The sequence below is a fragment of the Benincasa hispida genome, chromosome 1 (genome assembly GCF_009727055.1).
Source record: "Benincasa hispida cultivar B227 chromosome 1, ASM972705v1, whole genome shotgun sequence".
NCBI classification, from domain to species: domain Eukaryota; kingdom Viridiplantae; phylum Streptophyta; class Magnoliopsida; order Cucurbitales; family Cucurbitaceae; genus Benincasa; species Benincasa hispida.
This window is the reverse complement of record NC_052349.1, coordinates 31,923,380-31,989,914: the sequence shown is the minus strand read 5'-3', so window position 1 is coordinate 31,989,914 and position 66,535 is coordinate 31,923,380. Positions and strand designations below refer to the sequence as shown.

The window sequence follows — 66,535 nt, the reverse complement described above, 5'->3', positions numbered from 1 at the left end:
TTAAATTAATATTAATTAATTAAATAATTAACTATGTTTAAAATGAAATTATATATAGAATGAAAAAAGGTGGAGAAGGGAAAAGAGAAAATCCACAGTTTTGAAAGAAAATAGAAAACCCTTGTTGTGGGAAGTGATGATGTCTAAGAATAGATTATTCCCAGGCAAAATGTTGAAAACTATAAAACAAACATGAATTTTATATATTTAGGTCAATTCCTACGCAGAAAACTCTTCAACCAAATGACCCATGAGAGATGATGACAAATCTTCAATAGAGTGGAAAGCTTTATTCTTCTCTCTAGGAAATAAATAAAAGCACCAGCATTTGCAGAGGATGCAACAAAAAGAATTTCACTCACAAAAACACTCAACTCAGTAAGACCAGACTCCTTAGAATTAAGCAAATTGATAAGGTCCAGAGTGTCAGACTCCATAATAAGCAGAAAACTTCGACCATCCAAGGCATGGCAAATTTCACTTAAACCTTCTAAGAAAGTTTCAGTTTCATGAGAGGGAATGTGCCTTTTTTTTTTCTGTAAAACTATAACAATTAGAGATCGGGTTACCTAAGGAGTCTTAGATAAGCCAACCCAACCCTTTTCACGTTGTTCAGCATACCACTAAGCATCAATATTCAACTTTCACTATCTACTTCCCGATGGAGACCCCGATCTAAGGGAGACTTCCAAGGGTGTGCAAGTCCTCAATAAAGAAAGAGAGATAAGATTACATCTATTGAAATTACTTAGTTGTTTATCGATTAAGATTCCGATAGAAGTAAAATTGGACAACCTTTATTAAATTGAATATCATTTTAAAAATTTAAGATAAACCACATAATGATAACAATTTTTTAGCTCCCATCTAGAACAATTTGATCTCATATAATTTCAATAGTCGTTAGAAGACCATATTTTTCTGCCCAATATAGATGATGAAAGATTTGGAAGAGTTATTATTAGATGATAGAACATTAAATTTACCTTTAAACATGAGTTTAAGCTTTTGGGTCAACCGACGATATGAATCTTAGTTTGATGCTTAGTGGTATGTTGAATGATGTGAAAGGGTTGGGTTGGCTTATTTGAGACTCCTTAGATAACCCAATCTCTAATTGTTACAGTTTTACAAAAAAGAAAAGGCACATTCCCTCTTTTGAAACTGAAACTTTCTTAGAATGTTTAAGTGAAATTTTCCATGCCTCGGATGGTCGAAGTTTTCTACTTATTATGGAGTCTAACACTCTGAACCTTATCAATTTGCTTAATTCTAAGGAGTTTGGTTCCCGAGTTGAGTATTTTTGTTACATCATCTGCAAATGTTGGTGCTTTTATTTATTTCCTCGAGAGAAGAATGAAGCTTCCCACTCTATTGAAGCTTTGTCATCATCTTTTCAGGATATTTTGGTTGAAGAGTTTTCTGCGTGAGAATTGACCTAAACATATAAAACACATGTTTGCTTCATAGTTTGGTTTTCTATTTCCTTCTATTACGAAATCGAAAATTAAAGAATATAAAAAGGAACGTAGAGATAGAGAAGATCGACACACAGATATACGTGGTTCACTAACAGCTGTCTCTTATACACATCTAGATGTGTATAAGAGACAGCATCCATACAAATCAAATGACTGCTTTCATAGGCAAGAGTTCACAACTCACTCAGGATTCAGCTCATGTTACCTATTGTCATCCTGGTGAAATATAAGTCTCTATTATGAACGACGTTATATAATGACACTAAATATTTCGTGGTCCGATTTAATACAAACTTCTTTGTATAGAATATCCTCGCTCACATGTCTCTACATGAATGATTAGGATCAGATTATTTGTAGCACTTTACAACAATTGTATCACCTACAAGGCGGGTCATCCTCGTAGTGTCACCAGGATAAGGTATCCAACCTTATCCATCTACTACAGACCATTTAGGTTATCACTTAAACATGATCTACCCGTATGTCTCTACATACATGTTTAAGCTACAAGATAACCCTAGATGTTAGTTTATTGGTTTTTGGTTAATGCAACTAATTTTGAAATAAAACATCACATATTTTATTACATAAATAAAATGTTTCTTTTGCTTATATGTAGTAAGCTTATCATATCTTCGAGCTCCTAAGAACCAAAAGGCAATCCAAGAACTAATGGTCACTAGGCAATCATTCTTAGAAGGTGTTGTATGATTCTCTCTACAAGCACACTATTGAATAATACGCCCGAAAAATATGTTCACATGTCTTCGAAAAATATCTCTCATTGTTTCGAAAGCTAGTTAACTCTTTAAAGGAAGGAATCGCCTCCTCATAAAAACTCCCCTTTATTGGAAGGTCCGAAATGACCATAGATTCCACTAGGCGTGCCAAAAACAAAAACAAAAAAAAAAAAAAAAAAAAAAGGGAAAATAAAGGTGAGATGGAACCATGGATTTTAGAGGCACGAGTAAATTGAAATTTAGCCATCCACATACCATTAAATAGAAACTCAACTTCAATGAATCAAGTATAAAGAGTTAAAATGTTGTTTGCCGTATTTATAGATTTGGATTTAATTCTTAATTCGCGTGAAGTCTTTTCAGTTTAGAAATTCTAATCAAATTTAAATCCAGATTTCTTACTATCTTCAGTTTAAATTTAGATTTGTGATAATATCAAATCGGTTTAGAATGAAATTAAAAGCTAGAGTGGCCCATTTTTTCTCCAATTAAACTATTTTTATCTTCAAGTTAAATTAAACGGTAAAATCTCAAACTTATCTCAAATTAAAATTTCAAATTCAAATAATCCAAACTTTGACTTTTATACTCAAAACAATTAAATTGTGATAAAATTTTAAATTAGAATTTGACCATATTCCAAAATTTATCCCAAATTTCTCAAAATAAATTGGGGTAAAAATTTCAAGTTATCTCACATTAAAATTTGGACACAATCAAATTCTATCCCAAATTCAAATTGCTTTTAGTTTGGGATAAGACTCGAAATCTATCTCGAATTAGAAAATTTGGCAATATCTCAAAATTTATCTCAAACTCAAATAATCAAAGTTTAACTTTTGTCCTCGAATCAAATTAATTTGTGGAAAAAACCTCAAATTTAAGATTTGATCACATTCCAAAATTTATCTCAAATTTAAATCATCAAGGGTAGATTTTTATCCTCAAATCAAATTAAAATGTGGATAATACCTCTTTTATCTCTAATTTAAATAGAGGACATAATTCATAATTTTATCCCAAAGTAAAATTGAGTAAACTTTAAATCTCATTTTTACATTCTATTCCAAAAATCAAGCCAAGATCTTGGGTAGAAATTGAATTTTTGCTCTAAATGCAAATTATGAGTTATGTAAGGCATACTCTCCTTAAAGTCAAACGATAATTTATGTTAAGAAAGAAAGTCAAAACTTTGACCTAAATTCACGTTTTGATAAGTCGGCATAAAAAATGTGTGTCAAACATACACAAAATTCATATCAAGCCTATTTATAGTTTGATTAATTTAACATATCAAATGGAATAAAAATCAAGAGCTAATTATTTGTATTTTGATTTCAACTTATTTTTTTCGAGATTCATCCCTCCATAAAATGTGCATAAATCTCGAAAAGAGACATTTGCCGAATGAGAAATTTTGGACCAATCACAAATTGTCACGTCATTTACTAAATTAATGATGAAATTACAAGTAATTGAATTTGGGACTAATTAAAAGTTGACATGTGTCCCAGATTGAAATTGAAGTCATAAATTGATGAATCCTGATGATGTCATATGTTTTCATCTTGACCGTTGAATCAAATTAATCATTGTGGCCTAATTAAATATTAAAGATTGGGCTAAAGTTAAAATTGGACCCAAGAATATGCTTAATTTCACCCAAATGTCAAAGAATGCTCAAACCTAATTAATTGAACCAAGGGGCCAGATCTATGGACCAACCAAGCTCAAGCCCACAAAGCCCACTTGAGAACTCTTCATTTGTGGGGGTCAGAAATTTACAATAAGAAAACTCTCTAACTCCTAAAGTTGACCACACTTGAATACTGAAGTCCTTTGGAGCAAGTATTCTTCCAAGATTTTAACTCCAATGATATTACACACTCTGCTCCCTCAAATCAAGCGTATACATTCAACTGAGAAAGAATCAAAAGGATAAAGTACTAGAGGTAGAACCGCATCCATATCAAATCTGCATTAACACAAGTTCAACTCTGCGAAATACGTTTCTCTCGAAAACTCATGTGAACACTATTATTGAAAATAAATTTTTGCACGAACTAAATCTAACTAATCTTAGTTTACTAGTTAAATATATTTAAGATGTTGTTAGCTAATTAATTAATTGTTTATATAAAAAAGTAATTACATTTATTTAATAAATTTTTATTGTAAAAATAAGTTAAATAAATATTTTAATAGATTATTATTGATTTATTAAAATAAATATTTATATTAATTTTNTATTTAATTAATTAATATTAATTTAACAAAATTAATATAAATATTTATTTTAATAAATCAATAATAATCTATTAAAATATTTACTTAATATTTTAAACATAGTACGTATGTATGTATATTATTTTATAATTTTTTTTAAAAAAAATAAAAGTATAAAAGAAGTTCATTACCATCAACCCAAACCCAAGGCTACTGCCTTGGTATTAATTTATTAATTTCATTTTTATTTTGCCTAATTTTCGAACCTACTACATGATTGATTTAATTTTTTTTTATAAAAAATGATTGATTTAAATTTAAAAAAGTTGCATATTGTATTAATCTAACAATAACATTTCATCAATTCATTTTTCCTTTTCATTTGACTTTGGTTTTGCTTGTAAAAAATTTCATAAAACCAACAAAACCGACCGACCATTGGTCGAATTTCACACACTTTTTTGTCAGTTTTCGGTGCCCAATTTCTCCCAAATCGAACACAGACCAATCGATGCACACCTCTATTCAATCTAATATTCATATCCCCGTAAAGGAAGTGTTAGATGAAATAACATATAATACTTCAGCTAGTAATTTTGATGTTGAATCTAATATTCAAACCCCATAGATCATTCCAAAAATTCTCATTAGCTTTTGAGTTAGAGGGAAGGTTCATTCGATAAAAGGGATCTCATGCCTGAATGATAGGTGTTTTTTTTTTTTACCGAGAAAGTTCCCCTCTTCCTATAAGTGCAAATAACTTCATCTTTAGGTCTAAACCGATTAAAATTTCATTTGCCTCACAAGGGATGAAAAAATATTTTACAAGAGACACATTCCTTGACTCATCCCAACCCCCTTTTAGAATTTTAGCAAGGAGAGTATATATGTTTGTCAAAATGTGGCAACTATATATTTGACTAGCATGGTTTGATTAAAGAACTTTTAACACTTTGAACCCTATGCCCTTATTCCAACTTCTATGGTGGAGCTTTCCTTTGTTCTCTAAAGAGCCCCATCAGTATTGACCACACCTCGAGTCAATTTCCTTAAAAAGATTATCTAGCAATTTAAAACTACTCATTATGTAGTTTGGAATGGCCTAGTGATCAATCAAAATTTATTGTCAATTCTAGATCAAATAATGTTGTAGTAGTAGCGGGTCTAAAATGTCTACAGCCCGAGGTAATGGAGGGGGTTTGAAATTTAGTTTTTTTGGTTGCAAGAAAATAAATTACATAAAAAGTAAAGAGAGCAAGTTATGATAACAATGAGAAAAATGCTTAGCTTGGATTTCCCCAATTTAGTTTACTTGATCATAAAATTCTCCTTATTTGGTTTCAATTATTTGTTTGCACTTAATCTAATTAATTAGAAGAGCTAATTACCCAATCTAATTATCTAATTAGCCCAAGTTGAATAGATAAAAAGTATTTATACGATTTCTTCCTAGGTTGATTAGAACAATATTCACCGTCATAGACAACAGTTCACAAACTAACCTAACATTTTGCTACTATTGAATTAAAGTACAATATTGTAAATCAATCCATATCTAACAATTTAATATCCACAATACGTTTGTTTGAAAAATTGCAAGATAATAAATCATAATCTATAAAATTTAGAATAGAAATCAACAAACATATAGAAACCAAATTAAAATCCTCACAAGTTTACATAAAAAAAGGAAAAAAAATCCTAAGAACCCAAGCTAGAACAAGTATCTTAGCCCATAATTGAGATGATGATTAAGGAGGAGTCATTTTGATACATTCAGAATCCAAAAAAGCAGAGAAAAATAGAAAGAAAGCAGTAGAAAATTGGCTAAGATCGGATCTAAAAACCCTAAATCGACATAAACATATTTATAAAATTCATCATAGCATTGCGGCGCTCTCTTGTATAATGAGGCCTTGGGTGGGTAGCACAGTGCCATCATACTTCGTAGCATCGTGGTTCTATAAAACAACGTTGTGGCACTTGCTTGATTTTTTAAATCTTCATGTTCTATCCTCGACATTTTGAGGGCTTCTTTGTCCGATTGTGTCCTGGTTGATGCGTTTTACTTTCACATTGGTCCATTTAAGCTTCATTTTGTCATTAATGTCTGAATCTACCTCTCAAATGTTTGATACCTACAAAATCATGAAATAGACACATAAAACTTAAGAACAACCTCGAATTAAGCAGAGCAAGATAACACATTTTTTGTGCTATCATCTGGATAACCACCATAATGAGGACATTTTTCCAGCCTCCAAACAAGAACTTACCCTTCCAACTTTGAAAATCCTCCATACTCACAACTTTACCTCCTTAAAAGCTCGGTTCTTATCACAATTATTTTGGGAAGGGATGCCAAGGTACATGCTGAACAAATTCACATGGTCCAGGCCCAACCACTCTTCAATAAAAGCCAGTTTGTCATGCTTGAGATTCTTACTTGCAATAAACATTAGATTTTCCTTTATTGATAGTTCGTTTTGACGCCTTTTCATAGTCTGAGAGAATCCTCTTTAACGTTCGACACTTTCCATAAAAGTCTTTTAGAAAGAAAATGTTGTTTTCTAAAAAAAAACAAAGAAAAGAAAAAAGTTACGTTATGGCCGAACAAGCACGATTGAATTTAATGTTAAATTTTATAGTTACTTGATTTCACATTTATAAAGTTCAAATAATTGGATGTTAGATTTATTGTAAAATTGTGTGTGTGTGTGTGTTTTTACAATAGTAAAATTTTAAAACAAAGAATCTATAATTTTAAAACAAAGAATCTATCTTGCTAGATCTTTGTGTTCTCGAGTAGGATATCCTTCAACCAAAACTTCATAATGTTCATGTCACTTTGTATGGCAAAGTAAGTTTGTAACGACACGATCTCCTAAGACTTAAGTTAGGCCGTTGCTAAATATATGCATCCATGGAACTCAAAACGACACTCGGTTATGGCGAAATAAATGCTAATTAAATAAGGTAAGTTCAAAAGACTTTCATTAAATTCAAATACTAAATCAATAGTAGGGTACCCATAAATCATAAAGGATAATAAATAAATCGAAAAAAAATTCTTAAAAGTAAGTTTTAAACATCAAAACTAAAAATAAAGAGAAACATGAAAAGAACTCTAAATCTCATGATGCAGAAGGGTAAAAACTAGTCCTAGTGGCTCGATCATGAATTCCGCTTGTCCATCGCTAGTGCATTTCTACCCTTACCTGAAACAACAACATGAGAAATAATGAGTATAAAATACTCAGTAAGTAACCCCACTACTGGGTCAGGCTGGGCATTTATGTCCTCTAGATACCCACCTTTGGTGAAACATATAAACTGCTCTAGTCCTCATAGGACACATATGCACATGAAACAAGAAGGAGACTAAGTCCTATCCTACTATAGTTAAGTATGCTCACTACCTATGGTGAATCTCGAAGGAGACACAAACTAGTGAATCCCGAAAGAGACACAAACTGGTGAATCCCAAAAGAGACACAAACTGGTGAATCCCGAAGGAAACACAAAATCTAATGGGTATCTAACTAATCAGTAAGGACATTTGCACAGTCTCAACATCATAATCATCACTGTACGAATCTATGACATACATATAAACCTCAACATCATGGCTCTACAACATACACATATACCTCAACATCATGTTCTACAACATACATGTATACCTCAACATCATCAGATCAAATACAACCATGGAAGCACATATCATCTCATACTAGCATTCAAGTGTCTATGTGCATAAATAAATAATTCGATCTCGTAACAGAACAAACTTTAATCATGTTATACTATCAATTGTTCATGCTGTCATTCTGCCATAACCTTCATTTAACATGCTAGCATACATCTAATATCTGGCCGTGTGCAGTTCCAGTAATAAGATTACTTACTTTGATATTAGGTCGAACCAAAAAGCAATTGAATCTTTGTGAAATTCTGGAATCCTTAATCAAGCCTAAGCATAAACCAAGCTTTAAAATTAATAGTTAAGGCCAAATTCCAAACACCCAAATATTATAAAATATTTCTAGATAACCTTACCTAAGGTGTGGTCCAATTCGAATTCACCTTCCAAACCTCCAATTTTAAATCCAAATAATTAGCAAACCAAACTCTTCTTCATCTTGAATGAAATTCTTGAATCAACCCCCTAATCATAATTTGAAATTAGGCTTACATGATTAAAGCTTGAATCAAATACATACTTCACAACCAACGTCTAAGTAAATTATCCATATGTAGCTTCGTAAAAAAAAATCACTTCCAAATGACTTTACTAAAATTTCTCAACAGCCAAAATTAATTCACAAGAGGGTAATCAAAGCATAAAACTTACCAAAACTCGCTAAAAATAAACTCCAACTTCACTGAAACACACATCAATACACTTCACAAACTTGAAGTCAAAGTTTGCAACCAATGGGGTTATCAACCAAATTGATGCCAAACGTAACATGAGTTAATTCAAGCAATCAACCGAAAACCAAACACCCCAACGGAAAGAAATCTTAGCCCAAATCGAATTAGATGCAGTGACGGCAAAAGCAAACGATGCTTGGAGCAGTGGTGGACGGGAGGTCATTGAAGACAGGAAACTGACGCGGCGGCGTCGAATGGGCTCACGAAGTGAAGAAAAAAAGGAGGGGGATGCGAGTTTTGCACTTTTTACTTAAAAAAAACAATAATAAATAATAATAATTAATAAAACAAAAAGAAATAAATTAATTACATTAAATCTTTTTGTTTAACTATTAAATTTCTTTCTGTTTCAAAAGAAATTAATTCTGCATTAATTTCCAATTTGCAATAATTTCACGCACAATTAAATTCCCGCACTTACACTTGAAGTCCAAAATTCCAAAAATGCCCTCCAACTAATAACAATTACTGAAATTCCAAATAATAAAGTTACTGAAATTACATTATTACTAAAAAATGTGCGGGGTGTTACATTCTTCCCTCCTTAAAGAACTTTCGTCCTTGAAAGTTCATTCTTGAAAAAAACAAAACTCCGGGGGTGTTACATTCTTCCCTCCTCAAAGAACTTTCGTCCTCGAAAGTTCATTTTTGAAAAAGCTTCGGGTATTGAGCCTTCATCTCATCCTCTCGCTCTTAGGTAGCCTCCTTGAATTGGTGATTCTGCCACAGGACTTTCACAAAAGCAATTTCCCTGCGGCGCAACGTCTTTACCTCTCTGGCAAGAAATTCTACAGGCTTCTCCTCATAGCTCAAGTTGTCATTCAACTGCAATGGCTCAAAGTCAACTACGTGGGAGGGGTCTGTCATATACTTCCTTAGCATTGAAACTGGAAGACATTATGAACTAAAGACAGTGCTGGGGACAATGCCAAACAGTAAACTACCGGGCCAACTCGATCCAGGACCTCGAAAGGTCCAATAAATTTTAGACTCAACTTTCCCTTTCTGCCAAACCTCAGAATACTTTTCATGGGTGCCACCTTTAAGAACACTTTCACACCAGTCTCAAATTTTAGGTCCTTACGTCTTACATCGGCGTAACTCTTCTGTCTACTCTGAGCTGGTTGCATACGAGCTCTGATCTTCTGTATTTCCTCATTCGTGGTCTGCATTAGCTCAGGACCTAGCAATTTCCTCACATCAACCTCACCCCGGCATACTGGAGACTTGCAACTCTTTTCATATAGGGTCTCAAATAGCAATGTGCCAGTGGCGGTCTGATAGCTATTATTATATTTGAATTCCATTAAATATAGGTGAGAGTCCCAACTCCCTGAAAACTCTAGTGCACAAGCGCATAACATATATTCCAATATATAGTTCAGACGTTCTATTTGACCATCAGTCTATGGGTGAAAAGTTGTATCAAAATCAAATCGAGTACCCAAGGCTAACTGGAGACTCTTAAAAAAAAACTAGATGCAAAACGAGGGTCATCGTTTGACATAGCTAAAACTAGTTCCAAAAGAGGTGTAACAACCCCTTCCATAAATAACTATGAAACTTAAGATGTTGAAAATCAGCAACACTTCTACACGTCCGAGCTGAGAACTGTGAAAACGGTCATGAAGTTAAGAAAGTCTTATATACTAAAAACACATATCTGAGCCTACCATGTCACAGGGAAAACTTCATATGTGCAGTGAAGAAACTGGTCATACTATATAATGCGTCATCTGAAGATACGTACCAGAACAAATCTAGTTAACTGAAAACTGTTTCTACTATAGAAGCGCCAACTGTGATGTCTTTCTTAGGGTTTACATGTCTGAGAATAACTCTATCTAATTAAGTCTCACATTCATGAGAAACTCATCATGAGGCTCTATGCTGTTATGAGCTATAAAACTTGCTTGAGCCATCCTCATATTATTCTTTAGGCTTGAAACAATCATATATCATTACTTAGACCCCGCTGCGAATGAGTCTAGAATTCCCCCCAAAAATGAGGATTTGAAGTCCCTGGATGCTCAAGCATAAGTCAATTGATAACATTTTCGTAACCTCGTAATAACCGTAATTGATCCTTGAAGTAATTTTTTTTAACGATAAAACCTTCTTGATTCATAAGTCCTAGCTTGGATTACTCGTACTCCCTAAAGCTAGTTAACTCATTGCCCATGCAAGAGAATACATACTATCTTGTAATGCTCCAAACCCACTTTTAGTAACTTCTTAATATCAACTCAACTTTATTGCCAAGTCTATTCCTTACACCAATGGTTATATTGGAAGATCCAACTTACTTACTTTTGTGCATATACCATTATTGTCTACCTCGAGTTGGATTATTTTCTTTTCTCAATCAAATTGATGGTCTTGCTAGTTCATGTTTCCAACACTTGCATACAAAGTCAAATTCCTTAAATCTTACTAATGCCCTCAATGTTTTACGTCTTAACTAATGAAGCCTCAACATACCATATCAATAGTTCTCGAACATCTACTGTTACTAGTAACTCCATTTTAACTTATCCCTTCTCAACCTTCTATTTCGATAACACATTCTTGTGTTAAAACAAAGTTTCGTACCAATCACCTACATAAGCTATCTTTCCATCTAACACATATTGTCCTAAAGTTCCACATGATAGGTATTCTTCTTTTACACCAAAACAAATACCTTGTAATCCCTCTTATCAAGCCTTCAAACCATACTTAACTAGGAGTTTTGAACACATTAAATTGTTTCGAGCACATTAAATTTATTTCTCTTTCCAAAAGAGTAAACTTTCTTGGATACTTTTCTCTCATTCACACTTATCTTTGATAAAACCACTAAATTCAAGACACCTTTTTTTTTTTTTCCACTTTCCATGTAGAAGATAATATCTTTACTAAATTATATTTTGCTTAACTCCTCCATAAATCTTGTCTCTCTCACTAAGAATTTCCTTATGATAGCTCTCTAAAATAGCTATTTTTTCCAGCTTAATCTATGCTCTATCCATTCTCTTTCCTTGGTTTTATCGTTTAAATTGTTGTTTTTGTAGATTTTGAGTAGTTAGAAGATAGATCGGGATATCAAAGTCGAAAAGAGACTTAAATGCATCCCAATTAAGCTCCGAAAGCATTGAACAAACAAAAAGACAAAGGACGAAATTTGGTGCCATCAGCTCTCTAAGATAGAATAGACCATGAGGCGAATGTTGTTGCACCCCTAGCACTCTTGCGTTGCGCTCAAAGGCAGTAACATGTTTTAGGGTCAGTGTCATTGCGTTATCCTGTCGCGACGCTCCGAACTTTGACGGAAAATCAGGCCTTGCACAAGTCACTGCACCCTTGCCCTGCACTCTAATAGTGTGCCATGCTCTCGCTAGAGTGTCGCTGCACTCCCACAAAGTTTATATAAATATGGCTAGATTTCTAGGTTTTCAAGCACTTCGAGTTTCATCAAATTTAGCAACCGTTTTGAGTTCTTTGTTGTAACTTTGCAAGTTCTTTACCTTGATCTTAGTTTTCTTTTTTCTCATTGATTCTTTTCTTTGTAATCGGGATTTTCGCATGCCGATGAGAGGCTAAGGTATCCTTTTAACTTGGGGGTAGGATTCGTTTAACATATTTGTGGTCTTGTTATAACGATAAACAATTTATTTGTGAATTCCTTTAAGTTTTGCATACAAATAGAGGTTCAAATTTTTAGTGCCAATGATTTCAAGTAACTAATCCCTACCTATCCCCAATTAGAGGTTTTTTTAAAAAAAAAAAAAAAATTATTTTCACAATGCAACTTGTTCTCATTTAAATTTCCTTGCATCTTTACATTTCCTGCCAATTGATTTCTCACAAAGAAACCCTCACTCTCCCCTCATCCTCTTCCCCCCTTCTATATCAAAATTCATTAATCGACTAAGTTTATCTTTGATTCCTTTTGGATTCGACCCACTTTCACTAGCTGCAAGCTCGTAAGAGTGGATAATTTTATTTTTTTTTTGGGTCTCGATAGCCTATGAAACAAATTGGCGTCGTTGTCGGGGAATCTTGTAACTAGCCTTAGTAAATTTTTAAATTCAATTAGTGTGTGTGAGTTTGTGTTAGTGTATGACCCGCTCCTCTGGTGGCCTTGTGCTTGATCTAAGTGTAGATATTGAATAAGAAGAGTGCCTTCGAAAAGGGAAAAGGATAGAGGCCATGATCGTTGAAGAAGAGGATTTATAAGCCAACATGGGTGAAGCACGAGAGAGAACTTTGAGAGAATTGGCAAAACCGGATCTGGCACAACAATAATTTTGTATCATCATTCCTAAGACGACTGTTCCATTTGAGTTGAAGCCAAGATTGGTTCATCTATTACCATAGTTCAGGGGCACTCCTAGAGAAGACCTCTATAAGCACATAAAAGACTTCCAACTAGTGTGTGATAGTATGAGACCACAGGGAGTGACTGAAGAGCAATTAAATCTTAGAGCATTCCCATTTTTGCTTCAATAAGATGCTAAGGATTGGCTTTATTACTTGCCATTTGGCTCAATTATCACTTGGAATGGACTAAAGAAAAGGTTTCTAGGCAAGTTTTTCCCATCTTCTCAAGCGCACAATATATAAGGAAGAACATCTATGGGATTAAGCAAGCGATTGGGAAGTCATTGTTCGAATACTGGGAAGGATACAAGAGGCTTTGTGGAAGCTTCCCCCAACATCAAATTTTCGATCAATTGCTTATTCAATACTTTTATCTTAGGTTGTCTGCAGATGACAGGAGCACAGTATATACTGCTGCAGGTGGAGCCTTAGCTGACAAAACTCCTACGGAGGCCCGTGAGCTGATCTCCACCATGGCAGAAAATTCTCAAAATTTTAGCCCCAGAGCAACCGATGTGGAATCCTCTAGCTCTAGGGAAATTATTGATTTAAAACCTCAAATTTCTGATTTAATTTTTCTTCTGAAACATGTGACAAGAGGCACTCAGCAAGTAAAGCTTGTGGTGTATCAGGGAATTCATCTGAAGTATGCCCAGAGGCTCGTCAGAAGGTTAATGCCATGGGTGGATACCAAAAGAAATATGACCCTAATAGTAATACATACAATCCAGGGTGGAAAGATCACCCACATTTCAAATGAGGCGGCCATGGAGGAAATCAACAACCGTCTTCATCTTCAGGTGTAACTTGAAGGTATGGTTAAATCCCTTGTTGACAATTCTCTTAAATTCCAATAGGAAATCCATCAGTTGCAGAAGGATTCCATCAAGTTTCAACAGGAAAAAAGAAGGGAGTGAGCAACCTTGGCACTCAGATCATCCAATTGGCAACTGTTGGATTGTATGTCCTAAAACTTGCAGTTTGTAAAGTTGTATGTCCTAAAATTTGCAATTTGTAAAGTTAAATATTTTTCTATTATCAATAAATTGCACTTGCAAAGACTAAATCCAATAAACTAAGATCCATGGCTATTATATGAATACTTGAACTTTATGTGGAGACATAAAGAAGGATCAAATTCGAGTAAATAGCCAAAATGATCTATAGTATATGAATAAGGTTGGGTACCTTATTCTGGTAACACTATCGGATGCGACCTACTTTGTAGTTATTATAATCTGTTGTAAGGTGCTACAAATGAAGTGATCCTGATTCGTTCATATATTGACATGAGGAGTGGGGGCGTCATATGCATGAGTTTGAATCAGATCAAACCAAGAAATAAGTCACTCTTATTTATATCGTTATTTACTGTTTAAGACTGACTATTTCACTTAGATGACTTAGGTAACTTGACCTTAATCCTGAGCTAACTATGAAATCCTGTTTATTCGGGATTGTCCTTAGATTTTCATGGATGAGGGTTGACTCAACAGCGTCGGCTCAATAAGCCTCTTATTTCAGGGGTAGAACCGGGTAGATAGCTGGGGACATAGGGTGCAAGATGGAATTCACGCTTACCCGATTTAGGGATAGGAGGGAGGTTGTTCTCTTAAGTGTTGAATCTAGGTCTTGAACAAGGGGCCCCACCCTCTCATTGTCCCGAGAGACATCTGGTTTAGTGATTGGATCACAAACTAATTATTCCTTAAAGGATCAGTAGAACTTAAGGATGAATATGTAATTTCGGGGGTAAAACAGTATTTGACCCAGCTGTTATTACGAACAACCTGTTAAGAGTTGACTTACTAATTATGGTTAAACCAAGTGGGAAAAAATATATCTACAGTAAGGATAGTGCAACTATCGAACGATAGTGGTGTGACTCGATAGTTAACGAATATTGATTAATTCGGTCTAAAGAATTTTAGCTAATTAATCTGAAATCATTGAAGCTTATGATCTAGTACTGATTTCTAGTCTTGAACAAAGGAGCCCCACTCTCTCATGGTAGAGCGGGATTTGGTTTATTGATTGGACTATAAACCAATTGTTCAATAAAAGAACAATGGAGACTTAAAAAGCAAGATGTATTACAAGGGTAAAACGATAATTTTGACCTAGCTATAAATATGAACGATCTTTGAAGGATCAACTTACTGATTATGGTTAAATCAAGTGGAGAGAAATATAATTACAGTGAGGAGAGTGCAACTACTGAGCTATAGTGGTATGTCTAGGTAGTTAACGAATAGTGATTAACTCGGTTTAAAGAGTTTAACCAATTAACCACTTCATTCTAAGGCCTAAAGTTAATAAAGAAGGCTTGGGTGTTGGTCTGCTATAGAAAAGGAAGAAGATTCACGTGGATCTAGTCAAGAAATTTGGTGGTTTCGTCAAAGGTATAATACAAAAATTCTAATAGTTTGAAAACCATGAGCATGCATGTTTTTCCTTTAAAATTGATGTAGTTGGAGTGTTTAGATCCTTTAATTACTTCCATATGTTGAATGTCAACTCCATTATTAGGCCATTTTGTATGTTTATCCTTTGAATAGTTCTATGAGTTCACTCATTTTAGTTCCACAATTTTTTTTTTCAAAATTGTAAGGCGATCACACGCTTATGCGGGAATTGGATTTCCTTCATGTTTGATCTTTAAGGTAGCGATTTCATGGTCTCGTGCCTTAACAACTTTCATCAAGAGACTTATCTTCTTCTCCATCTTGTCATGGCTGACTTAGTCTTTATGTCAACCATCATGATAGACACTACATCAAAGTTTGATTCTTTCTTTGATCGATTAGAAGCATGAGAAGAGTTGTCGAACAAAGGATTTTCTTAGATGATGATCCCACCTTTAGGAAATTCTATCAGTTGTTCCCATATTTTCTCTACGATGACATAGCCTTGTTCTTGCTCATGCAGGATCCCTTTTGTGTGACTCCAAGTGACAGGTTTTGTATAGGACCCGCTTGTAGCAGTTACTTTGGATGCAGCTTTCTTTGTGTTATTTGTCGATTTGTTGATTTGGATGATGAGAGAGATGAGAGGTAGAGAGGTCCCACTAAGCGTGCCAATTTGTTCACGCAAGGTTTCCAAATAAACATATTTCATGGAGTTGAACTTGTGTTGATGCAGATTTAATATCGATGTGGTTCAATCTCTAGTACTGATCCTCTGATTCTCTCTCAGTTGAATGCATACGCTTGATTTGAGGAAGCAGAGTGCACGATATTCTAGTCTTGGAAGAATGCTTGTATCTCCAAAAGACTTTAGTTTTAAGTGTGGTCAACTTCTGATTGTTAGGAGAAGTCTCTCTATGCCCTCTAGAGTGTAAAATTTCTTACCCTCATAAACGAAGAGAACTTCTTTATTTATATAGCTCTTAGGTAAGCTTCATGAGCTTGGGCTTGGTTGGTTCATGGACCTAGCCCTACCCCAATTAATTAGATTTTGGCATTTAACATTTTTGGTGAAATTAGGCATTTTTTTTTTTGTTCAATTTAACTTTAGCCCGAACTTTAATATTTAATTAGACCAAAATAATTAGTTTGATCCAACGGTCAAGACGAAAACATATGGCATCTTTAGAATTCACCAATTTATGACTTCAATTTTAACTTGGGACACATGTAACTTTTAATTAATCCCAAATTCAATTACTTGTGATTTCGTCATTAATTTGGTAAATGACGTGGCAATTTATAATTTGTCCAAAATATCTCATTCAACATATAGGTAATTGATTACTTATTATGTTTTTTATAATTAAGCAATTATTTATTGAGATTAATTTTCATTTGATCTTTAGTTATAAATATATAAAACTTTTTTAGTATTCTTTATTAATATTCTTTATTAACATGTCATATTTTTATCTCATTTTCACTTTTTATATAATAAATATTATTTATTCAAATCTATTTTCTTAGATTATATAATTAAAACTAAAATTACTAATGTTGAACTTAATTAATTATAAAAATGATTAAGAATTAGATTGTAATTAATATAACGTTCATTTATTGATTAATTTTAATTATAAATTACTCTATTTTCAAATATTTATAATTTAAATTATTATTGATTCTTAATTAACTAACTTTTATCAACATATTAAATTATATTTATTTTTTAATTAATTAATCTATCATAAGTCATGCTTAATTTCATAAATTAAATACAAACATAATTTTTGTCCATAAAATACTAATAATATTTCCCATGCACATCCAAACGCAACCATCTTTGATTCTTAGACATCTTATCCTCGGGTATCATTTATTCTCAGACATCTATAAGACGTTAAACCAAACAATCCATTAGGGACTCTTTTATGTGTAAGGATCATTTTTTTTATTGTATCATCTCCATCATTAACGAAGAGTTAGCGTTGTAATTGGGGTGGATGCCCTGTTTGTCTAAAAATAAATAAATAAATACAATTTTAACTAAAATGTTAGTTATAATGAAAAGGTATTTATTTTGAAACATTCTAGTGTTGTAGAATGCTTCAAGATGGTCCATAATTCACAAACATTCTACAAGTGATATATTTTTAATTTCTATATTTTAAGACTTTTTTTTTCATATGATTTTAAGCTCTCGCCTTTTATTATAAACTATTTTTGTACTCTAACATTTTTATATATTATAATATATAAGATGGAGGATCGAAACTTTAACTTCGAAGTTATCTTACCTACTTAATATCAATCGACTTATATTCATTTTAGCTAATATAAAACATATAATTTAATATAATAATAAATACCATATATGCATAAGAAAACTAAAAGAAGGAGAAGAATAAGACATATAGATGATCCCAATCCAAGCTCATCAAGAATTATGGTGAAATGCCACTTTCATTATTTTCTCTCCATTTTTCTCTTTCTTGTTTTTTTCATAAGACATCCCAAATGAAAATATGACAACTTTAAATTTCATAAAAAAAAAAAAATGGTTTTATCCTTTATTTTTATTTTTTTTTATGCAATGATAGAGAGATAGAGATTACTCCAATTGAATTAAGCTTACTTTTAACTTCATTTTAATTTATTTTATAAAAATAAATTTAAAACACTTATGCTTTTATTTACTTTATCCAATCATATCTATATCTATAAGTGATATGTCTTATCAAATCAACTAGTATACTTTGTAGATTACGCATCTTATCTCTACTCAGTTAGGAATATTAATAGTATAGGGTTGGATAGAATTAGTTCAAAAAAATTTAACTCAGCGTTCATGAGCTTTTATTTTAATCATGATATAGCTAACACTCAAGTCAACAAAACTTTCTTGATATGACGTGCTTGTTAGTCAAATTGTTTGAAAAAAAATCAACTTGTGAGAGTAGAAGTTTAAATTTCTAAGAGCTCGTTTGATAATCATTTTATTTTTTAAAATTAAACTTATATCATCCACATTTTCTTACCATGATTTGCATATTTCTTAAATACAATAGTTGAATTCTTAGCCAAATTCCAAAAAACAAAAAAAAAATTTAGCTACTTTTTTTAATTCTCAAATTTTGGCTTAGTTTTTTAAATCATTGGTGAAAAGTAACTAACAAAGGGAGAATTTGGAAGTGAAAATAGCAACCATATGTTTAATTTTCAAAAACAAAAATAAAAAATAAAATGATTACCAAATGAAGTCTAATATTTTAATTGATGGTATGTTGTTTTAATCATCTGAACTATATAAATATTGACATTTGTCACATTACATCAACTCAACTTAAATGGTTAAAAACAACTTATACACGTCAGCATATTATTAGTGATATTATTAATAACACTTTAAAAAAAAAAGCATGATACACAAAACATAATTTCTTCTGAAAATTCTTAATTTTATAAATTAAAGTGAAATGATCACACTTATATTTTTTTTCTTTTTTCTTTTTTTAAAAAACAGTGTTCTAAGTAAAGTCATCAAGATTACATTCATGAAGAGATAAATTTTTAGGTAATTGTTTTAAATGATAAAACTGTTAAAAATATTTTTAAGTATAGTAAAATATCACTATCTATCAGTAATAGACCACGATAGACCGCAATAGACTTCTAGCACTGAGCAATAGACTGTGATAGACTTCTATGATTTGGTGTATTTAACCTTTAGTCTATCGTCGTTAGATAGCGATTTTTTACTATATCTATAAATAAGTGGACTTTTTTTCCTTTATTTGAAAACATTGATGAATTTTTGGCGTATTTAACCTTTTTTTTCCTTTTCTAGTAATAATTATAATAATTATTGAATAATTATTATAATCACTTATAAATTTCTATTACTTTATATTGGCACAATTGATGAATGATGATTTCAAAGCAAATCAACACAATAATTATTTATGCCCTAGACCAGCTGTTTTGTTGTGTCTACATCTACTCAAATACAACTTTATGATTATACAATACAAGTTGCCCTTGACAGACAGGGCATCATCACTTTTTAAACTATTATGTTAATTAATTTTCAAATTTGATTAGATGCTATAAATATTATTTACCAAATAAATCATTTGCATGAATTAGGGTGTTTTTTTTAGCTTACTAAAAATAAGAAATCATTATCAAACAATCTTTATCCTTTTTTTTATTATTATTTTGGTAGTTGGTAATTTAGTAAATTAAACTAAACTTTGAACCATAATAGAGTAAACTAATATATAGAGAGAGTATTAAATCTAACATTTATCTGAATTTTCAATTCAACATGATAAAAAAAAAAACTTATATGTTTATTGTGACAGATTTTGTTGATGCCAAAATCCAAATAGTGAAATAGCACTTGATCTTCACATGACACTGATCACAAATTTGTTTGAAAGGGAAAAGAATATGGTCTGCAAAGAGAAAATCTACATACTTGTAGATTCTTACCACATGCATTTCGATACTTAAATTAAAGTGAATGAATGTGAAAGTTAAAAAGTTTGAGCGTAGAATTCAAGTTACTTCATGTGAAGTTACATAAGTCTGAAGCTTTTGAAAAGTTCAAAGAGTATAAGGTTGAAGTTGAAAACCTATTAGGTAAAGCAATTAAAACACCTAGATCTGATCGGGGTGAAGAGTACATGGATTTAGAATTCCATGACTATTTGATAGAACATGGATTCAATCTCAACTCTCAACATCTGGTATACCTCAACAAAACGGTGTATCAGAAAGGAGAAATTGAACCTTATTAAATATGGTTCGTTCTATGATGAGTTATGCTCAATTACCTTACTTGTTTTGGGGGCATGCAGTAGAGACTGCAATTCACATCTTAAACAATGTTCTCTCGAAAAGTGTTTCTGAAACACTTTTCGAGTTATGGAGGGGGCGTAAACCGAGTTTACGTTACTTTAGAATATAGGGTTGTCCTGCACATGTGTTAATGACAAATCCTAAGAAGTTGGAACCCCGTTTAAGATTGTGCCAATTTTTTTGTTACCCTAAGGAAACGAGAGGTGGTTTGTTTCATAACCCTCAAGAAAATAAAGTATTTGTATCGACGAACACTACATTTTTAGAGGAAGACCACATGAGAGATCATAAACCACGTAGTAAAGTAGTATTAAATGAAGCTACTAAAGAATCAACAATGTTTGTTGATGAAGTTGGTCCATCTGTTGGGGTTGATGCCCTAAATCTCGTAGGGTTCTATAGTTTGTATTTATAATGTACAAGCATCTTATTTATTTAATAAAATATGTGATGTTTTATTTCAATTTTTAGTTGCATTAACTACAAACCAATAAACTAATATCCAAGGTTATCTTGTAGCTTAAACATGTATGTAGAGACATACAAGTGGATCATGTTTAAGCGATAATTTAAATGGTCTATAGTAGAAAAATAAGGTTGGATACCTTATCCTGGTGATACTACGAGTATACCCCGCTTTGTAGATGTTACAATTGTTGTAAAGTGCTACAAATGATCTGACCCTTGATGGAATGAACACATGTGCAGCGAAAGTAATAAAGGATCTAAAGTACTCTAATTAAGTTAATTTGTAAAGAATAAGCATGCAATAGAAAATAGAGCAAAAAGATAGAAGAAATACAACCTTTGTAGCTTTAAGTTTCTCTAAATCCACTCCAACCTCTTCACAAACGGTTCGTAGACCACCACAAGAGCCTTCCCGACTATACTCCGATCATAGAATAGGATGGTGGGATCTAGTGAGTGACTAATTTGGAGAGGAATAAGTTAAGGTTTGAGAGATAATTAGGCTCAAGATTTTTTCACCAAAAATCTCATAAATGTCCACTTTGCCAAGAAGAAAAATATATAACTCTTCTATTTATAGGCCTTCATGCATGACATGCAATTTTGAGTTTGATGAGAATTTGACCCTCAATAAACCACTAATTCAAAGTGGGATTAAGTGGGGCAAGTGTCTTCAAATTGAAGATAACATTTAATATAATAGTTGGAATATCAACTCAAAATTGTTGAAACTTCCCACTCACTTGGTCAAAGGTCAAAATTTTGACTTAAAAAGTTCAAAGTCAACAATTTGACTTGTTGACTCTCAAGGTCTAAAATCAACATTTTGATTTCATATTGTATATTTGACTTAGTTAACAATTTTGACTTTAGATATAATTTTGACCATTTTTTTAATTTAAAAATTAATTATAATAATTAATTTTAAAAATAAATTAATATTAAATAATTAATTAAACAATTTAATTAATTTAATTTAATATTAAATCCAACACTAATCTCATTCAATATGAATGATATTTAAATCTTATTTAGAAACTCATATTCTCTCTCTTTTTATATTTAATTCACAATTAAACATTAGGTTAAAATATATCGAATATATTTAACGCTTTACTCCAAAAACTGAATTTGAACACTTCAATTCATTCATCAAACTGTTCTAAGGTTTAGTCCGATATGAGCTAGCAAGGGGACCTCATTGACCTACACATCATGGGCTTCAACGATCTGAGATTAACCAGCTAAACTTTTGAACTCAATTAACCAACATTCGTTAACTACTAGCTCCTTCCACTAAAGCCCAGACACGTCTCTCACTATAAATATATTTCAGTCCATTTTAACCATAATTAGTAAGTCCATCCTTCACATGTTGTTCGTATTTACAGCTATGTCAAAGAAACCGTTTTACTCCTGTAAACACATCTTGTTCCTTAAGCTCCCATTGATCCTCCATTTGAACAATTGGTTTATAGTCCAACTTGTAAACCATAACCCTCTCAATCATGAGAAGGCAGGGCCCCATAGTTCGAGACCAGGAATCAATGCTTAAGAGAACAATCTATTTGCTAACCCTAAGTAGGGTATGAGTGAATTCCATCTTCCAGAACTATGTCCCCAGCTATCTATCCAGTCTTAACCTCAAAGTGGGAGATTGAGCAGTGTTGTTGAACTACTCTCACCTATGCAGATCAAAGGATAATCTCAAATAAACAGGAGTTCATAGTTAGCTTAGGATTAAGATCAAGTTACCCTAGGTCATTGAATTTGAAATAGTTAATTTTAACAATAAACGATCATTATAAAGAAAAATGACTATTTCGAGGTTCGATCTTATGCAAACTTATTGCATAGAATGCCCCAATTCACATGTCTCCATATGAATGATTTTGGGATCACATCATTTGTATCAGTATACAAAATGAGCCACATCAAATAGTGTCACCAGGATGAGGTACCCATCATCCATATACTTATAGACCATTTTGACTATATACTAAAACTTGATCCTCTTTTATGTCGCCGCATAAAGTTAAAGTATTCATATTATAGCCATAGATTCGCCTATTGAATTTTTATAACATAATGCAATATCAATAATAATTTATTGAAAAATACTCAATAATACTTTTATTGATAAATAGAATATATTAACAATATTTACAAACTGCGAATTTAGGACATTCCCAATAATCCTGATTATTCATGTGGAGACATGTGAACAGGGGTATTATATACAAAGGAGTTTGTATAAGACCGGACCACGAAATATCTAGTCTCATTATATAAGACTTACATTTTACCAGGATGACCATAGGTAACATGACCTGAATCCTGAGTGAGTTATGAACTCCTGCCTATGAAGGCGGTCATTTGATTTATACAGGTGAGAGTGGCCAGATTGTTGACTCAATTAGCCTACCATTTTGGGGATTCGTCTGATTGGGGAGCCGGGAACACAGCTACACAAGAAGGAATTCACTCATTTCCTAATGTCGGGGTAAGTAGATAAATTGCCCCCTTAAGGTTTGATTTTGGGGCTTGAACAATGTGGCGCCACATCTTCACCTAGCCCGAGAGGGGTTTGATCATAGTTGTACTATGATTTATTTTTCATTAGAGGGATCGGTGGTACTTAAGGAGTTAAATGTAACTATAGGGGCAAAACGATAATTTTGGCTCAACTATACTCACAAGTAATTTGTGAAGGGTCATCGTACTGTTGATTGGTTATATCCAATGGACACATAAATATATCTGTAGTGTGAAGAGTGTAGCTGTTGGTCTTTAATGGAGTGTCCGACAATTAACATATGGTGAATAACTTAATTAAAGGAGTTTAATTAATTATTCACGTACCGTTTGAGCTTCAAGCTACAAGTCCATAAGGTCCCTTCGGTAGCTCAACGGAAATTAATGAAAATCAGTTTTTGGATTAATTTGAATTGTTCAAATTAATTGAGGGAATTAATTATATACATGTGATTCAAATATTAGTTATAGGAATTTGATTCATATTAAATTTAATATAAATAGGATGTAAATTAAATTCATTGGTGAGAGAGAATTGAAACTATAAGTTATATTGTATTTGATACAATATAGAAACTATAGAATATATATTATATTTGGTATAACATATAGTTTAATATATATTATATGATAAATTAGTTATCATATATTTTATATATTAAATGATTTATTTAATTTATTTTTTAAAACCAATTTTGGGAGGGAGTTGTAACTCTCTTCCCCTCTTTCTCTCCATTACGTGATAACGAGTGGTTAGTTTTTCTTCTTCTTCCTATGGTATGAAGGCACAGAAAATACAGTAAAGAGAAATACAGAAAAGTTCGGTAAGATCCCTTCCTCTCCTTCATTCTTCTCTATTAATTTTTCCTCTTTACCAAAATAGCCAAAGCCCACAAACTCCTGAGTTCTCATCCCAGAGAAAACCAAGGTAGCCATCATGGTGGTGTTTGTATTGTTCGAGGGAATCCATTGAAGAACAATCTTCAAAGGTAAGGATTCTTTAACCCAATTTTATTCTGTATTTTTTATTTTTACATGTTGTAAATTCTTTTTTTTTTAATGCATAATTTTTATTCTTCTCTGTAAAATCTAAATTCTGTAAATTTTAGAAATTGGGATAATCTGCTTTCGCTCAAGGAAACCGGGTTCCTTCACCTTCTTTAAAAGCTAATAAAGAAGCTAGCACTTCAGGTCAGTCTCGTCCTTCTCAATCATTGAGAGAGTCTCGACGCAGTGGGAAGGTTGTGATACAACCCGATCGCTACTTGGGTTTAACAGAAACTCAGGTTATCATACCAGATGATGGTGTTGTGGATTCATTGTCCCATAAATATGCAATGAATGACGTAGACAAGGACAAATGGGTCAAAGCCATGGACCTTAAAATAGATTCTATGTACTCCAATTCAGTATGGGAGCTTGTAGATTTACCTGAAGGGGTCAAACCCATAAGGTGTAAATGGATCTACAAAAGAAAGAGAGATGTAACTGGAAATATACAAACCTTAAAAGCTAGACTTGTAGCAAAGGGTTATACCCAAAAAGAAGAAGTTGACTATAAGGAAACTTTTTTCCCTATTGTTATGCTTAAATCTATAAGAATTCTCTTATCTATAGCCACATATTATGACTATAAGATATAGCAAATGGATGTCAAGACTGTTTTTCTAAATGGATTTTTTTAGGAGAATATCTTTATATCTCAACCCGAGGGGTTCATAGCCCAAGGTCAAGAGCAAAAAGCTTGCGAGCTGAATCGATCCATTTATGGGTTGAAATAGACATCCAAATCTTGGAACATTAAATTTGATACAGCGATCAAATCTTTTGGTTTTGATCAAAACGTTGATGAACCCTGTATCTACGAGAAAATCTTCAACGATAAAGTAACTTTTCTAATAATTTATATAGACGATATCTTACTCATTGGGAATGACGTAGGGTACCTTATTCACATTAAGGAATGGCTGGCAGCCTAATTCTAAATGAAAGATTTGGGAGAGGTGCAGTATGTACTTGGGATTCAATTCATCAGAGATCACAAGAACAGAATGCTAGCTCTGTCTCAAACAACTTATATTGAAAAATGTTGACTCGATATTCAATGTAAAACTTTAAGAAGGATTTGTTACCTTTCTTGCATTGGGTTCACTTGTCTAAGGAATAGTGTCCTAAGACATCTCAAGAAGTTAAGGATATGAGACGTATTCTCTATGCTTCAGCTATGGGCAGCTTAATGTATGTTATGCTCTGCACTAGGCCAGATATTTGTTATATTGTACGAATTTTCAATAGGTACCAATCCAATCTAGGGTTAGACAATGATTAAGAACATCCTCAAGTATCTTAAGAGAAAGAGGGACTACAAGCCGGTGTATGGGGCTAAGATTGATCCTTACAGGATACACCGACTCTGATTTTCAAACTGACAAGGATTCTAGGAAATCCACGCCAGAGTCAGTGTTTACCCTAAATGGGGAGGTGTAGTATGGTGTAGTATCAAGCAATGATGCATTGTAAATTCTACTATCGAAGTTGAGTATGTAGCTGCTTGTGAAGCAGCAAAGGAAACAATTTGGCTAAGGAAGTTCCTAAGTGATTTGGAAGTGGTTCCAAATATGAACTTGTCCATCACCTTATAATGTGACAACAGTGGGGTAGCAGCAAACTCTAACGAACCATGCAGTCATAAACGAGGAAAGCATATTGAGAGGAAGTATCACATGATACGGAAGATTGTGCAAAGGGGAGATGTAATCGTCACAAAGATTGCCTCAAAGCACAACATTGTTGATTCATTTATGAAAGTTCTCTCGGCTAAAGTTTTTTAAGGTCATCTAGAGAATCTAGGTCTATGAGACATGTATATTGTATAATCTAGAGCAAGTGGGAGATGTGTAATAGGTACATGGATGTTCTAGTTTATTGTATTTAACATTATCCTGCCTTTTGAATTGTGTACAATCCACTAACTAGAGTTTTAGTTCAAGTGGGAGTTTGTTGGGTTTTATGCCCTAAAACTCGTAGATAGTAAATGTTATTAATTGGCCGTCACCAATAAAGAGTTATAGATGTTAAACCAATAAATGTTATTGTTTGTATTGTTTTCTTTTTTGTCTAAATAACCCTAAATCCAATAAACTAATATCCAAGGTTGTCTTATGAGTCTTGAACTGTATGCGGAGACATACAAGGATCAATGTTCCAGATACAGCCTAGGGTCTTTAGTACAGGGATAAGGCTGGGTACCTTCTCCTGGTAACATTATGGACGACCCACTTTGTATTGATACAAACATAATGATTTAACGCATTTGTGTAGGTGACACGCGAGTGGAGGTATTCTATACAATGAGTTTGCATAATACTGGACCACAAAATAGTAACCACTAGATGTAACACCATTGACTAGTTAAGTTTCTATTTCAATAGGATGACCTAGGCAACTTAGTCTTAAGCCTGAGTATATTATGAACTTCTGTTCACGAGGAATTATCCTTTGATTTGCATGGGTGAGGGTGGCTAGTTCGCCAACCCAATATGCCTACCATTTTGGGGACAAGATCAAATGGGAGTTGGGAACTTAATAATACAAGATGGAATTCACTCATTTCCTCCTTGACGGTAAGTAGATGAGTGTTCCCTTAATTGATGTCTCTAGGACTTGAACAAAAGACCCTACCCTCTCATTAGCCCGAGAGGAGTTTCTGTTTATTGGTTAGACCATGAACAGGTTGTTCATTAGAGGATTGGTACTTAAGGATTCAGAGGTAACCCAAGGGTAAAACAGTAATTTGACCTAGTTGAAGTTACAAACAATCGTGAAGAACTAACTTGTTGGTATTGGTTTACATCCATGGACACAAAAATATATTTGGTGAGAAGAGTACAATTGTGGGTGTTTAGTGGAGTGTACCCAAAGTTAATAAATATTGATTAACTTAGTTAATGAGTTTAACCAATTAATATCATATTATTGGAGCTTCTGATTTACAGGTCTACCTCGTTAGCTTACTAGAGGATACTTAAGAGGAATAATTTAAATTCTTTAAATTAATTTGAGGAAACTATATATTTGTGAGATTAATATATAATTAATTATGGATATGATCTAAAATTAAATTGGAAAGCAATATTTGAATAAGATTAAAATTAATTTAAGTGAATTTATAGAGAGATCTTGCACAAATACATGGGATGTATATGATAATTAAATGTATACATTAACTTGGGTTTAATGTACAAGTAGTTATTTAACTATTGTGCAAATAAAAAATTAAATAAATGTTATTTAATTGTGCAAATTAAATAAGTTTTATTTAATTTAGTTAATTGATTAAATAAGTGTTATTTAATTAAATGGGCTACTTAATTAAATCAATATTATTTAATTAATTATGAAAAAGAAAAATATATTGGGAAAGATTTTTGGCTTTTCTCTGTATAAAGACATTCTCATGGCCCTTTAGCAACACACACTTTGATTGCAGAAAAACTCTGACAATACACAACTCCTTATTGTTATTGTGCAGAATTTTTTCTAAGCCATAAATCCTTTCAACTCTCCAAAACACTTTTCTCCTCTCCTTCTCCCAATAGTTGGATACCACATATCTCTCTATTGGAATCCAAGAGAATAACGAGGTGACTCTTGTGGTAGTGTTCGAGATCGCTCAAGGAATTGTTCGTGATCAAGACCGTTTGGAGATTCGTTCGTTGGAACATTGGAGAGGATTGTTCGTGGCACTTGGGGAATCTACAAAGGTAAGAATCGTTCTAACCCTTTCCCCAATAGCATGCTAATTATGTGTTTATTCATTCAGCTTAGTATAACGACTTTGTTTATTGTAAAATCAAATATTGGGCTGCAAGGCGATCTCACACAAGAACGCTTCCGCTGCAAGATTCAATCCCTACAAGTTGTTCATTAGAGGAGCACTAGTACTTAAGGAATTAGAGGTAACCCAAGGGTAGAACAGTAATTTGACCTAGTTGAAGTTACGAACACTCGTGAAGGATTAATTTCCTATTATTGGTTTATATCTGTGGACACAAAAATATATATGTAGTGAGAATAGTGCAATTGTGAGTCTTTAGTGCAGTGTTTCCGCAGTTAACAAATATTGATTAACTTGATTAATGAGTTTAGCCAATTAATCTCATATCGTTAGAGCTTCTGATCGATAGGTCCACAAGGTCCCCTTGTTAGTTCACTAGAGGATATTTAAGAGGGATGATTTGAATGGTTCAAATAAATTTGAGTAAACCATATATTAATGTGATTAATATATAATTGATTGTGGATATGATCTATAATTCAAATTAAATTGAAAAATAATATTTGAATAAAAATTCAATTAATTAACTCACACGAATTAGATTCACAGATAATTAATTAACATAGAGGTATTGTACATATACATATCGTATTTATGATAATTAAATATATATACATTAAATTAGATTTAATAGTTATTTAATTAAGGGGCCTTTTTAAATATAAAAAAATATTTAAAAATATTTGCACTTTATAGCAAAAAAATTTTAAAATACAAAGCACTTTTGAAACTTTTTGCTATAAAGTGTAAATATTTTTTGGAATTTTCTATTTATAAGAATTTCTCTTTAATTAATTTGCAAATTAAATTAAATATGTGTTATTTAATTTTGTCAATTAATTAAATAAATGTTATTAAATTAATTAATTATGGAAAAGAGAAATAGGAAAATGAGTAGGAAAAGGGTTTGACTCTTCCCTATATAAAGACCTCCCTATGGCTCATTTGGGAGACACTGACACAGAAACTGATAATATGCAACACACAAGAGTTATTGTGCAAAATTATTTTAGTATTCTTTATTAATTTTCTTTATTAACCTATCATATTATTAATCATCTCATTTTTTTCACTTTTATATAATATATTGTTTACAAAAATATATTTTATTATATTATTTAATTAAAATTAACATTAAAATTACTAACTTAATTATTATAAAAGTGATTAAGTATTAGATTATAATTAATATGACGTCCATTAAATATATTAATTGATTAATTTTAATTATAAATTACTCAACTTTCAAATATTTATAATTAAAAAATTATCATTGATTCTTAATTAATTAATTTTTATCAATATATTGGATGATATTTATTGTTTAATTAATTGATCCATTACCATTATATAAGATTGTCATGCTTCATTTCATAAATTAAATATAAAAATAATTTTTGTTCATAAAATTCTGAGAGAATTTCTTATGCACAACCAAACACAGTTATATTTGATTTCTAGACATCATATTCCCAAACATCCTATATTCTGAAAGCATCTATAAAACCTTAAACAAAGTTATCTCTGAATTCATTTTTCCAAAAGTTATTCTGAGTGGTTGTCAAACCCTCCAACTTTTTCCAAAATTATTTTTTAAAAAAACAAACAAATAATAAGTAAAACCAAACACACTCGATGTTTCGATTAAATTTGAAACTTTTATATCAATTGTTATGGGTAGAATTATTTGTTGGGCTGTATGTCCTAAAACTCGGAGTTTGTAACTTTAGACATATTTTATTTGCAATAAAGTTGTTATTATGGTTTATTCAATAAAGTTGTTATTGAACATGTAAATTACACTTTTAAAGCCTAAATATAATAAACTAATGAAACTCTGGCTATAGCACGAATACTTAAACTTTATGTAGAGACATAAAAGAGAATCAAGTTTGAGTATATAGCCAAAACAGTCTATAAGTATAAGGATAAGGAACGATACCTTATCCTGGTGACATTATGGATGCGGCCCGCTTTGTATTTGATACAAATGATATGATCCCAGAATCATTCATGTGGAGACATGTGAGTGGGGGCATTCTATGTAAAAGATGTTTGCATGCATAAGACTGGACCACGAAATAGTCACTTTTCTTTATAACACAGTTGCTATTAAAACTGACTATTTCAACTCGATGATTTAAGGTAACTTGATCTCAATCTTAAGCTAACTGTGAACTCTTATTTATTCGAGGTTATCCTTTAATCTGGAATGGTGAGAGTGCCTTAACATCACACTCAATAAGCCTCTCATTTTAGGGGTAAGACCGGGTAATTAGCTCGGGACATAGTCCTGCACAATAGAAGTCTCTCCTATCTTCTTTAGGGATAGTAGACAGGTTGTTCCCTTAAGTACTGACTCCTAGTCTTGAACAAGGGGCCCTGCCCTCTCTATGAATGAGAGAGACTCAGTTTATTGGCAGGACCATAAACCAATTGTTCATTAGTGGATCAGTGGAGACTTAAGAAACATGATGTATTACAGGGGTAAAATGGTAATTTTGACCCGATTGTAAATACGAACAACATGTGAAGGATGAACTTATTGATCATGGTTAAATCAGATGGGTAGAAATATATCTACAGTGAGGAGAGTGCAAATATTGGGATTTAGTGGAGTGACCCAATAGTTAACGAATGTTGGTTAATTAGTTGGGTTTAGCCAACTAATCTCGAATGGTTGGAGCTCATGATTTGTAGGTCCATTAGGTCTCTCTACTAGCTCATAAACGGATTAAATCTTTGAATAGTGTGATGAGAGAATTTGAAACATTCAAATTCGAATTACGAAAATTGTTAATTATATGCGATATAATTATATGTTTAATTATCGAATTAAACAAGATTAGAGAGTTTGAGAATATTTAAATATGATTTAAATATTAAAAACATGAATAGAGATTCATGTTAAGAATTGGTGTTTAATAAATTTATTATTTGATATTAAATTAATTTAATTAATTAAAATTGTTTAATTGTTTATTTAGAATTAATTTTATTTAAAATTACTTGTTAGGATTAATTTTGTTTAAATTTAATTAATTTGATTTAATATTAATTATTGAATTATTATTTTATAAAATTACTTTTCATTTTAATTTTGAAATTAGTTTTTCAAATTGAAAATTTAATTTGTTTAAAAATTCAATTGAATGAAAAACACATTAGTGGGCTTTTCCCACATGAGACACCACATTCTCTACCCAATTTGAGAGTGTTTGGTGTCATTTTCTCTTATAATTCATTTGCATCTTGTTGTTGAACAAAAGGATGGATTTTCTGAGGAAATTGTGTTCATGCATTTGAATACTGGGATGAAGAAAGAGTTCTTCACCTACAAAACACAGAAAACTGAAAATCTCTCCAAAATTCTTTAAATACAATCTCATTTTGGATCCCACAATCCAATCTAAGGGCCAAGAGGATAGTAGAGAAGATCTTGTGGTGGTCTTCAAGCCAAAGGAGAGGAGATTCAAGCAAAAAATTTGTTGATTTAAAGAGTTCTTCAAAGGTAATTTCATAAACTCTAGTATTTTACTTTAACCTTGCATGCTTGTTAGCTTAAATTAATGTAGTTAGAGTGTTTAATATCTTGAATCGTTTCTGCCTATTGAATGTCAATACCATCAATTGATATTAAAGCATGATTGAAGCACTCAATTTACATTTAGCTTGGTCGGTATTTTTCATAAGTTGTATGAAATGGGTGCTGATATGGATATTTTTCAATTTTGGCATTAGATTTCTCTTCAATTATGTTGCAAAAGTTGTAATTGGCTCTTTGTTTATGGGCCTTAATGTGTGATTAAGTGTCCGTAAATTTGTTAGAGTCAATAGACTTGTAATTAGGTTGTAATCGAAGAAGAACCGAAGCAAATTCAGCAGAAAAAACTAGCAAAAAAGCTACTGCCTTCACAACATTGCAACGCTGCTTGAACAGTGTTGCAACGCTGTTCTTCGTCCAACTCAGATGACACACATGCGAGCTGATTCTGGTTTGGGGGATCTGGTTTGGCCGGTTCGAGTCGTGAAGGTCTGGTTCAACCTGTCTTTGGATTGATTCACCTATTTTCTTGACTTCAAGGTCTGGTTCGAGCTGTTTGGAACAGGTCTGGGTTGGTTCGAGCGGTCTAAAGGCGGTTCAAGACTTATAATCAATTATTCTTGTAATAGTTAGCTTGTTTGCTTGCTTAGTATGTCAAAACTGGTCCATATCAGTGTCTGTTTCATTATTTATGCATTTGATATATGTTATAATTAAATTAAATCGTGTATGTGCATAATGAAGGATCTCTTATTCAAGAGGACCAGTGAGCGGAAGCAAGATCTTTCCAAGTCCATTGTGAAAGAATAAATGCATTCACAAATATACAAGAACAGTTTTGCATCTTAAGAAAATTATAGCATGCTTTCTTAATCAGATACAAAAGGAATTGAGAGACATACCTTTGAAGAACTATTCTTCTGAAAATCTCTCGCTCTCGTGAGAATCGTCCGGCAATATCTCACTTTCGTAAGCAACGTTTGCCAACCTCTCGCTGTCGTCACAATCACGAACAATCTGATCCTCGACTAGCAACCCTTCGACACTACCACTCGGCAATCTTGGTATTCTCGGAGTGAGAATCTAGGAGGTGTGGGCTTTATGTGAATTTGGTAGAGGGAAGGAGGAAGAAAACGATCGAACTACACGATCAAGTAAGTGGGGAAAAGATTTTTTCTATCGCATAGACTGAGAGTACTTGATCGTTTAGTAATCTTTTGTTCTCGTGAGAATCTTCAAGCCAATCGTCTAGTCAATCATCTAGCAAATCTCGCTCGATCAGTTAGTCTCTTGCTCAATCGTTAATATCTCGCTCTCTTGAGCAATCGTCTAGTCAATCATCTAGCAAATCTCGCTCGATTGGTTAGTCTCTTGCTCAATCGTTTAGAGCCAATTGTCTAGCAAATCTCGCTTGATCGTTTAGTCTCTCGTGAAGGCTATCGTGTAGTCTCTTGTGAGCAAACTATTAGTGAAGCAATTAATGAAGCGATCTTTTGTAAAATGAAAATTCTTTTCATTTTATTCTTCAATTATTAAAACTGAAAATAACCTCTCACTTCACGCACGTTAAAGGAGAAACAAAATAACCAATTAAACAATTATCTTATAATTATTTTTATTATAAATAAATATAATAACCAACTTATCATATTATATTTATAACCTATAGTTTTAATATCACATCATATTTAAACTTTAAACCATATTTCTTATATCACATCATATGTAATATTTAAACCATAGTTCTTTTCTCCTTTATTTAATATAAATCATATTTATATCAAATTTCTCCAATTAATGTATCTTATACATCATATCAATTATACCACATATAATTGAACCAATTTAATTATATCATATATAATAAAACTCCCTCTTGTTAATTTGAATACTTCAAACTAACCCAAAAACTAATTTTCAACTAGAATCCATTGAGCTACCAAAGGGACCTTATGGACCTATAGCTTGAAGCTCCAACGATACTTGAATAACTAACTAAACTCTTTAATCACGAAATCCACCATCAGTTAATTTTCAGGCACTCCACTAAAGACCAACAGCTACACTCTTCTCACTACATATATATTTATGTATCCATTAGATATAACCAATCAACAGTACGGTAACCCTTCACAAATCACTTGTAACTACAGTTAGACCAATTTACCGTTTTGCTCCTGTAGTTACATCTAACTTCTTAAGTACCATTGGTTCCTCTAATGAACAATACATCATAGTCCTACTATGAGTGAACACCTCTTGGGCCATGAGAAAGTGTGTGGCGCCACATTGTTCAAGCCCCGGAATCAGCCCTTAAGGGAGCAATCTATCTACTTACCCCTACTTTAGGGAAGGAGTGAATTCCACCTTGTGTAGTTGAGTTCCCAACTTCCCAATCAGACGAATCTCCAAAGTGGTAGGTTTGAGTCGACAATCTGGCCACTCGCACCCATGCAAATCAAAGGACCACCCTCATAGGCAGGAGTTCCCAACTCACTCAGGATTAAGGTCATGTTACCTATGGTCATCCTAGTGAAATGAAAGTCTCTGTCATGAACGAAGTTATATAACGAGACTAAACATTTTGTGGTCCGGTCTTATACAAACTCCTTTGTATAGGATACCCCCGCTCGCATGTCTCCACATGAATGATCAGGATCAAACCATTTGTAGCACTTTACGACACTTGTAACATCTACAAGGCGGGTTGTATCCGTAGTGTCACCAAGATAAGGTTTCCCTCCCCATTTAGGTTATCACTTAAGGTACGATCCACTTGTATGTCTCCACATACATGCTTAAGTCACAACAATAACCAGGGATCTTAGTTTATTGGTTTGTGGTAAATGCAATTAAAATTTCCCATATTTCATAGACAACAGTGAAGAAAATATCTCATATTATTACATCACAAGTGTTTGTTCATACAGGTGTTTACAAACTACAGGATCCTACGAGATTTAGGGCATCAACCCCAACACATTATGTATGCCATGTATATTTAAAATCCCACAATAAGAAAGCATGTATCATGCATTAAAAGTATGTTATAATTTGTTGTAATATATAGTATGCATGATTTAGGGTTTCATGTGTTTAATATAATTTGTTATATTAAATTATGAAATGCTTGGTGGATGTTATGGATCGATAGCATGTCTATAGTTTTATAAAGTGTTGTAAAATGAATTAGACATTTAAAATCTATAACAAAGATAAGATGCATGTTCACCTAGAGTTGACAAATAACAACTTGTTTTAATAAGTTAAAATAGATTGTTATTTTGTAAAACTTTGGTTACAAACTCACCGGGGCTAAAATCCTATCTAAGGATGGAGGTACTTAAGTTGACGGTTTACAGAACACCTGCTACCTGGGGATTTTAGCTGGTTCTTAAGCATTGTTAACCTGGTTTTATGAGCATACATGAGCGATGTGAGGTAATAAATTAGTTTATCACTTAGACATCGTAGATTAAATACAAATATATTCACTATTAGTGTATCCAATAAGTATCAGATCCTTAGCACTATACACGAGCATATAGTCCCCCGTTCTATGAAAATACTTGAGGATGTTTTTAACGGCAGTCCAATGATCATATCCAGGATTGGGATGATATTTGCTGACGATTCCAACTGCATAGCATATGTCGGGACGAGTACATAACATGGCATACATTAAATTCCCTACAGCTGATGCATATGAAATTCGTTTCATAGCCTCAACCTCTTGAGGTATCTTAGGACACTATTCCTTAGACAAATGAATTCCGTGCCGAAAAGGTAACATACCTCTCTTTGAATTCTGCATTTTATATCTAAACAACATCTTATCTATACAAGAATCCTGAGATAATGCTAAAGTTCTGTTCTTGCGGTTCCGAACTATTTGGATCCCAAAAACATACTGTGCTTCTTCCAAATCTTTCATTTGGAATTGCGTAGCAAGCCATCTTTTAACATCAACAAGAAATTCTAATTCATTTCCTATGAGTGGAATATCATCAACATACAGAACCATAAAAGCTATAGATTGTTTAGAAATTTTCTTGTAAACACAAGGTTCGTCAACATTCTATTTAAAGTCATAAGACTTGATCGCAGTCTCAAATCTCATATTCCAGGATCGAGATGCTTGCTTTAACCCATAAATGGATCTATTAAGCTTGCAAACTTTTGCTCTTGACCTTGTTCAATAAACCCCTTTATTTCAGACATATAGATACTCTCTTTAAAATAGTCATTCAAAAAAGTTGTCTTGACATCCATTTTCTGGATTTCATAATCATAAAAGGCGACAATGGATAAGAGTATCCTAATCGACTTGATGATGGCAACTGGAGAAAAGGCTTCTTCATAACCTACTCCTCTTTTTGGGTAAACCCTTTTGCCATGAGTCTAGCTTTTTAGGTCTATATCTTACCAGCTTGGTCTCGTTTTCTCTTGTAGATCCACTTGCAACTTTTGGGTTTTATCCCTTCTGGTTGATCTAATAGATCTCAGACTGAATTGAAGTACATTGACTCCATTTCAAGATCCATGGCTTTGATCCACTAGTCCTTATCCATATCCTATATTGCTTAAAAGTCAATGGATCCTCTAAGCCATCATCAGGTCTGAGTTTTGGTTAAACCTATGTACCAGTCAGGCTGTTGCATAACCCTCCCACTACGTCGAGGCATTCTCAACTCTTGAAAAGGATGTGAAGTACTAGTTTCATCAACAACTCTTATTGAAGAACCTGTTCAATCAACAACTCTTATTGATCTATATGTAGTTTCTCTGGATATCTTACTTAATACTAGCTTACTGCGAGGTTGATGATTTATAATGTAGTCTTCCTATAAGAATGTCGCATTTGTCGACACAAAAACTTTATCTTCCTGAGGATCATAAAAGTAACCACTTTTTGTCTCTTTACATAGCCTAAAAATAGGCATACTTTTGAACGGCGTTCCAATTTCTTTGGATTTTGCACCAATAAATTTGTTGGGCAACCCCAGATCCTGAAGTGACATAAACTACCTTTACATCCTCCCCATAACTTGTAAGGTGTTCCTGAAACACTTTTCGAGGGAACCATATTCAATATATACACCGTAGTCTCTACTGCAATACCCCAAAAAGAACTTGGCAACTGAGTATAACTCATCATAGAACGAACCATGTCCAACAGGATTTTATTTCTCCTTTCTGCAACACCATTTTGTTGAGGTGTGCCAGGTGTTGTGAGTTGCGAATGAATTTCGTGTTCTATGAAATAGTCCTGGAATTTTAAGTTCATGTACTCACCACCTCAATTTGATCGAAATGTTTTAATCTTTTTACCTAATTGCTTCTCAACCTCTGCCTTATATTCCTTGAACTTTTCAAGTGTTTCAAACTTATGATGCATTAGGTAAATGTAGTCATATCTTGAATAATCATTGATACGTGGAAAATGGAGTAAATAAATATGCATTCATTGTTCATTCTCCATGTGTCGCTGGTCATGCGTTGGACTAAGGGATATGCAATATGAGTCTGATGACCATGCATTCCTGCCACAAGTTTTCTTGCTCTCTCTCCAAGTATAACGAACTCAGGGCTTGTAGCTAAATGTTATGAAGTAATGTGTTGCGACGAAGAATAAAAGAATATTGAAGTTAAGGGATATGCGCTACTCTTACTCCTAACTAACAGATTAAGCAATGGAAGTATGACTATGAAAGTTAGAAACACGGCAGTTGTTAACGCGTAATAAAATGCATGGGAAAATAGATAAAATGGTGGGGATATCTTCACCGCATCAATAAGCTTGATCGCAGGGGTAACCCCAGCCAGTGCAAGCTATGCGATTATGCTATACACACTTCAAAAGACGCATGCGATGCATATGCGATAGTGTCGATAGAACTTATGTCTAAGTCTCTATTCATGCTCACGTGCTCCCACACATAAACAAGGTGACCGCATACCACCATATCCTACTTCTGGACTCATGCGATGTGACCGCATACTTTCATATCCTATCTATAGGGTGCATACGTTGTGTAATAGAAAACAGAGCTTATTCCTAAGCGTCTATTCTTGCTTATGTGTTCCAGTCTGACTCTCTCAAGCCTAGATTTAGCTTTTAGACTACTCTCCCACGTATGCCCAAATGATGAATGGTGCGCTCATAAGACAAGGTAGTCACATAAAGCATGGTTGACATAAGATTATTCCTATCTCTAGGATCACTGCTTACTTTGCCTAATGCGTTCCACTACTTACCCTCTCGGGCAGTTAGTCGCCGCTAATCAGCTCATAAACAAGCATTGCGTCCGCTCACAGACAAGCGTTGCATCAGCCTCACACTAAGCAAATAGGATTTTTTCACAATACTCGCGCAACGCACACCTCTCAGTGGTTTACTACATGCTTCATATGTCTATGTCGCATGATTAAGTATGTGATACTCTAGCAATCTTACTTAGTTGTTGTAATGAGAGTAAAGGATGATAAGAAAAGGTAAATGAAGATGGAATCGAAGGAAGTAAAGAAATGTATTGATCACAAAATGTATTAATCTCTTAAGCCACAACGTAATACAATACAGAGATAGAAGAGATATGGAGGGCCAGATGGGCAATGTCTTACTTCCATCAGATGTGTGTCAAGGTTGACGATGGTGCCATGGATCGGCGGTGGAGTAGTCTCTCTCGAGATTTATCTCCGGTGAAGCTCTGGTCGTCACTCAAAAAGGTAGGAGGAATGAAGAACTCTCAAGAATATCTCCCCACGCTTTCATCTGGATCAGAAGGATCTGCCCCAAGGCAGAAGCTCGGATTGTTTGAAGTTGAGCTCTAAGGCTTCTATTTATAGAGCTTTATCGCTGACAGCATTAATGGTCCTTCTCTAAATTTTTGCTGCTAACGACGTGGTGGACCTGCTCTGAATCTCTGCTACTAACAGCGTAGGTGAAATGTCAACATCACCTTTTGATACTCCCAAGGTATGTGTTCGTGCTTGGTTTCCGAAGTATCATCGTATTCCACCACCCTTGCGTTCATCCCTCTATTACGGTTGTTACTCTGTAGCCGCAACCTCTATGCGATGGACACATGCGGTTAATGGCCGCAACATCCATGCGTCGAACGTATGCGATCGCCTCTGCGATTGTGAGATTCATCGCATACGATCGATTCCTGTGTTAGCTAAAAAAATAGATAATTGGATGCAGAATAACGCATAATAGTGGGTTAGCCGAGATTTTCATTACAGATCGATGCAAGCTCACTTTCTCATGAATTCTTAGTATAATCATCGCATATTCTACTTAACAGCCTTCATAATTCTAAATAAAAGGCCTATAATAACGTACATTTTTTCCCGTCATCAATCATCAATGAAGCTGATGAAATATTCATACCCTCCTCACTTTAACATTCATCGGACCATAAAGGTTTGAATGTAATAGCTCTAAGGGTACTTTGGCTCTAAGACCTTTTCCAGTAAAAGATCTTTTGATCATCATACCCTCAAGACAAGATTCACATGTGGGTAAAGAGCTATCTTCTAACTGGTTTAGAAGTCCACCCTCAACCAATCTTCTAATCCTATTAAGATGTGACCTATTCTTAAGTGCCAGAGATAGGCTTTGGAGAAATTTTCCTTTTCTCATTATGAGTTTCAACTGTTTTAAAAATCTCTATATTCAAAACAACTTTTACCTCAATTGGTTTTAACACGTATAAGTTATTTTCTAAATTTTCACATCATATCTTAATACCTTTCAAAATAATAAACACTTCATTATTTTCAAAAGAAACTTTATAATTATGTTCTAGCAAACACAAGATAAAAATTAAATTCCTTTTCATAGAAGGAATATAATGAACATTTTCAAGTAAAATGTATTTATCTCTAATAAATAACTTCATATCTCCTACTATTTTAGCTAAAACAACCTCCCCAGTCCCTACCTTAAAGGTTGCTTCGCCTTTTGTAAGTTGTCTCCAAGAACTAGTTTCTTGAGCGAAAGCACAGATATGGTTAGCGACACCCAAATCTATTATCCAAATTAATTTATCATTTTCCACTAAATATGTCTCAATCACAAGCAAATCACATTTACTGTGTTGTGCTTTCTTTGTTTCTTCATCTATGACATTCATGATTTCTCTAGCAGAAACTATGTTATCAAATTTCTTAGCTTATATATCATATAGATTTGCTAGAATAATGTTTTGCGCTTTTTCATTTGCCTTAATCCATTTTCCATATGCATACCAACTCTTTTGGTATGTAGAAGAACTAGGAGATTGAGGACATTCCTCTGTTAAAACAAATTACAAATCATAGTCTGCTAGTGTATTTGATTTCCATGTTGAATTGTTAATGTTGTTAATGTTACTGGAAGCGAGTGATTTTAAAGAAGTTGACATGCTGAAAGTATAAACAAATTCTAATTAGTAAATTGCTTTTAAACCCAATTAATTTTAGCAAAAGTAATAATGTATCCATTTTCATTATTTATTTGCAACGATACTATAATGCTACTAAAGAGCAGTCAAATACTCTTTCACTAAAGTAAAACATTCTTGACTAAATACTATCTCCAGAATAACTCTTATTCCTATAATCATTTAGTTACCATTTTCAGTCAAGAACTTACTAACACTTAGTAATTCTGTAAGTGTAACCCTCCATTTTCAGATCTCAGATATTAGCAACCCCAACGATGCTACCGAATTGGAAAGTCAAGGTTGGGAATTGACCTAAGAAATCCTATCCATTTCTAGAGTTTGAGTTGTTCCGAATCCTATGTTACAACCCTCCGAGGGGATAGTCGTGGTTAGCGACTGGCTAATGCCTCCCAAAAGACGACAGCATGTGCAACATAGGAATCTCACGGTCCATACTAACGGAAGAGACCGCAGGACACGTTGACACATATCCTTCACCCACTTACTATGAACTACTTCCCCCATTCACCTTGCTATTGACCCATGGAAACACTTTTTGAATGGAGCAGTTGAGGTAAAATTGACACGAAACCAAGTATGAATCTCACGGTGTGAACTCTTAGAGACGTGAGAGTTAAGATCAATATATCGTATATATTTAATCCTACTATGAGCTACTTCCCCTATTCACCTTGATGTTGACCCATGCAAACACTTTCTGNCTATGAGCTACTTCCCCTATTCACCTTGATGTTGACCCATGCAAACACTTTCTGAATTGAGGTCACTCCCAGGGTGACACAAAGCCAAGCATAAATCTCATGGTGTGAACTCTTAGGGACGTGAGAGCTAAGAATCATATATCATATTTGTTATTAATCTCCCACTGAGGTGTTCTAACAATATATCATATATGTTATTCATCTCCTACTGAAGTGTTCTACTTGTTTGGGTATACTTTTACTTAGGTTTATTTTGGCTAATTAAACAACCGAAGTCTATATGGCTCATCCAAGTATAACGTTTATAATTGGATTTAACCTACGATATCTAGGTGATAAATCAATTTTAACACCTCATACTGCTCATATGTGCTCATAAAACTGGTTAAAAAGGCTCAAGTATTCAGCCATAATCCCCAGGTAGGAGGTGTTCCATAGACTGTCAGCTTAAGTACCTCCAGCCTTAGATAGATTATATATCGGTACCAGTTAACAACGCTCAAGTATTCAGCCATAATCCCCAGGTAGGAGGTGTTCCATAGACCGTCAACTTAAGTACCCCCAGCCTTAGATAGATTATATACCGGTTGAGTTTGTAACCCAAGTTTATAAGATAACGACCTATTATAACTATCAAAACAAATGGTTAACCTATGTGAGCATGCAATTTATCTTTGTTATGGATTTTAATGTCTGGTCCAATTTTATAACAACTTATAAAATACTAGACATGATTTGCATCCATAACATACATCAAAGGCATTCAAACTTTAATATAACACTTATATTAAACTTTAGAGACCTTAAACAGGCATATAATATATTATAACTCTTTATAATACAAATACATGTAACATGTTTCTTATGGTGAGATTTTAAATTTACATGGCATACATTATGAACACATGTTTAATTTAAATATAACATATATCACATGCACAAATATTTGAACACCACTAATATGGTTCAACTTAGGCATCCTAAGTAAGCGAGAATAACTAATTATTACAAATATAATTCAAAATCAGCTTCAAAAAGAATACGGATCGCTCGACCCGACCTAAACTGGACCCGAACTGGCCCTCCAAGGCTCAATTGAGGCTGAACGGACTCTAGGGTGGCTGAACTGGACCAGAAACCACCAAAACTGGTCAAACCGCCTTCACTCGAATGAACCGACTCACGAACAGGTACCTTTCTGGGTTGAGATGAATTGCGTCATGACGCTACGTCCCAGCGTTGCAACACCTCAAGCTTCAGAATGAATAGCATCATGACGCTCTATGAGCAGTGTCACAACGCTGCAAGGGCAGTGGCTTCTTTCCCAGATTTTGCTGCTGACCAAGCTTGCTGCAAACTTCGATTGCAACTTAGTTTCAACTCTATTGACTCTAATAAAATTATAGACTCTATAGCACACATATAAGCTCATCAAACAAGAGCCGATTACAAATTAAACTTCACAATGAAAGAGAAATATAATCCCACAGTTGAATTTCAACCATATCGGTCAACCAAACATACATCCATAGAGATTCACACACCAAACTCAAATTAACGTTAATTGAGTGCTTAAATCATGCTATGATACCAATTGTTGGAATATATATACATACAGCAGAAGCAATCCGAATCAATAAGCACTCTAATTACATTTAATTTGAGTATCAAAAGCATGCTAAATCAGAATTTCAGAAAAGAGGGTTTCAAAAACTTATACCTTTGAAGATTTTCACCAAATCCAAGTTTCTCTCCACGAATTTGAGCTTCAAATCAATAGTAGACCACCAAGAGATCTTCTCTACCATTCTTCAACTTGGATTAAAAGTGGTGGAACTCTGGATAGAGCTTAATTAGGAGAGGGAGGAGAGAGTTTGAGAGAGAAGTTGAAATTCTGCAGAAATTTCCTAAACTTTTTAGATCTCTCTCTTCAATTTTAGAAATTGAAGATTTTATTCAACAATCACATGCAACCACTAACTTAATCAGCATCTTGACATTTCAAATGCAACATGGAAGTGGACTAGGTGTTGGATTTAGAATTAAACCACTTAATTCAATAAAAGTGGGATAATTCTATAATCAAATTGATTTTCCATTTTAATTAATTCTAAATTAATTAAAAGCAAAATTCAAATTTTGAAATGAATTTGGAAGTTGATAATATCAATTTAATATTTTAAATAATTAATTAAACATATTTAATTAATTAGATAAATAATAATTTACTATCAACTATTAAATTAACTGAACACGTAATTCATACATGAATCCTATTCATATAATTAATATTTAAATCATCATTTGACTATTTTAAACTCTCCAATTATGTTTAGTTTCGATAAACTAAAAGTTAATTATATCGAATATAATTATCCAAACCCTAAATTGAATTTGAACATCTCAAATTTCAAAACCCTAAATTGAAATTTGAACACTTCAAATTGAAACCATAATTTTGATTTTGAACATTTCAAAACCACCCAATTTACTAATCCAATATTTATGAGCTAGTGAGGGACCTTCTGGACCAACAGATCATGAGTTCCAATGATTTGAGATTAATTGGCTAAACTCTTTAAACTAGATTAATCAATATTCATTAACTACCGAGACACACCACTATAGCTCAGTAGTTGCACTCTCCTCACTGTAGATATATTTCTGTCCACTTGATTTAATTATAATTAGTCAGTCGGCCCTTCACAGGTTGTTCGTAATAACGGTTGGGTCAAATGTTGTTTTACCCCCCAAAATTACATGTTGCTCCTTAAATCCCACTGATCCTCTAATGAACAATTGGTTTACGATCTAATTATTAAACGGTCCCTCTCAATCCAATGAGATGGTGGGGCCCCTTGTTCAAGACCTGGATTCAATACTTAAGAGAACAATCTCTCTACTATCCCTAAATTGGGTAGGTGCAAATTCCATCTTGCACCCTATGTCCCCAGCTATCTACCCGGTCTTACTTCTGAAATGGGAGGCTTATTAAGCCAACGTTGTTGAGTCAACCCTCATCTATGCAAATCTAAGGATAATCCCGAATAAACAAGAGTTCATAGTTAGCTCAGAATTAAGGTCAACTTACCTAGGTCATCAATTTGAAACAATCAGTCTTAAATAGTAAACAACATTATAAAGTAAGAGTGACTTATTTAATGGACTGATCTTATGCAAACTCATTGCATAGGACACCCCCGTTCCTCATGTCACTACATGAATGAATCAGGATCACTTCGTTTGTAGCACTTTACAACAAATTATTACAACTACATAGTGAGCCGCATCTGATAGTGTTACCAGAATAAGGCACCCAAACTTATTCATATTCTATAGACTGTTTTGGCTATTTACTCGAACTTGATCCATCTTCATGTCGCCACATAAAGTTCAAGTATTTATAATAGCCATGGATCTTAGTTTATTGGATTTAGTCTTTACAAGTGCAATTTACATATTCAACAACAGTTTTATTGAATAAACATCAATAACATCTTTATTGATAATAGAAAATGTTTAACATTACAAACTGCGAGTTTTAGGACATATAACCCAACAATATTATTCTCTCTTACTCAATATTGTATATATGTAAACTCGCTAGAGTTTTATTCCAAGTGGGAGTTTGTTAGGTTGTATGTTTAAAACTTATAGTTTGTAATCTTTAAACATATTCTATTTGCAATAAAGTTGTTGTTAAGGTTTATTCAATAAAGTTGTTATTGAACATGTAAATTGCACTTGTAAATCCTAAATCTAATAAACTAACGAACCCCTGGCTATAGCATGAATACTTAAACTTTATGTAGAGATATAAAGGAGAATCAAGTTTGAGTTTATAGCCAAAACAATCTATACGTATAAAGATAAGGCTGGGTACCTTATCCTCAGGACACTATGGATGCAACCCGCTTTGTATTTGATACAAACGATGTGATCCTGGAATCGTACATGTAGAGACATGCGAGTGGGGGCATCCTATGCAAAAGATGTTTGCTTACTGGACCACGAATTAGTCACTTTTCTTTATAACATCGTTTACTGTTAAGACTGATTATTTCAACTAGATGACCTAAGGTAACTCGATCTCAATTCTGTTGGGTTATATGTCCTAAAAATCATATTTTGTAAACCTTAAACATATTCTATTTGCAATAAAGTTATTATTGAGATTTATTCAATACAGCTGTTATTGAATGTGTAAACTGCACTTGTAGAACCTAAATCCAATAAACTAATAAACTCATGGCTATAACAAGAATACTTAAACTTTATGTAGAAACATAAAAGAGGATCAAGTTTGAGTATATAGCCAAAATGGTCTATGAGTATATGGATAGGGTTGGGTGCCTTATCTTGGGGATACTATGGATACGGCCTGCTTTGTATACCGATACAAACGATGTGATCCCAAAGTTGTTCATGTGAAAATATTCGAGCGGAGGCATCCTATGCAAAAGATGTTTGCATAAGATCGGACCACGAAATAATCACTTTTCTTTATAACGTCGTTTACTGCTAAAACTGACTATTTCATTTTGATGACCTAAGGTAACTCAATCCCAATCCTAAGCTAACTATGAACTTCTATTTATTCGGAATTATCCTTTAATTTGTATAGGTGAGAGTCGCTCATCATCGCCGCTTAATAAGCCTCCCATTTTAAGGGTAAGACCGGGTAGATAGTTGGGGACATAGTCTTGCAAGATGGAATTCACTCCTATTCGTTTTAGGGTTAGTAGATAGGTTGTTCCCTTAAGTACTAATTTCTAGTCTTGAACAAGGGATCCCGCCCTCTCTATGGTTGTGAAGGACTCAATTTCTTGGTAGGACCATAAACCAATTTTTTATTAGTGGATCAATGGAGACTTAAGGACCAAGATGTATTACAGGGGTAAAATGATATTTTTGACCCAATTGTAAATACGAACGACATGTGAAGGATCAACTTACTGATTATGGTTAAATCAAGCGGACAGGAATATATCTACAGTGAGGAGAGTACAACTACTGAGCTATAGTAGAGTGTCTCGATAGTTAACAAATATCGACTAATTCGGTTATAAGAGTTTAGTCAATTAATTTCAAATCATCGGAGCTCATGATCTATAGGTCCATTAGGTCCCTCTACTAACTCATAAAAGAATTAAACCTTAGAATAACGTGTTGAGTGAATTTGAAATGTTCAAATTCGATTTAGGATCTGGATTATTATATTCGATGTAATTGGAGTTTAATTATCGAATTAAACAGTTTTGGAGAGTTGAAAATATTTAAATTTGATTTTAATATTAATTACATGAACAGAGATTCATGATTGGATTAAGTGTTTTATTAATTTAATATTTAATATTAAATTATTTTTTAAATTAATTAATTAATTTAGTTTAATTAAATTAAATTAAATTAAATTAAGTTATTTAAATTTTATTTGAATTTGGAAATCTCAAATTCAGAATTAAATTTTCTTTTAATCTAATTTTATTTTATTAGAAGATTAAATTGAACTAAAAAAAAATTGATTTAATAATGGAAAGTGTGTTTTCCCAACTTTTATGCTTTAATTTACACCTAATCTATCAAATTAGTGGGAATTTGTGTAACACCTCGAATTTTTATTATTAATGTAATTTCAGTAATTTTTATTAATTGAGGGCATTTTTGGAATTTTTGGACTTTAAGTGTAATTGTGGGAATTTAATTATTGACGTTGAAATTATTAAATTTGAAAATTAATAGCAGGAATTAATTTCAATTTGGGAAGGAAAGAAATTTAATAAAATAAAGTAGAATAAGGAAAATAATAAAATAAAAAAGTTTATTTCATTTCCTTTTAAGTTATTATTTTTTAATTTATATAAAACAAAACCCATTTCTTCTCCCTCACGCACGCCGAACCCCCCGTCGCCACCACCCTCGCCACCCTAGCCTCAGCTGCTCAGTGCCGCCCATCGGTTGCTCGCGTCTTCAGTCGTGAAGCCTGTCGGTTCGCTCCCACTAGATCATGTCAGTCGGTTGACGTCGCACCGCTCCCGATCGATGCCTCAGACCTAACTGCACGTCCATCCAAAGCAGTATGCCATTGCACCTTCCCAAGGTCGTCCGCACTGGATCTGAAGGCTCGACCACACCTCCAGTAGTCGCCCGACGCAGCCCAGCCTTGTTTGGTTGAGGTCGAGCCGTTCGTCCAAGACCTTCACTACTGCTTGTTGTCGCTTCTCCGTCCGGCCAGCCGTCAGTTCGATCTTCACCGTCATTCCATGGGGTTTTGGCCAGAAACTTGGAATCTGGGGTAAGATCTAAAGTTTGTATTTTCTTGGATGGATTTGATCACCCATTGAGTTTGGATTTAATTTAGTTATACTGATTATGTTGTAAAGCTTGGATTGAAGTTTCAAGGTGTTAGGAACTGTTGTCCAGTAATATTAGAGTTCGGCTCTAGGGAATTTTGGAGTGTGATTGGTAAGTAATGTGAACTTGAAGCTCTTTGGAATGGGTTAATATGCTAGAAATTTGGTTTTAAATTCCTAATTGTGGGTTATGAATAGATTGGTATCTTCGTGCTAAGCTTAGAACAAATTTCTGGATCAACACATATTTTGGGTAAGATTTTTTGTGGAGTTTGAGGTATTTTCATATTTGAAATTTAGTCCTAAATGTCATACTTAATTTTGATTATTGATTCAGGGTGTGATTCAAGAATTTTACTAAGTTAAAGGAGGGTGTGGATTACTTTTTGTTAGACTTGTCATCGAGGTAAATAATCTTACTACTGGAACTCCTAGGGGTCAGGCACTAGATGTATGCTATCATGATAGATGAATATTATGACAGAACGATAGCATGATAGACGGATAGTATAGTATAACCGATGTATGTTCTTGTATGAGGATCTAAAAGATTTATTTGTGCATGTAGATACTTGAATGCTAGCATGAGATAATATTTGATTACATGAGGTTGTATTTGATATGAGGATATTGAGGTATATATGTATGTTGTAGAGCCATGATGTTGAGGTGTATATGTATGTTATAGAACCATGTTGTGATACTTGTGATGTTGAGATTGTGATAGTATCCTCGCTGATTAGTTAGATGCCCACTAGATATTATGTTTCCTTCCGAATTCACTAGAGGTGGTGTTATCCTTCGGGATTAACTAGAAGTTGTGTTTCCTTCGAGATTCACTAGAGGTGGTGTTATCCTTCGAGATTCACCAGACGTTGTGTTTCCTTCGGGATTCACGAGAGGTTGTGTCTCCTTCGGGATTCAATAAAGGTGGTGTTATCCTTCGAGATTCACCAGAGGTTGTGGTTCCTTCGAGATTAACCAAATGTTGTGTTTCCTTTGAGATTCACCAGAGGTTGTGTTTCCTTCGGAATTCACTAGAGGTGGTAGTTTCCTTCGGGATCCATCAGAGGTTATGTTTCCTTCGAGATTCACTAGAGGTTATGGGTTCTACAGGACTTACTAGAGGTAGTGAGCATACTTAACTATAGTAGGATAAAAATCAATTTTTCATGTATGTATGTGTCCCCTGAGTACTAGAGAAGTTTATATGTTTCCACCAGAGGTAGGCATCTAGAGGACATAGATGTCTAGCCTGACCCCAGTACTAGGGTTACTTATTGAGTATTTTATACTCATCATTTCTCATGTTGTTGTTTCAGGCAAAGGTAGAGATGCACCGGCGATTGACAAGCGAAATTCGTGATCGAGCCACTGGGACCAGTTTTATGCTTCCGCTCATGATATTTAAATTTCTTTCCATGCTTTTCAACTTTCAATTTGATGTTTGAAACTTACTATTAAGATTTGTTTTCATACCTATTTATTATTATTTATGATTTATGGGTACCCTATCATCTGTTTTTAATATCTGAATTTAATTAAGGTCTTTTGAGTTCAACTTATTTATTTAGCATTTATTTCACTATAAAAGGGTGTCGTTTTAAGTTCCATGCATGCATGTGTTTAGTAACGGCCTAACTTGAGTCCTAGGGGGTCGTGTCGTTACAATTTGAGTGTCAATCTCCTACTCAAACTAATTTGCATGTTGAAAATCAATAAATGGAATTTTGATCTCAGTAGAAAAGGTTCATGCAAAAATCACTTTTGTAAGAAAAAGAAGTTTTTCTGTCAAAATTCTCTCCAAACAAAAATTCATCATAAATCTCTCTCAATTTGGGTACCACCACCCAATCTAAAGCCTGAGATTAGTAGAGAAGATCTTTGTGATTTTAGGAGTAAGACCAGGTAGATAGTTGGGGACATAGTCCTACAAGATGGAATTCGCTCCTACCCGTTTTAGGGATAATAGATAGGTCGTTCCCTTAAGTACTGATTCCTAGTCATAAACTGAAAGAACTCTTATATAAGAGTACCTCTGAGTGGAAGCAATCTTTCCAAAGACATTGTGACAGAATTATCACATTTACATTCAAACAAACAGATATGCATCGTACTATAAATTACCGACATATTTTAAGACTAAATAACAAGAGAACAAGAAAACATATCAGTCGAAGAACCTTTCTTCACAGCAAATCTTGCTCTCTCCAAGGAACGGGTGCTTTCGCTCTCGCTGGAACGTCAAGCTATCGTTCAGCAACACCACCGGTCGTCTACCGTGAATGGCCTCTACACGAACAGAAGAAAGATGGGGACAACACCACCCCTTGGAACCCTCGGTATTCTCGGTGTAAGAATCCAAAGAGTGGGCTCTGTTGGGATTTGGTAGAGGGCAGGAGGAGAGGAAGATCGTATACAACGATCGAGCAAGTGAGAGAATGCTTAGTTTATCGTATAGACAAAATGCTTGATCGTTTAGATGAAGTACACAATCGTGTAGTAAACAGGCAGCGATCATCTATACGATCATTTAGTAAATGCTCGGTGCTAGACAATCACTTAGTACAAGGTAGACGATCGTTTAGAAAGATACGGGCGCGCGTATGCGATCGTGTAGTAAATTCGAGCTATCTTATAGTCTCTCAATAGGCGATAAGTAGTAAATACTTTGTGAGTAAATTATGTGATCTTTTGAAAAATGAAAACAATTTTCATTTTATTTTTCAGTTACGAAAACTTATTGGAACTTCCCACTAACGCACAGTTATGGAGAAAACGGCGTGCATAATTATCCCATAATTGTCAAATTAAAATAATAAATATAATCATATTATATTCATTAACCTATAGTTTAATATCATACATAAACCATAGTGTTTTCTCCTCCACTAGATATAAATCATATTTATATCCAATTTCCTCAAATTAATGTATCTCATACATAAAGTCAATCATATCAAATATAATTACCAGTTCAATCATATCATATATAATCGAACTCCCTCTTGTCAATTTTGACATTTCAAACTGACCCAAAAAACTGATTCTCACTTGAATCCATTGAGCTACCAAGGGGCCTTATAGACTTATGGCTCAAGCTCCAACGGTATGTGAATAGCTGACTAAACTCTTTAGCCACGAGATCCACCATCCGTTAATTGCCAAAGCATTCCACTAAAGACGACAGTGAACTCTCCTTACCACAGATATGTTTCTGTGTCCATCGGATATAACCAATCAACACTGCTGATAACCCTTCACAGATGTTCGTAAGTACAGTTGAGCCAATTTACCATTTTGCCCTATAGTTACATCTAACTCCTTAAGTACCACTGATCCCTCTAATGAACAATAGAACATAGTTATACTATGTGTGGATACCCTCTCGGGCCATGAGAAGGTGTGTGGCGCCACATCGTTCAAGTCCCAGGATAACCCTTAAGAGAGCAATCTATCTACTTACCCCTGCTTCGGGGAATGAGTGAATTCCATCTTGTGTAGCTGAGTTCCCAGCTCCTAAATCAGACGAATCCTCAAAGTGGTAGGTTTGAGTCGGCGACTGGCAATTTCGCACCCATACAAATCAAAGGACTGCCTTCAAAGGCAGGAGTTTCCAACTCACTCAGGATTGAGGTTATGTTACCTATGGTCATCCTAGTGAAGTGAAGTCTATGTCATGAACGGCGTTATATAACGGGACGTTAACACTTCGTGGTCCGGTCTCATACAAACTCTTTGTATAGGACGCTATCACTCGCATGTTCCCACACAAATGATCAAGATTAGACCATCTGTAGCAAGTCACAACACTTGTAACTATTCTACAAAGTGGGCCGCATCCGTAGCGTTACCAAGATAAGGTTTCCCTCCTATATCCATATACTACAGACCATTTTGGTTATCACTTAAGACATGATCCACTTGTATGTCACCACATACATGCTTAAGTTACATAATGACAACCATGGATTTTAGTTTATTGGTTTGTGGTAAAGAAAATAAAACATCCAATGCTCAAAGACAAGTAGTGAAAAAAATATCATATATTATACATCACAAGCTTTCGTACAAAACTGTGTTTATAAACTATAAGACATGAGAGTTTAGGGTATCATCCCCAACATAAACAAGGGGTCCCGTCCGTCTAGTCGGTCGGACGTGGCAAGGTGAGGCGAGGCGCGTGTGTGTGTGATTATTAATTTTAATAAAAATATTATTTTTTTTTAACCGAAAAAAAGGAAGGAAACGGTCCACTCTGTTTGACGAAGTTTGCGCTTCGTCTGCCCATTCCGTCTGCGCATGTTCTGAGGTGGAGAGCCTTTTTCGCTCCCTTCGGTTCGACGCTGAAGGCCTATAAAAGGCGTGGCCTTCTACAGTTCAAAGATCACAAAATCATTTTTCACTTCTCATTTCTTTTTTCCTCTCCTCTTCCATTTTAGTTTTTCAAGCAGTGGGTTTAGAAATGGTGTGTGTTCCGGTCAGGAACGGTGCATTTTCAATCAGATTTCTTTTGGTTGTTTTATCCTGGGGACGACATGGTAATTTTTCAGACCTGCTTGCACACTTGGACAGAGCCACGAAACATCTTAAAGAGAGCAAGCTCCATGACTCAGCCTATAACGAGTTTCTGTTTTGCAGGTTTTGCTCTTTGCTTGACCGTCGTGCCTTGACAGTTTACTATTCGTTGTTCTGAGGGTTCTGCCATTTTCCAACATTTGCACCTCATCAAGAGCTTAAAGTGAGCTCATAGAACCCTAAAAGTCTAGAATGAGCTTAGAAAGCCCATGAAGAAGCCTAGAGTAAGCTTAGATACTCATGAGAGAGCATAAAGTGAGTTCAAATGACTCATGAGGGAGCCTAGAGTGAGCTTAGAAGGCTCATAAGAGAGCTTTGAGTGGGCTCGGATGACCCATGAAGGAATCTAAAGGGAGCTTAGAGAACCCATGAGAGAGCCTAGAGTGAGTTCAAATAACTCATGGAGAGCCTAGTGTAAGCCTAATGGTAGTGGTACAAAGTCATAACGGGCAATCCATGAAAGAGTTAAGCTAAGCATATCAGGTGTTGGCAGTGATCTATGATGGTGGAGTTGTAATTGCTCGAAATGCCACGGCCCAACAGTTTCATGGATTAATAAGGTGTTGTTACGAGGCTAGTTACTTGTTTTTCATAATATCAATTCTATATAAGCATCAGAATCACTCGTCAAAGGTACGCTAAAACCATTCCATATTACTACTCTATACTACCAATATTCATCTCAACTCTTTATAGACTTGAGTATCGAAGTGTCAATGACTCACTAAACACCACACCGGTGTTTGGTTTCTTTTGTTTTGCATCATACTTAAACTACACTCCCCTAAATAAATAAATGGATGGTTGATTCATTGTTTGACATCAATATAAATTATATTACATCATTTATTGCTCCTAAAATAAATTTATTTCCAATCGAGAGGGAATACTTCTAATATTTGAAAATTACATTTTTAAAAAAAAAAAAATTGTGTGACGTGGCTTGTGATATTTTTATAATCAAGTTGTTTCAAATTTATTTATTTTATTAATTATTAGACTGAGTGGATTCAATTATTTGTGGACAAAGAAGTTGGATTTTTAATACATACAAAGAAAGTCTACGTGCATGCATGAGAAAGGCTTTAATAATGTTTGGCTCTTCGGAGACACAATGACACATATAGGCCCAGAAGAATCAAAATAAATTACCATATAATAACACATCATTATTATTTTAATTTAACTCTTGCTATTTGTTCACACTTCATTTTCTCCACATACTCATAAATTTTCGACTACTTAAGTCTTATATCTTCAATTAAAAAAAAAATAGAGTTTTGATTATTATACACGTGTTTTTTACCTTGTAAATTTCAATATAGTTTGATTTATTAAAGTATATATATTCGGTTTGAATTACTCTCTTTTATATTATAATTTTTTAATTGTATCATCGAGATTGAATATAAAATAATGTTGCAAAGAATTTTAAAGCATTACTTTATATGTGTTGAACGATTGATATAATATTAAATTTATATTTTATTATTAGTTTAAATTTTTTATTAAATTTATAATTTAATTCGATATAGAAAGAGGTCGAGAAGGTCATATGCTTAAACCTTTGCAATGTTATTTCTTTTCCAATTAACATTACATTTATTTTTACCCATCAACTTCAATATAACACTTTTATTTTATTAATCAATTTCAAAATTTTCTTAAAATAAATTTGATTTCAAATTTGTTTGAGTGGTAACTAACTTATTTTAAGATTTGTTAAAGTGAGCATATGTTATCAACCTCGAAGTCACAGCTAGGTTTGATTCTTTACCCATTGTAAAAAATATATATCTCTTTTAAGATTTTCCTTTAGAGTAATCTAATTGTTACCACATTATGGTATTTTTGGCTTGAACAAAACAAAAGAATTTTTCAATTTGTGGACAAGCAATCGTTTCATCTGTAGGATGACATCCTTTCTCTAACGACTATTTGGTCTACTAAAACCCATTTATTTGTAATTATGATACTTCATCTATTGTTCTGAACTTAAAAGCTTTTCTCTAGTCTCTTTTATTTTGTATGAACTTGTCTTTAGCTCTTCTTGTATATTTTTCTCCCCTTTTTTAAATGAATGCATCAATATGATTTTAGAATATGATGAGGATGCTACGGTTGTGTCAATCTAATGAAATGATCTAGTGCATCTATGGATCCCAATCCATCCTAGTACGTTTTTTTTTATTAATTTTCAGAAACTATAAAATCACCAAAATATTCTCTGTTTTCTATTTGGTTGTATGTGTTTTTAAGAAAACTGTCCAACTTATTTTGATGTTTCTTTTAATACATATAAATTGCTATTTTAAAATCTAATTTCCAATTACACCCTTAATTTGAAATAATTTGTTTTCAAATGAAGAGGAAACCAAAGGGGTCCCAAGTAGGGGTAGATTGGTCTAGGGAAAATAGGACATAGCCATAAATTTCATGTGTGCATGATTTTCTTGCTAACTGTTGATGATTTAATGTATAGAGACACCTATAGTTTGGAGTCTCAAAGTTTCAGAAAATGGGTCCAATTTTTTTCACCCTCAATTTATGGTTTTTTTTTCCCTCCCTCCTATTTAAATTTCAACTTACATTATTGAGTTATTTATTATGACATGTCACTAATAGATTAAGCAAAGAAAAATTTGGGTGCTCCCTTATATATATATACTTATGTTGGTACATTCTAAATATAGTCCAATAAAATGTTACCACGTGATATTTTTATCTTTTAAAAAAATAATTTTTTTTTAATTATTTTTTTGTGTGGTAGAGATGTGGGAGTACATGGGCTATGTGCAATCTAAACTGCACCTAGTCATTGCTCAATAGTTTATAAGTAAATGAATCGATTTTATTTTTTACCAATCATTTTTTCAAGTCAAATCAATCGACTAATGATATAAAGATATTAAGTTACGTTTCATAGTTTGTTTTCAAATGTTAGTTTGGAAAATAAAATTTTTTATTTTTATTTTTGATGTTGTATTATTTATTATGTTTGATAAAAAAAAATTGTGAGATTATTTTTCAACTTGATTTCTAAGAACCATAATTACTAGGGATGAGCATTGGTCGGTCGAAGTCAGTTTCCCAATCAAACTGCTACCAAATCGATTATGGTCAGTTTAGTAAATGTTTAAACCAACGTTGATCGTCAAGGATTTAAAGTCAATCAGTCAATCGGTTTGGATGTTTTATTCTTTAATTTTTAAAAATTGTCGATTTGAAATTTTTTCAAACTGACACCGATCGATTTCGGCTCAATTTTTTCGGTCTATCATGCTCGTCCTTAATAACTATCATATAATTGAACTTTCAGAAAAGGAAGAAATAAATAAACCATATAATTGAAAACATGTGGCTTTATTTAGGCGTTTCATTAAGGACAATATGAGAGTTTAATGACAATAATTAAAATAGGCCAAAAGGAGAACAATAATTAATAATGATATTAGTAATTTTAACTAATTGTGAAGACAAAAACAAAAAATACCATCTTTTCGTTTGTTACTTTTTTTCAGCCTTTTCTAACTGCCTTTTTTAATATGTATATATACATACACACACATCCAACCAAACTTAAATTCTCTACCTATTTTGCTTTTATTAATAAATTTTCAAATATTCTATAGCATATAAAAAATATATATATAACATTTTAGGATAATTGAAATGGATAATACTTTTAGGACTAATAATTAAATATATAGTAATATCTTTAAATAATTGCAAAAACAGTCAAATCTATCCATGATAGACTCTTCACTCATAAGACTCTTGCTGATAATAGACTCTATTGTTGATAGACTCATATTAGTAGTCTAATAGATTTAGAGAATTGCATCTAAAATTCTTTTGCATCGTGATATATCTGTTTACTTTGGGCTAGATTGCTATATTTGTAACTATCCTAATATTTTATATGTTATTTTTATTTATTTATTTATATTTTTTTGGTACTTTCTAGTACAATATATAGGTAGAAAATTTTGAATCACTACCTTCTTCGAGAAATATAGTACATGCTAATTATCGTCAAATTATTCCCATTCTAACATATTTTATTAAGTATTGTTAACTTTCTTTTAATTATGTATTTAAAATACCGTTGAGATTATTTTACGAAGAGTAACATCTTATCTATTTTATGACTTTAAATATTTCAAAAAGCAAACCACAATTCATTTCAATTTGAATAAACTAATTCAATATATTTTTCATATTGATAATAGGGCATTTATATTTATGCTTTAAATCATATATATATATAATAACATTGTTTAAAGAATGGTAAATTCCAACACATACATATGTATTAAATCTTTTGTTTGATAATTTGCGATGAAAGAATTCAATGACAATATTAATTAATATGACTTTTTATGCAAAGTTGATTAATCCTTGAAATTTGAAATAAAACAGTGATATTCAATGAAGCACAGATACAAATACGGTTACACGATACGGATACGATAGAATATGACGATTTGTTAAATTCTAAAAAAACAAAGATACGGATACGTCTAAGAATACGTAATTTTTTTTATATTTTTTAATATATATATATTTCTAAAAAACGAGGATACTGATACGTTGAAGATACACTTTTTTTCTTTAAAAAAATCTAGGATATAGATTGATTTAGCATACAAGTTAATAACAATAGCACAAAATAGAATACGAATACTAAAATACAATACAAAAAAAGCAACATCTAAGATGTTGAAATACAATAGTTAATAAAATGCAATAGAAAAGTGACTCATATTGCAAAGAAGAAGAAGATTATAGAGAAAAGTATAAAGATAAACGAATAACTTATTGTTGAAGATATCCAAATGGTTTATATTTTGGTTGTGAAGATGGAGATTAGATAATCCTAGTCTAGGGTTTGTTCTGTTATTTTTTTTTTCTTTTAGTTTTGGACTCGAGTAGTGAGTTTTTTAAATAGGTTTTCTATTTTAGATTGGAAAAGATTAGATGAGTTACTTGTCTTTTTTTTTATGCATATAAATAGATACGTCAAATCGCATGTTAGATACATATCTTGGAAGTATCGATATCCGATACGTGTCTGATATTGATTCTTTGTCTCACATAAAGTATTTGTACTTTATAGGTGATATTTATTTCAATAACATAAATTAAAAGGACAAAATGATACCAACTTAACAAGAACAATATAAATTCACTCAAAAAAAACAAGAACAATATAATTTACCAATATAAACATAGCTTAATTATTAAGGCACCACTTTCGTCATTCTAATTTGGAAGTTTGAATATTGGGTCATGTTTGTTTTAATAAAAGAAGAAAGAATCCAAACCAATGTCAAATTTGAATATAATATTAAAAAGGGAAAAAAATTGAAGAGAAATATAGAATATTCATCTAAATAACATAATCTAATTATTTTTTTTAAAAAAAAATATTGCTAAATGTTTTAAGTCTTTAGAAAAATAACATTATCTTTTTAAACTAAAATCCCAAACTAAGGAAAGGGCATTTATTTGTTGTTGGAATTGATTGAAGTTGAACCCCTACAAAAATAACATTATCAAACCCTATATCATAATCAAATTTAAATATAATATAAATGCTATAAAAATTGAATTTCATAAATTGAAGTTTGATTAATATGCACGTTAATTATTAAGTAACTTTTCCAGATTTGGTTCTAATTTTCTGGAAAAAAAAATCTTATCCATTTTTGTATCAAACCATTTTAAAAAATAAATTTCAAATGTAAACTTATCAAATAGTAAATTTGCAACCTAGAGTTAATGGTAACATTTATCTAAGTTTAGAGTATATTTTAAAAAAATAAATAAAGTCTATGATTGATATTGATATACTTTGACAAATTTATGGATAAATTTTGATTTTTTTTTTTAAAAAAAAACTTCAATTATGCATTTAAAAACATCCAATCATATTGTTATCTAGGGGTGTACATGAGTTTGGTTGGGTCGAAGGTATTTTTTAGATCAACCCGAAAATTTGGATTGGTTCAATTGGCAAACCAAATGACCTAAATAAAGTTTTCAACCCAACCCAACCCAACCCCTAAAATTCGGGTTAGCTTGGGTTGGGTTGTCAGTTTAGAACTTATTTTTTTACTTTTAATGAAAAATACGTAAATTTATATACAACACATGACTAATAACTAAAATCTCATAAAATTAAGATGTTAAATACCAAATATCTATGATATTTATTGTAAACTTTAAACAAATACAAATATCATAACAACTTTAAAAGAAAAATATTAAAAATTAAAAAATTAATCAATACAAAAAAATCAAACTTTAAATAAAGAGGAATATATATATATATAAAATTCGGGACCCAGATTTTTTTTAACCAACTTACAATCCAACCCAATCCAAGAACAAAACTAACTCAACTCAACCCTTATATTTTGAATTAGATAGTCTGAATTATTCGAATTATCGGATTATTTGAACACCCTATATTATCTAACATTTATTACCAGAAATTAATTTAAAAGCATCTCTCAATAAAATCCTAGTTACGTGAAATATTTGAAAGAAGATAAAATAATAATAATTATTATTATTATTAAAAAAATAAAATAAAATCACAATCAGACATTTTTTTCAACTAAACACAACACACTCCTCTCTCTCTCATGAGTGTAGTGTGTGGTTTGTGTGAGTACAAAAAATAAAATTTAAAAAAAAATCAGATTAAGGCAGACAAAATGTCCACCAAACATTGTTCCATTCATCATGAATATTCTCTCTATATATATTATCGGAAGTCAAATTTTAAAAACTAAATAAAATAATTTTTAAAAATTTATTTTTGTTTTTTTATCTCACTTAGAACTCAATCTTTTTACGTAAAAAAAATATAAATCATGAAACTAAATGTGTAATTTTGAAAGTTTGTGAATACAAATACACAAATGTTAAAGTTTACAGATTAAATTTACCATTTAATTTTTGAAAAAAAAATCAATTTTTACCCTTCAAACTTTTGGAGTTATGTATCAATTAAAGTCCTAAACTAATAATTGTATTGATTTAAATCTTAAGTTTTTTTTTTAACGCAAATGTATTGATTTACATTTTTCATTCAGTTTGTATCGTGTAAGTACTAACAATTATATCTATCGAGCCTAAAATTTTCATAAATCTATCAATTGGGCTCTTAAATAAAGAGTTTTAATTAATATAAAAATAAAAAATAAAAAATGTGTGTAAAATGTATATACATAACAATGTGAGCGAGTGGCAGAGTAACTTTCTCACCTAACTGTATTTATGAGGGTTTGAGCGTTTAGAAAGGAAGAAAAAAAAAGTAAAATTAATTAATAAATATTATCATTGTTTTTTCTTTTAAAAAATTAAAAAAAAATGAGAAGGAAAAGCGGATGACCATCACTGAGCAAGTCTGAGGGTCAGAGAGAGAGAGAGAGAGCGAGAGGAGTCGGGGCGTCGGGAACTTCACATTATTTATGCCTAACTTTCCACTCTCCTTTCACGCGCGTTACTTCTACGCGATACAATTATAGAATTTAATTCTAAACTAAACTTCCTTCCTTCTTTTATTAGGCAGCTTCCTATCCTTCTTGTTCAACTCATTTGTTCTATTCCATTTTTTCAAAGGCTAAATTAAAAAATATATTTCTTTTTCGTCAAAATGAGCTTAGTTTATGTAGCGATCTATTGTTTGAATTCTCTACTCTATAATACTAAAAAAAAAATCTTAAATTTTGTATTTTGTGTTAATAATACCCCTAAATTTAAAGAAAAATTAAGAAATATCTTTATTATTATTATTTGTAAAAATACCTTTGAACTTTTAAAGTAATATTGATACTTTTAATCTGTAAACAAAAATAAATAAATAAATGTTTCCATTTTATTTGAAATTATAGTAACTTTTGAAAGTTTGGAGGTATTTTTGCAATGAGATATTCGCACTTACGTTCATAACCTAACAGTAGAGATATTTATTTTTGCAATGAGATATTCGCACTTACGTTCATAACCTAACAGTAGAGATATTTTTTTTCCTAAGTTTAAGGGTATTTTTTAGAATTTTGAACCTTCAAATGTATTTTTGAAACAAAGTACTAACCATTCTCATCTAAAAACTAACGGTATCTTTTTAACTTTTTTTTTAAAAAAAATTTAAAGCATTTTTGAAACTTTTGAAAGTTTAAAAGTATTTTATTTTTTTACCTTATGTACAAAGTTCAAGGATATTTTTTGTTTAATAATTTAGCCTTTAAAAAAAAAAAAATCTTTGGTCCTTTTATAAAACTTTTACAGGGCATTTGATGAGCAAATCTGAAATCATAAATCTAAAAATGTTAAATTGGTAGGTTTTAAGATGAGTGACTTATGTAGCCAAAATTTAAGAAACGGGTTTGAAGTGCATGTTTAGGAAGTATGGGGATAGAGTGTTTGTGCAGGTGAGGTCGGGATAGCTTCCCCGCTCCTTATTTCATTTCCCATCCACGCCAAAAATTCCAAGATATTTGGACGAGGATTCCAAAGGGGAATTCATGGATCAGGTTCCCCACATAGAATATTTCTCCTTTTGATTTTTTTAAAAAATAATTAAATTAAATAACTATTATGAATTTTTTTTAATTAAATAGTTGATTTTTTTTCTGAATCTTTTATATGATTAGTTCTACTAGACAATTAGAATTTAAAGAGAAATTATTCAAATTTCAAGTAAAAAAAATTATCTATTAAATTATTTGTATATATAATTTAAATTTAGAATTCAAATATAGTCTATATCTCAATGTCTTTGTTAGTCCTAAAAATACAGGTGTTTTTCAAACTAAGTCTATATATATATATATATCTTTGAAAAAAAAGTTATAGTTTAATTTCTTATATTTTATTTTATTTTCCCCATTTTAATCTCTTATTGTTAGCAAAACTTAAACTTCATAGATAGTAAAATTACATCATCTAAATGAATGGACAAAAACTTAAAGAGAAAAAAAGAAAAATAAAATAAAATAAAATAACTCCAAATTTCAGTAGAGATGAGATTAGAAACTTTCTTTGAACTTCCTTTATTAGAGAGGTAGCAAGCTAAAATTGAAACTTTTTAATTAAGTTGAGTTAACTTAGCCAGCTTGGATAATAAACAACCAACAAATTTCTTTAAAGTTTGTATCACAAGAAAATGGTAAAAACATACTTTTTTATCCATTTTTTTTCTTCTTCTTCTTCTTATTATTATTTTTACAATATGTGAAATGAGTAGAATCAAACCTCTTACTTCAAGATTGATAGTACAAATATTATGTCAATCGAATTATACTCATTTTGATCATTTTTATAAAATTAGTATTCGTATTCACATTTTTAGTACTCATTCATCTACTAATGTAAATAAAAAAAAAAAAAAAAATTATCATCTACCAATTTAAATGCATTTATAATCTTCACAAGCTTCTAAGTTTTTATTTACTAAAATCCAAACTTCATTTTAAAGACACATACTATATTGGGTAACTAAAAAAGATCATAGTTATGTAGGCAGAAGGTGAACTACCAGCCATCCTGATTAAAAATACATAATTTTCTAAAAATAAATAATAGAAAACAGAACAATAAAACAAAAGTATCATCAAATGAGTCTAGGCAAACTATATTGTGTTAGTTAGACCATCTTAATAAATTGATTTTCAATAAATTGTTTTGTTATATATATATAGAAAGCCTTATAAATGATGTGTCTTTGGATTCTATATTCGTTTGAGCTTTATGGGCTATGATAGCATATTAGATAACATAAGATTTTATCTCAAAATCAATTGACAATGAGAAAAGTAATTTATCTATCTTATAAAGAGTGTGAAGTCTTTAATTTTTCCAACGTGAGATCCAAAATACCACAAAAGGTAAGTGAATTTTTTTTTTCCTGAAATACTTGCTCAAACTCTTTGTTGAAATTAACTTAAGCATCAACGCTCTTATATTCGGTCCCACACTGGTATACATCGTTTTTATATTGTTGATTGTCTTCTCTCTTTGGGATACGAAATGCGATCAAATTTATAATTGTAGAATCAAACAATCATTAAAAAATATTAAGAACGAGAAATATAATTCAACTGTGATTTTTTTCATATCGATAATAAAATGAATCCTTGTAATTTAACACATATATCAATCAATTGGTTTAATTTAACAAGAGTTGATTTATGTGTTCCCAAAATACTATTATTATATCAAAAGTTACAATATCGTTTCATTCATTTACAAAACTACTATGAAAGTAGAGATTTGTTAGACTTTTGAATGATAATTGGGATATGCAACATTATTGACTTCAACAAAAATAAGAAAATTGTATATGACATTCTAATAAATGTGAACTTTCAAATGTAGTTTTGAATCGATTAGGTTAATATTGTAATTTTTGAAAGGATAAGCTTTTTTTAAAAAAAAAAAAATAAATAATGGACCAAGTTGAATTTATTAATTTTGTAATTTAGCAAAAAAAGAAAAAGGTAGTTAAGGCCTGAAAATGGAGTTTATTAAAGGCAATAAATGGGCAGTGACTAACACGTAGCGTGAGAAGCGCGTGGAGTAAGCAGAGAAGAATGTCTCAATGGACACTTCACGGCCACTCTCTCTCTCTTACTCAAAGCTGCAGAGAGACACTTATGATAATTTCATAATTTTATTTTGTTTTCCATTTTTTTTCTTTTTTAATTTTGGTTCTTTTCCGTTTCTTTGATTCACCTTCTTCTGTTATCATTGTGCCCTAGATCCATGTCTTCCTTCTTCAGGCCCCAGTTCACTCCATAGCCTTCACTCTCTCTCTCTCTCTCTCTCTCTCTGCATTTTTTTGTTCCTTTTTCCTCAGCCGTCTCTCTCCTGGAAAAGCGTGGAAGTACTTCAAGGGTCATCCCTTTTGGTTCATTATTGCCTTTTTGTAAGTTCAGTTTGATGATTTTATTTGTTGGGTTTTCTTCTGCGCACCTTTTTGGTTGTGGTTCAGTGGGATTTGATTACATTTATCCACTGCAAGCTGCGGTTTTGGAATGAATTTGGGTGTGTATTTCGTCTGAATTTTGCGGGTTTGATTGTGGAAATTGATTTGGTTTTGGAGTTATGGATATTCTAGCGTAGTTGGGTTTTACTGGTATTTGGTTTTTAATGGCAATTGCAGTTGAAATGAGCTAAGTTGTGGGTGTTTTAGGTTTGTTTTCTGAGTTTTTCTTGTTGAGTTTTCATGTTATGGGAATGTTGGAAGAGGAGGATGGATTACTACTGGATGAATTTGAAGGGTGAATATTGATTCTGAAGGAGGATATTGTTGGGGGTGGTTTTTTTACATCATGGGTTGTGTTTGTTGTAAGCCCTCTGCTATTGAAGATAGCAAGGAAAGTCCAAGGGAGAGGGTGTCAAGTAAGACTTCGTCTGACCTGCGGGTGGCAAGAGTGACTTCGTCATCGAGGGAAGAAGCTTATCGAGCTAAAGATCAGTATGATGGTAATGATGCGAGAGTGACATTGATTGACAAGCAGGTGAATGGGTCGGGTCGACTGCCTGGTGAGAATTTTGAGAGGAAGAGGGAGAAGATGGACCATATGGGTGCTCAACATCCTTCAATGGGGAGAATTCCGAAGGCAGCAGAGGGAGACCACATTGCTGCAGGGTGGCCGCCGTGGCTGGCTGCAGTTGCTGGAGAGGCAATCAGAGGATGGCTACCCCGACGAGCTGATTCTTTTGAGAAATTGGATAAAGTACGCTCTTTTTGATGAATTATTTTTGAATTTTTGTTATTGGCCCCCTCCCAACTAACTCACACACACCTAGAGAAGAAAGTCAGAAAATGGACACTCTGCGTACACACCTTATTTTGAAAAACTTGGGCATTTCATATTTGATTGAGAATTTCAAGTTTTGGCAAGCCTAATGTAATGTTATTTAGGGTTTTAAATTACTATGTTTTCACCACACCATTTAGTGAGCATATTACGGCCTTAGAAAATTTGTTTCTAGTTTCGGTATACAGTGATGTCTCTAATTGAGCAGGATATGGTTTATTTCTGTTTGTAGAATGATTTAGACATTAAGGTGCCATTTTTGTGAAGGAATACAGTCAGTACCCCCCCAGTGTTTTCTTAAGAAAAAAATAAGAGATGTACAAGGTGATCCAACTGTGTCTTTTCCATCCCTCACATTCTCGTAGCTTTACTATGGTTAACTTTTCCCTTTTATTCATTCCTTGTATTATTACAGGTGAAGATTAGCTCAGCATCGAGAGTTATGTTACAGGGAATGGATTTTATTAAGCAAAATTTTGTTGTTTACAGTAACGGTTTAGTGGTTATTGTGATCAGTCATAAAGATTAGGACAATAGTAATAATGCTTTGTTTTAAATTATTAATGTTAAAATGCGTACTTGTGCAGATTGGCCAAGGGACATATAGTAATGTATATAGAGCTCGTGATCTTGACCAAAAGAAAATCGTTGCTTTGAAGAAAGTAAGGTTTGACAACCTGGAACCTGAGAGCGTCCGCTTTATGGCTAGGGAAATTCACATATTGCGTAGACTTGATCATCCAAATGTAATAAAGCTGGAGGGTCTAGTTACGTCTAGGATGTCTTGCAGCCTCTATCTTGTTTTTGAGTACATGGAACATGACTTGGCAGGTCTTGCTTCACACCCTGGTGTGAAGTTTACAGAGGCACAGGTAACTGCAGGATTTTATTCTATTATCATTTATCAATGTCAAGGTCTTTGCTTCTTAATATCCAGAAGATGATGCATTTTAAGACACTACATTTGCATACTCTCAGTTCATTTAATAATTCTGAATCAGAAGTCCAATTTATCTTGGGGCAGGTCAAATGTTACATGCAACAACTTTTACGTGGACTTGATCATTGTCACAGTCATGGAGTTCTACATCGTGATATAAAGGGTTCCAACCTTTTAATTGACAATCATGGCATCTTGAAGATTGCAGACTTTGGTCTAGCAAGTTTTTTTGATATCCATCAAAATCAGCCGCTGACTAGTCGGGTAGTAACTCTTTGGTATCGACCACCTGAGCTTTTACTTGGTGCCACTTATTACGGTACAGCTGTAGATTTGTGGAGTACTGGCTGCATACTTGCTGAATTGTATGCTGGGAAGCCAATTATGCCAGGAAGAACTGAGGTATATTATTTTTAAGTTTCGCCGAATTCTACGATTGACTGAAACTTCTAAATTATATTCACGTCTGGTTCCTGGCTTTATGATATAACTTAGTTAAGTCCTAGAAATATCTGACAATCATATGCAAATTGCAAACAACCTATAAGCTTTTATGGTATGTATCTTCCTGTCAAAATCCATTCAAACAAGATTTGAACATTGTTATTTGTGACAAAAATCATTTTTCATTGACTCGTTATTAAGCTTTAAAACTGAAGTTTCTATTCTTAGCTTCAGCTTGTGGTAGGATATGTCAGCATCTTATCTGACTACCTTTTGTTTGTTGTTACCATGATGGTATTTAAATATTCTCAATTCTCAGGCATCTATGTTTTTGTTGTCATAAAATGTATCAATTAGAAGTTGTGCGCTTCATTATGTGTCTCTCATGTTTGCTAGTGTGATTTTTCCCTATTATGGTTATTGAGATCAAGTATCAAAACTTGATTTATATGTTGTAGGTGGAACAGCTACATAAAATATTTAAACTCTGCGGCTCTCCTTCAGAGGATTATTGGAGAAAATCAAGGTTGCCCCATGCAACAATATTTAAGCCCCAACAGCCCTATAGACGTTGTGTTGCAGACACATTCAAGGATTTCCCTGCACCAGCTTTAGCTCTCATTGAGACGTTACTCTCTATAGATCCTGCAGATCGTGGCTCTGCTGCACTCGCCCTTAAAAGCGAAGTATGTTGTGTTGGGTGATATAATTTTTTCTTATAATAGGACTGTTACAATAGAGTATCCAATCTTCATCGTGTATGTTCCTTGTCCCTTTGTGTCCAGGCATTTTTGAAGTCATTGTAGACTGTAGATTATATTTATTAAGTCATGTTGGGTAGATCCTTTTTAAGGGTGTCCTAGTGGTATGGACATGGAATGTTTGGAGTTCTCTCTATAGTCCATTAGTAATTGGTTCAAGCCCTTGCTCAAAATTTAATAACAAGCCTTATTGTCTTCTTGAGCTCGCCTTAAATTGGCGAAACCTCTCTGGAGATTACTATGGGAAGCCATGATCATGATGCTAATTTCGAGGATTGGAGCTCCTGTCACTTAGTTATAATATCTTAAAACAGAGAAATTAAAGTTGTGGAGATCAGTTTCACCGGAAGAACTCTTTACTATACATTTCATATAGTCATGTGGTTTTATTTCTAATATCAATCTTCATTTTTTGGGTATAAATGTATAGTAGCCTATCATTTTTCTTCCTCTACGAGTACTTCATTTTTTGTGGAGCTTTTAATTCTCCATCAGTATTTTTGGTATGTTTTTCTGTTGTTTTGATTAAGTAACAACAATTTGTTTATGTTATGACTATTT

At 32.8% G+C, this 66,535-nt stretch overlaps 2 protein-coding genes across 2 annotated transcripts in view; one reads left to right on the top strand and one right to left on the bottom strand.

The window, feature by feature from the left end:
• Nucleotides 1-9,580: 9,580 nt before the first annotated feature.
• LOC120076894 lies at nt 9,581-10,194 on the bottom strand. The gene is made up of 2 exons (XM_039030848.1): nt 9,912-10,194; nt 9,581-9,774 (listed from the first exon to the last, which is right to left on the bottom strand). The coding sequence occupies exons 1-2, from the start codon at nt 10,192-10,194 to the stop codon at nt 9,581-9,583; spliced, it is 477 nt and encodes a 158-aa protein (XP_038886776.1).
• Nucleotides 10,195-62,605: 52,411 nt separating this feature from the next.
• Nucleotides 62,606-66,535, top strand: part of LOC120087061 (probable serine/threonine-protein kinase At1g54610) — a 6,741-nt gene continuing 2,811 nt past the window's right edge. The window contains exons 1-4 of the mRNA XM_039043908.1: nt 62,606-63,745; nt 64,417-64,701; nt 64,854-65,171; nt 65,672-65,899. Coding sequence (XP_038899836.1) covers nt 63,338-63,745; nt 64,417-64,701; nt 64,854-65,171; nt 65,672-65,899 — 1,239 coding nt within the window. The 5' untranslated portion in view covers nt 62,606-63,337. The remainder of the gene's footprint in view (nt 63,746-64,416; nt 64,702-64,853; nt 65,172-65,671; nt 65,900-66,535) is intronic.

Bases quoted from the DNA above. Each gene is read 5' to 3' on its own strand.
- LOC120076894 (XM_039030848.1), bottom strand. From the start codon at position 10,194: ATGGAATTCAAATATAATAATAGCTATCAGACCGCCACTGGCACATTG. The intron at 9,775-9,911 runs GTATTCTGAGGT...AATGTCTTCCAG, and splicing joins AAAGGTGGCACCCATGAAAA to TTTCAATGCTAAGGAAGTAT.